This window comes from Grus americana, chromosome 8 (genome assembly GCF_028858705.1).
Source record: "Grus americana isolate bGruAme1 chromosome 8, bGruAme1.mat, whole genome shotgun sequence".
Lineage (NCBI taxonomy): Eukaryota > Metazoa > Chordata > Aves > Gruiformes > Gruidae > Grus > Grus americana.
Genome location: NC_072859.1, coordinates 26,253,348 through 26,313,874, shown reverse-complemented (window position 1 = coordinate 26,313,874; position 60,527 = coordinate 26,253,348). Strand labels below are relative to the sequence as shown.

The 60,527-nt window shown below is 44.0% G+C and overlaps 1 protein-coding gene across 8 annotated transcripts; it reads left to right on the top strand.

Annotated features, from left to right (window-relative positions):
• The first annotated feature begins 6,460 nt into the window (after window positions 1-6,460).
• Window positions 6,461-57,551, top strand: MKNK1 (MAPK interacting serine/threonine kinase 1). Of its 8 annotated transcripts, none has more exons than XM_054833516.1 (15): window positions 6,537-6,585; window positions 7,567-7,653; window positions 11,182-11,286; window positions 14,717-14,815; window positions 15,693-15,790; window positions 17,244-17,323; window positions 18,751-18,824; window positions 20,828-20,932; window positions 23,983-24,038; window positions 24,612-24,707; window positions 25,673-25,867; window positions 26,490-26,654; window positions 27,314-27,357; window positions 34,690-34,841; window positions 57,454-57,551. In XM_054833516.1, exons 4-15 carry the CDS (start codon window positions 14,719-14,721, stop codon window positions 57,534-57,536), a joined length of 1,245 nt encoding a protein of 414 aa, XP_054689491.1. In that variant the 5' UTR covers window positions 6,537-6,585; window positions 7,567-7,653; window positions 11,182-11,286; window positions 14,717-14,718; the 3' UTR covers window positions 57,537-57,551. The 8 variants fall into 8 exon arrangements, with proteins under 8 accessions (XP_054689484.1, XP_054689486.1, XP_054689485.1 ...); XM_054833512.1 differs by having other exon boundaries at window positions 14,554-14,815; XM_054833514.1 differs by lacking the exon at window positions 6,537-6,585 and adding an exon at window positions 8,972-9,011 and having other exon boundaries at window positions 14,554-14,815.
• The last annotated feature ends 2,976 nt before the right edge of the window (window positions 57,552-60,527 follow it).

The window sequence follows — 60,527 nt, the reverse complement described above, 5'->3', positions numbered from 1 at the left end:
CAAGGGTATCTGAGGCCTCTTGGCTGAATTGCTACCACATTTATAGGGCTAGTAAGGAAGCAGTGGTGGATCTCTAGGACCATCTACTGCCAGAAAGGTCTTTCCATCTCTCTCCAAGTCACTGAGCCCGAGTGCCTCCCAGCCTGGAGTGTTCCATGCCTGAGCACAGCAGAGATGTTTATGAAGCAGAAGCACTGAGATAAGTATCTAAGCTGAACTTCTCCTCCTTTCAGGAGGCTGAATTGTGCCTATGAGGCTTCAACATTCCCAGAGCTTCAACAAACATACCTGTGCAATTTGAAAGCAGGCAGGAACCATGGGATGCAATAAATATGCACATAGCTCTTGTTAGCCCCAGCTCCCCAAATGACTCATCTGCTTGGCTGGCTGCCAGGTGCCTGGGACTCATTTGTCTCTTTGCAAAATCCCTGGGTTTTCCTGATGAAGGGGAGATGTGCTACTGCCAGGATTTTATTTTCCTGCTCTGCAGCCACCATGTCCTTCGGGACTGAACAAAAGGCTGTGGCACCAGTCACCAGGTCAGATAGAGGTTGGCACAGGAGAGACGCCGTGCTATGCAATGTCTGCAGACACTGGAGGAATTAGGAATAGCCTTGGATGGGGGAAAAAAGGGCTTTGTGGAGCATGATGGCTCCTCTCCCAGTGTCACAGGGATGGGACATGGAGAGGGCTTGGGCTCAGCCAGTGCCTCGGACATAGGCAGGGGTCAAGGCTGCCCTACTCTGGCAGCAGCCCCACTGGCAGCCCAGTGGGGTTGGGCCATGGGGTGGTGGTGGTGGTTTGCTGGTCTGAGTGGCAGCTCCTGGGTTTAAGACTGGACAGTCCTGGGTGAATGGTCACAATAACCATGACATGATCTAGTCTGAGATTTTCCTCCTCTGTTGGTGAAAGCTTGTAAAATGTAAGAGAAGACTTGGGAAGAGAGAAAAAGGAGCCGAGGAGAAGCTATTGTTTCCAAATGTTAAAAATCTGTCCTTGCTGGGAAAAGACCATGAATCCACTTGGGATCAGAAAGGGATGAGATGGGTTAGTAACACTAGATCCATTCCTTGATCGCTTTCTTGGAGGCGGGAGAAGATGCTGATTCCAGCAGAGAGTTTCACAACTAGAAGCCAGGGTGTTTCTCTTTTACTTTCTGGAGGCTGATGGCTTTGCTAGCACAGCCTGGTCGGCCAGATTCCCTCAGGCAAGTCAGGGAAGGACAAATGACTCATAAGTGTCAAGAAAACCTTGAAGCAAGAGTGTGGCATTCAGCTCCCTGCTGAAAAGAGACCCTGAGTCAGAGCTGAAATGCCAGCGGTGCGTGGGGGACTACTGCACGTCTGCAGAACATAGCAACAGCAAATGAGGTCTCTTACACGACAGAATCGCTTCCTGTAGAGGTGGCCGTGGGGGAAGAAAAAAAGAAGCATGGTCTGCCTGCAAATTTCTAGAAGTTCAAGGTCTCAGTGGAGCACAATCCATTCAGCTCAAATGAGGCACTGTACTTTGATGCTTTGAGATACCGGGTGATGACATCTGCTACTGACACCCATAGGGCACGACTCACTACCTGTGTAGTCACTCAATGCTGGCCACATTTTGACCACCCCAGGGTCTCTGTTCTCTTCCAATGTCTGAGCTCACCCAATCTTTTCCCCCATCCAAACTAGCTCACTGCTGGGGCCAGCCACAGGTTCCTCGGCAGCAAGAAGGGTAACTGAGATAGATCAGATGATACCCACTGGATCCTAAGTGAGCCCAGCAGCTCCACAACTACCGCTTCTTAAAAGCATCTGGCACTTGTTCTCCCAAATCATATGTTTTGGTGGAAAACTTGAAGGAAGTTTGGGACTTTGCAGGAACCCTGGATTGTAGGGCTTCTCTTGCAGAACAGCTGGGTCCAGATGCTGGCTGCTGGGCTATCTGGTTGCTTCATACTCAGCAAGTGGTGGTATGCATTTAACATCCTCCTGCCAGGAACAATAATTATGAAGGGGAGGAAGAGGATCCATATTTTCAGGATTCTTCAACTTGTATGACTCTTCAACCTGTGTTAGAAGGAGAAGCCTCACCACCATTTGGGTAATCCTCCAGCAGCTATTTTATTATTAACTTTAATGAAGCTGTACCACCTGAAAGTTGTCATACTGGAACAGACCTCTCCTTTGCATTTAATATTTTATATTCACTGGGCCAGTTACCAATTGCTTTGGGCTATGCCCTGATTATGGAGTGAGGTAAGCATTTTGCCATCCGTTCATGTGGCTGCCGGGTGAGCATATGCAAGAGCTGGCAGTCTCAGGGCAAGCTGCTGTAGGCATCCTGGGCTGGAGGCCAGGACCAGCACTGCACTCATGGTCTCCCTCCCTTGGATCTTACGCATCTTGCAGTTTTCCAGTAATGCCAGGATTCCCCATACTTAGTCCCTCTGGGGGGAATAAGAGCAGAGATGTACACAAGGTCTCAGTCCCAGCCTAAACTAGCAGGGTGGATGTGCTGGTTTTGGTGGCTACGTATAGGTGGAGGTAATGTTATGGAAGGCCTCGATTTCTAATGCTGTGGGAAATGCTCTGCTGTTTTGGTGACTGTGCTCGTTTTTGAGGACTTGTTTTCTTTCAGTCCTTGGATTGCTTCTGTAACCCATAACCGGCCTTGCTAGGAACTCAGCTAATGTCTTCTCTGTGCTGGAAGCAGCAGCCCCAGCATCTTGTCCAAGTTCTTCTTGCTTGACTTTGCAATCTGCTTGATATTACTGCTCTCTGATGCAAAAAATAAATACCTAAGAGGAATGCAGTATAATGAAACTGGGATGCTGCATTTGAAAATGTCGCCACTCAGAAGGAAAATCATCTTCCCGCTTCTGTTCCTAGTAGTTACAACAATTTCCTCCCCAGGACACCCTCTTTTTGCTGACTTCCAAATCCACTAAAACTGACAGACATTTTTATATTATACGATCTCGTGATTAAAAAAGCCCCTTCTGCACAAGTACGTACCAGAAGACTTCCTCTCTGGTGCAGATCACTGGTACAGCAGCACCTCTCATGTCTGAGGAATGCAGTTGTGTAGGATGAGGATATCAACTCTCGCTTGTCAGATGGACTTTCTGAGAGCTCTGCTCATTCCTGGCCTCAAGACTTTTGTTTTATCCATGTACAAATACTGTCTAAACCTCTAGACAGTGCAGATAGATGTAGCATGCACAGTGTCATAGGACTGGAAGGATTTGTAAAGGGTCATGCTGAGTCTGGCAGAAAAGTGAGGAGCTGTTGAGGATGAAAAGCAATATCTGGACTGGTAGAAGTCACTGCTGTTTGGGGGTGATGGGCGAGTTCAGGGGTATGCAGGAACAGCCGCTAATGATCAGCTTGTACAGTGGACACAAGCATTCTTCTGCTTGCTTCCAGCAAGTTTGGTTTGTCGGTCTCCAACAGACTGTACATTCTCCAGGTCCTGTGACACTTGGGCTTTCCATTAAACAGAGCCAGTTCAGGATCTCCATCCCACTGGGCAGTGGGGTGGCACTGTGTGAAGGTGTGAGGAGTACTCATGGGTCTGGCTACAGGAAAAGCAGGTTTCAGCCTGGCATTCGCATCCATACGGGCACTTTTAATGTCCATTTTGAGAACTTTTCCTTGTCCCCTGCTGTAAACAGCTTTGCCAGATGGGACACTGACACATGGTCTCTTGGGGTAGAGAGATCTCCCACTACTCATAACGCTACACATGAATCATAAGGTTTCCTGAAAGAAACAGCACTTTCTCTTTTTTTTTTTTTCTTTGGGGGGGGGGGATGTGGAGAAGGGACATTCACAACAAAAGAATGACACAGAAGCTTGATCCTGGCAAATGTGATTGCATAACCCTGTCTCTGGGTTTAATGTCCTAAATGAGAAGTATAATTTTCAGAGAAGCTGAGCCTGTACAGATTCCTTGAACAGCACAGGGCTCTGTGTCCTGAAAATTAGACTAGACTAGATTGCAGGTGCTTAAATATAGATTTAGGTGCTTGGCTGTAGGCAGATAAGAGAGGAATAATTCTAGTCAAGGCTTGAAATCATTTTAGTAGTAAAACATAGGCCAAAATACTGTGATGCAATTGTAACACTGCTAAATCAAAACTAGCTTTGGTAATTATTTCTTATTTGCCTAACAGCCAGCATAGATGGCTCCTTATCTTCTCTGCTGTGAGCTGCATGGGTAAAAAAACAGACGTACTTGAAAAGCTATTAAAAAATAAAAGGAAAAGTGATGTGGAAGAACTATTTATTTTACTGTGGTTAATAAACCAATTACACCATTTGAGGAGGTGCTTTCTTGTTCCCTTTTCATGGGACTTAGCCCTGAAATATTAGCATAACCATTTCCTAGAAATGCCATGCCTATTCTTTTAAAAACAACAAAACGAAACCCAAAGTACTTTTTTTCCTTTTTTATTTTTTATTTTTTTTCTTCTCCTGTTTTAGAACAGGCTAGATTGAAACTTCGAAATTTGTCCTCTAGTTAACTGTGTTGTGCAGCTGGGTTATCTTGCAAGTAATGAAAGGGACAGAAACCCAAGAAAGATTCAAGTATATACATCTTGTTTTGAGAATGCATGCCTGCTTTCACAGACAGAAGATGCTGTGTTGTGTAAGAGCCCTTTAACCCAGCAGAGAAAGGTCTAACAAGAAGCAATGGATGGGAATTAAAAAAACATAATGAATTCAATTTGAAAACAGGCTACAAAAGTTTGAGATCATCTCCCCTGAGCTGATATAGTCCTAGATATTGAGAGTCTGAATGTACTTCCATGGATTTGAGCTACTCTCCCAGACTACCCTTCACTTCCATCCAAGTGGAGGTATACATGTGAAGATGTTCAGACATAAGTCCTGAACTGTTCAAGGAGAAAAGGTTTCGAAGTCTAGTGGAAATAGGTGGGCACCTAACGGAGAGCAAAGACTAGTAATGCCCTCCCTGAGAAGAGAGGGAAACAGAAGCATCCTCAACCTAGATGGGCCTCCAGAGATTCATGTGGGGAAAAGCTGCTGGGAGTGGCTTCACTGTGGAGAAATCTTCACCTAGGCTTGCACCTTGTTAGACATCAGAGCACTGCACCAACATGCACACAAGTGCATCCCTAGGAAACCAGGTTTCAATGCTTCTGCTGTTTGTAGGACATGGTCTTCCATGCCAGCTTGGTGGAAAAGCACAAAGCATGCTTTTGTCCTGGGAGGTAATACTGCAGAATTACCACTGATGTTCAGTGCCCCCACTCTGTCCTGGGACCTGCAGGCTTCAGCTGTCTTGGGCACCGCTCTGCTCCTGGGCTGTTTCACTGGAGCCCAGGTGAGGAACTGGCAGCTCTCTCAAACTCTGGTGCATCTTCCTGGCCCCTCAGCAGAGAAGGCAGCACGAGCAGGTAGCATATGTCTTAACTTGCCTTACATTTGCTTAGAGCTGCTGCTGAGGAGAAGCAGCAAGTCGGGTGTATGGCACTGCCTTTTAGGAGTCCTTTGGACATTTTGTCCCACAGCAGGGCTTTCACACTGTGCCTCCCTAGGTTTATCCCTAGCTCTTGGTTGTTATTACTTTACATTTTCTTTCCGTTCTTAGTCTGGCCTACTTGAAGGTGTGCCTGGCTTTCTGAATGTCCCCCAACCCCTCTGCTGCAGCCACACTGCTCCGAAGGCAAAGCCATGGGACATGTTCCCCTCGTCACCTGAGCGACCGCTGAGACACACCTGCACTAAGTCAATCCTGAGGCGAAACGGGGAACCTGTGAAAAGTCACTGGAGGCTGCACAACGCTTGTGGGGAGCACAGGCAGCAGAAAGCAGGCAAGGAAATGAACTTCCAAAATATCTAAATGAACTGGCATTACATAGTACAGTATCAACTTGTAAAGCTGAGACAAAAATAATTTTTCCTTAAGTCTTCTAGAAAGCTATCCTTATCAGCCCTCCTGTGCCCCAACACTTCTGTGAGACAGTACTTGGTGCAGGCAGCTACCAAAGTCCTACTGGCTTTTTTGAACTCATTAGGGTCTTTTCTGCAAAAGTATCATCTCAATAGCATATGCTGAATTTTATTTGTTAATTACCGCGCTTTTTCCACAAGCGCTTCTGGGAAACCCTGCAGAGGGATGGCGGGCAATACAAGATGGCAGCCACCTGGCTCTCGGCCTCAGGCTACGACAGAGGGCCCCTGCACCCTCCTGCCACGAGTGAGGACATGGCCAGGCGCACATCCCTCTTCTGGGAAGGAGACTGCAAGCTGCCAGCCTAGCCTGGGGAGCAATGCCCCGACCCACACGCCCTCCATAACGTCCCCTTCCCAGCGCCTTTGATGACAGCCATGAGCGCAGCCTCCCCCCCGCCCGCAATACGCCTGCGCGGCCGGGGGGCTGCGATCCCGGGGTGGGCGCTTCGCCTCGTGCGCATGCGCAAAGAGGGCGGGCGCGCGCTGCCGGGCGTGCTCATATGGGGCGGTGCCGCCCGCATGCGCGCTCTTCCCTCTCCACGGGCACAGAGGCAGGGGGCGGGCCGGCTGGCGGCACAGCGCCGCCCCCCGCCGTGGGACGTTGGTGGCCGCCATGGAGGTGAGGGCGGGGGGCGCGGGGCTGCGGTGCTCTCTCAGGGCTGTGCGGGGGGGGGGGGGGACGGGACGACACGGGGACGCGCCGCTCGCCGCTATCCTCACCTCGATCAGCTGAGGGGAGGTGTGGGAGGGGAGCGGTCCGTGCCTGTAAGAACCGCTGGGCTCCCTCGGCTGCGAGCGCGGGTCTCCTCACCGGCGCTTGTCCGCGCTCCTCCGAGGCACGGGACGGGAGCGGTGGCAGCCCTGGCTTCTGGGGTGCCCGTGGCTAGGGACAGCTGGGAGGCAGTAAAATGCTGGCAGCTTCGGTCTCGGAGCCCTCTCCGAAGGGCAAGGGGGTCTCCTGTTGCTTGGAGTTGGTTATTCCCCGAAGGCTTAAACTGCTGTATTTCATACATAGTGCATTTTTAAATAAAGAGTCGTAAGTCTATAAACTCCTACAACGGCTGCTTTCTGTAAAGAATGTTGCTGGAGCAGAAGAGTGGGCAAAGGTGAATGAACCTATTCCTAGATTTGATCACAAGTAATGTTTTAGTTCTGTATTTTTCATTTGTTGTGAAGTGATGAGACCTGTGAACCCCTGGGAACACTGAAAAGCTGTCTAGATTTAGTCTGTACTTTACCTGCGTAGTATCCGTTAGCCTGAGCAGGGTGACCTTCTGAGGCAGTTCAGAGGGAAGAGAAGCGAACACACGGCAGCGGTACAGCCCTGGTGACAGCTTGGCTGCTGGCTTCGGCCATACATACGATAGCCAAATATTAGCCTATTCCCCTGACACCACTGGCATTTGTGAAGTGTTGGATTTGTTTAGAAATAAACCATTCTTTAGATATCCCCCTCCCTGCCTTTTATGAGCTTGCTGCTTATAAAAGCTTCTTTTTCATTCAAATTTGTGCCCCACAATTCGTTTGGAAAGGTTGGCATATGTTCTGATAACTTTGAAGAACTACAATTTGGCTTTTTTTTTTTTTCCCCTCAAAACAGAGCTCCTCTTCTTGCCTTCCAAGTGCTGGATGGAAGCAAGGCAAAATACACTTGCGAAGCTGAACTTCTTGCACTGCAGTTGTAAAGGTAATTGGTTTTGGTATTGGCAGCCTTCCAGTTAAAGTGGATTTGGGTGCCTTGAACACTTGAAAGATTCTTGACATTGAGTGTTGTCCATCCTGACATTATTTCATGGTATTAATGCTGTGTCAGTACTCCCTAATGTTTTTCAACAAGGTATTTACTGCTATGAGGAATTTCTTTTCACCTTCCAGTACCTTCCTGGTAACAAATGTTAAAACACCGGTACGAATTTTATGTGACATCAAATGTGCAAATGCAATGGAGTTTAATGACTATTAAAGTACAGAGGAGGGGAAAAGGAAGAAAAATCAGTCATGCTTCAGACTTTAAAAACACATTTAGTTAGATTTACCTCTCCAAACAAGGCTGCTTGCTAATATGGGAGTATGTTGTGTAGCTTTTTTTCCAGTGACAAATGTCATTATCTGATCATTTGTGGGGTGTGGAGTGAGAACAGGAAATGCTTATCTTGTATCTGTATGAAATTAAAAGTTGTCTTCCAAGAAGTTTTTCTCTTTGGTTTAGACTTTAAAACTAGCAAGGGACCTGAGTAGGGTTAGAGGAGCTAATTGGCAATGCAGAGACAGTCTCCCGAGAGTTCTTGATGCCAGACATAGAAGACAGTAAGCAATTTACTGTTTTGTAAGTGGCCCTTGGAACTTACTTGTCTTGTATATCTCCTTAATTTGAGTGCTCTATGGGTTAGAGAAGCTTTGAGTGGTTGAGTCAAAGTACTATTGCAAGGACTTTTCTAATTTAGAGTATGTGTGATCTGGAGTTTAAAATAATTTTGCAGCTAAGTTTCTACTGCACTGTGATTGAAACACTTAAATATGAATTGTCTGCCAGTTGTCAGTAGCGCTAAATATCTTGTTTGGCTGTACTACTGTATGTGGAAGGAGGGAAGATGGTCTTTGGTGCAATAACCAGTGTGTATGCCATGAGGTTCCTGACAAGGCTTACCATTCACATTTATTGTTAGCCCTGTGCAATATTACACCCTGTTACGTCCTCTCATCTGTGTGGCTGCCTCAGAGGCATGTTGTGCTAGAATAAGAAATTAAAAAGATGACTGTGCATTTTTAAGCCACCCTCAGTCTCATTTGTTATCCTTACCTGTTGACTCATAGGAGGGTCAGCACAGTTGTCTTGTTTGCCTTTGTGTCTTTCTGGGGGGATGATAACAGTTCTTCTGTTGTTATTATGAATGGTTAATTATTTAAAGAAATGCATGTGTGTCTATTGTAAACATAGGCAGACCTTAGCAGAAGATCTCATGTCTACGGTATGTGTGCTAAAATATCCTATTTTCTCTCAACAGGTGAGGGAAAGGAATGCTGTGTGCTCTCCTCTCCATTAAGGTTCTCCCTGCTTCCCAGTAGTAATCACAGTGAAGTAATAAATTGGGGTGGGAGGAATCTATTTGAAATAACTTTATGTGCTATCCTGCAAAGTGAGATCCACCCATTGCTGGAGGGTCTGACTCAGAACTTGAGAAACCCCATGCTTAGTTTGCAAGGGAAGTGGCTAGCTGGAAGTACGAGCAGTTAGACTCTCCAACTTGCGTACACAGAAGATAAGGTGCCTTGGGTCTTCTAAAAGTGTGACAGAAAGGAATCACAGAGGGAAGTATAGAGGTAAATAAAAAGGTTGCTGTAACCTTTTCTGCAGAGTGAAGGATTTCAGAAGGATGGTGTCAGCTGTTATACTGTGTAGGTGTTACAGTAATGCCTGCAATAAGGCAAAATTGATAATTTGTCTCAGACTTGCTCTTTCATGATATCAGATTGCTCAGGCTTCCTGTGGACTTTTGGGTGTTCATTTTGAAATGTTAATGCTCCTGTATCTTATTGGGAAGATTTTTGGAATATTTTTAAGTTGTTCTTCCTTCATGGGTAATTCAGATTAGTTAATTAAATGGTACTAAAAGTTTTCTTGGCGGTTGGATGAGAAGGTAACTATGTCAGCTAAGAATGAATTACGGCAAACTATGGTAAAGATGAATGACCTGTAAGAATACTCACTCCTTACAATTTGAAATTAATATTCTTAGTGAATGCAATACAGAATGAATATTAAAATAATCTGCCTCTGGATTTGACACAGGGCTATCCTAAAGAATTGGGTATCTTTCCTCTTCAAATTGTTTCCCTTGACCTGTAACATTACAAGCACTATTAATCACTATGTAGTTGCTTTATAAAAGTCGCTTTGATTATTCTGAGCTTCCTGCAACTAGCAGGTTTTGGCAGAATCAGCACCTGCTGAGTGAGTCCTGTTTCATTATGAGCCACATCTACAGGAATCAGTGTTGCTGGAGGAGGGAGGGTCCAAGAACTGTGTGAGCAATGGAGTTGGGAGGAAAATGAGACTGAAGTCTGTTTCCATTTTGTTTCTTTGTCCAAAACTCTGGATATGTGATACTTTAAAGTGGGTTAACTTTTTTTGAGTTTTGAGCGCACACTTCTACATTTGAAGTCTGAGAGTCACAGGTATGTCGTACTTGTGGAATCAAGTGATTTGCTCATGCCTAACTATTTTATTGAATCTGTCAGTAGCTGTTTGAACAATGGCTTTGAAAATAAGCATAAATCAACAGAGAAGTTGGATGCGGTTCAGAAGGTGCAGACTGGTCTGCCTGTTGTTGTTCAGTTAAAGTAGTATTTGTTAAGTCTCAATTAGAGAAGCCTCATCAGAGATCTCGGTGGTCTTTTATTCGATCTGAATAAAAAGCCTTTGCTTTTGCAGTATCTGTGGGACAGTAATATTTTTGTAATTGCAGCTGTTTAGGTACCACCTTAGTGGTCTGAAAACATCCTGTGCCAGCATATCAATTTTGAGTTTGTTTCATCTATTGAATTCTGGGTTGTAGCTATCCTCTGTGAATCCACAGAAGGCTCTATTTGAGGCTCTTGATTCTTCTTTTCTTCAGATGATGTTACCTGAACATCACTGCCTTGTTTGCCACTTGCTAGGAGTTAATTCAGTACTACTGGCACCTGTTCTCAGGAGAAGATTTTCAGTTGTGGAAGATGCTTTCTTATGCTCCTGGTGTCTTGGGGCCTATTTAGGTGCCTTCAAGACCAATTTCAAGCTATGCTTTGACTTGGTGCTGTTATGACTGTAGTTGTGGTGTTCTATCTTGGCAGAGTCTTGATCTAGGTTAGGAGTATGATAATTCTTGTCTGTTAAGAGTAATTCTGTATTTTATATGTAAACTTGTTAGGGTTCTCCAATGGTATAACAAGAACTAACAAACACCATAAATCCTTCCACTGCCCCCCCCAAGACTGTAATAAGGGGGTCTCTTCTTCAGTTGAAATGACTGGAGCGCTGCAAATAACACTATATTTGCATGCTGTCCTTTAGAGCTCCAAAGTCTTTAATGCAGAGGTGCACTCTTGCTGTGTGCTCACACGAAGCCTGGCACAGCAAGTTCTTGCCATCTCTTGAGACTCTGGGCGCTACCCGAATGTCTGTAACAATGTCTATGTGATTTCTGAATGTAAATCTGCTTGTGTTCCTTTTCAGCTGCAGAACAGCCCAGCTTAAGCAAGATCCAGTTTTGAAGCAGGTGGTAGTACCTGGACTCTGCTTAAACTGCTTTCTTCCATTGAATTCAAACACACAAACAAGGTACCTTCTTAATAGAAAAAAAAATCTGTGCTATGTTCTCCAAGTGCTCCCTATACATGTGTGTGCCTATTTTCTAGATATACCCTTCCTTTCTTTGGGAAGCAGGTTAGAATGAGAGGGGAGTTATGTCTGGATATTGGATTTTGGCCTGTTTGTATATACAGTGTTAGGAAGCAAGATGAAGGGTGGTTTAAGATCTGGATGAAGTGAAACTTGTGGTAATTGTTCCTTTTGTTCTTCACTTTGCATTTTTTGCAAGTCATCTTTATGATAAGTGCTTTTGTTCATCCTTTTGAAGGTAGTTGTAGAGGCCACAATAGCAGCAGGGAAAGGCTTTAACTATACATTCCCACACAGGCTCTGAATAATATATATGTTAAATATTGCCTCAGCACTGAATTATGATGATAATAAAATAGAGGACTTCAACAAGACTGCTGCTGAGACAGCAACTTGCTCTTTTTTACTTGCAGTATGGATTTTGCTGGGTTATATTATCTGTGAGCAATAATCCTAACCTGACTGGAAGAGAAGGACAGATCAGAATTTGAACTGTTTGTTATTTCTTCAGCTTTTGTCAGACTGCTAGTTAAACAGCAGCCTCTCAGAGAACAGTCTGACTTTGTTATGGTCAAGAGGGATGTAAGAAGTGCTCTTTATTGAAGGTTTGGCTAGTCTGCTCTGAACTCCCAGTAGTGTTCTACTCCTGCCTCCCTGCACTCAGCCAGAATAGAACACAACATGGGTGGACAGGTTAGTTTGGTGCAAGCAAGGGTTCAACGCTTTGGGCTACTTTGTAAAATGACCTTAAAATGATAACAGTTAAATGTTCATCTTGGACCTGATGCGTCCATGGACCGTTACCCTCCAGAGCAGTTCATCCAGTCTCCGAGCTTTCTGTCTGGCAGGGTGAGCTTCCTCAGAACCCACAGTGTCCTTGTCACCAGACGTAGCCCTGCAGTGTGCTAAACACCTCAACATTGCTTGGATGGTTGAGGCATGCTCTTTCAGTGTCATCAGAAACTCTTTGGTGTACAGTCACAGAAACACAAGCATTTCTTTGAAAGCTTGAAAAACCTCTAAAGCATTTGGCTGGGCTAAAGGCATTTTCTTGTCATACCAGCTGTTACTTAAGTACTGGTTCATTGTAACAAAGTGAACAATGAGAATGAAGCTGCGATACCTTTAAAGGAAAAGCTGTGTTGACAGAAGTAAACTACAGAATGATGTGAAATAGCAGACTAGAAGGGTAATAAGAATCTAATATAGCAAACACTTCACACCTGTCTGATAGCAAATTTGGTCGAGACTAAAGTTGAAAACAACAGCTTTTCAGTAATTTGGTTTCTGTATACGTGACTCGTGAACTTCCTGGTTTCAAGGAAGCAGTTCTTTGTAATTTAGGAATTGAGTCAGACTAAAGGGAATTGAAATAATGTAGTGAGTTATTAAACACCAGACTGTAAATATCATAACCAACTGGTAGAGTGCAGGAGAAGATTGTGAAGAAATATGTCAGCTGTGCTAAGATGCAGGATTCGTCTCCTGTCTTTTTGCATAGTTTTTAGCCTCTGTTACAAGCTCTGAAACTGTGCAGTATTTGAAATGGAATAGAACGTGTTTAGGTATGACTTGTTGACTTGCAGAAGGTCAGGTTGTGAAAATGACTTCCTTGATGCCTGGAAATCAAGCATCTCCTTCAAGCAGATCAGCGCTCTCTGAGCAGCTTCATATGTGTCATTTCAATCCCAATTCTGAATAACTTCTAATGCAGGCTGAATTGAAATTGGGGAGAGCTGCAACTTGCTGTCAAAGGCTAGCCTTCTCTGTGTTAAAATTCAAAACTATATGGTTGTAAGCTTGAGTTAAAAAAGAAGCTGTTGCTTAGAAGTTGGTAAAATGTATGCTTTTGTATTTAAGAACTTGCATATGTCATCCATCGTTGGTGATTTCTTAACACATTCTGCTTAAGACTCGAAATGAGGATTTACTATTGTCTTGAGGTTTTGAGTGATACATTGTTTCAGTAAGTTGTTAAAGAGAAAGGGCTTTCAAAATAGCACTTGTCTTAAATTTTCAGACAACGTGTGAGTTCTAAGTAACACTCATAATAGCTATTACTATTGACAGATATTGACAACAAAAATACAACGAAGCACAGGAAAAGTATTTCATGTATTGGTAGATTGTTGTGTAATGTTTTCTGCCTTTGAGTTTTTCCTGTATTTTAAGAGTACTTTAGAAACAGTGAAAGGCAGAAAGCTGCTATTCACACAGGCTCTCTGTTAAAGGAGAATTGCCAGAAAACTTTGTTGTCATTGGTAATGAAAGAAAAGCAAGCCCTAAAAACAGTGTTCTCATAATTACACTATTTCTAGGGATTTTTTTTTCTGTAGTACAAGATCTTTAATTGTGAATTTACTTAGAAATCCTCCTGGCTGTAAAATATCTTAGCAATGCTTTGCTACTTCCTCAAAGACTTTGAGCTGTGATTTTTAACTGTTAGGGCCAACTTGGCAAGATGTGACTGGTGTTACGGAGGAGTGTTCATGTAATTATAGTGTGGAATCATTTAACCTTTTTGGAGATAGGTTAGCTGTATGAAGCAGCCTCCAGCAGAGCAACTGGATGGCAATGTTTTTATTTAGGCTTTCCATAAGAATATGTGGGTGTGTTTTCTTTTTCTGCTGTGTTATCTTGCATCAGTGAATTGTTATCGCTGACTAAGCTCTTGTAATATCTGCAGCTAGTAATGCAGGAAAAAATACCTGAATACCATAAAAAGCCACTTGTTTTGGAACATAAGTTATCCACTGATCTGTGGTTTAGAAAGGCACATCGTGGTTCTGAGAGAAATGTTTTTTCCTGGCTTTTTGGCAGCATAAACTGACCTAGATTGCTCCTTTGACCTGTTAACTCCTGTGGTTGCTTTGTTTCACTGGGTTGTTTGAAACTTCCCCGCACCTTCCTCCTGTTTTGGAAGCTCATTTTCTTAAGCTGACTTGAAAAAAAAAATCTACTTGTAAAACCATAGAATAGCTCAAAAAATAGTGCCTTTGTGGGGGCTGTAAATCCTGTCTTGCATCAGCACATGCATTATGTTGTGGGTAACTCATGGTGATTGGTGATAAGGTTATTCCCATACTTTGCCTTACTGTACTGTGAGAGGAGCATTCACTGTAGATGCATAGTTATTTTCTTCTGGTTTCACAGTTGTTTATCAAACCTCCCCAGAGCTGTTAATTAGCACCCAAACTGTCTTTTTAGGTTTCCTCTGATACTTGGGCGAGAGATGGCAGTCTACAGAGAGATGCAGCCTGTGACGAAGAGAAGCAGAGAAACTTTTGGATAGCTTAACAACATAAACACACAAAAGCATGTTCATTTTCTCCTAAAGTAATTGATTGCACCTTTATGTTCTGCCATGCAGAGATGGTCAGCAGTCAGCCTCTTCCCATAGCAGACAGTGGGAAAAGGAAAAAGAAAAAAAGAACCAGAGCCACAGATCATGTCCCTGGGAAGTTTGAAGGTTGGTGGCAACTTCTAAGCTTTTAATTGTAATGGTCTGTTTTCCCTCTGCTGTTCACAGTTTTCTTAGCTAAACATCGCTCTTTGGCAAACATAAGTTAGCATTTCTGTTTTTCTTTATCCCCCATGTTTCAGTCTTCAGTCTTTTTCTTAGTGGTGAAATCTGAGTCCTGAGTCCTATGCATAATCTGGTGGTGTGTTTTGGTTTGGTGGTGAGGTTTTTTTGTTTGTATTTTTGTTTGTTTTGTAGAAACAGTGCTGATGTCAAAATGTTTTGATTGAATACTGTGAAGCATTGTAGGTAAAATACACTTCAGTGACAAAGCTGACCAGCATAGAACTTCTTAGTGGGCAAGTAGCATTGTAAGGTACATTGCAAATCAAGATGGTAGCAGTCTTCTAGGTTTAAACCTTAAAGTCTTCTAGGTTTAAGCACTCAAATTTAAACTATACTTAAAACACTATCTCTGCAAGTAGATTTTGTTTGGTAGGCCTTTTCTGATCAAGGAGGGAATTTTTTTCCACCTGAAAAAATTGGTTCTGAGTTTTACATAAAAACAGGCAAGATGGTTGAGGTCCTAGCAATTGCTGAGATAGAAAATGTTTCTTGTATGAACAAACTTGTAATTTTGATGCTGGAATGAAGTCTACTTTAAATTTTCCTGGAACTTGAAGGGGGGGGAAGTGAAAAATGAGGCATAATGAAGGCTGGCACATCTACTTTAATGCTGCATAAATCTATTTTCTGTCTTCATTACCAAGGGAATTTTTTCATTTGCTGTCATATGAGGGATGCTCATCAGATAAATAGCTTGTCTTGATGTTATTCACTGAAATGCTTTGTCTAATGTGTCCTTTCTGTTGGATTTCTTTGGCAGACTTGTACAAGCTGACTGCTGAGCTTCTTGGTGAGGGAGCATATGCCAAAGTTCAGGGTGCTGTCAGCCTCCAAACTGGGAAAGAATATGCAGTAAAAGTAAGTATAGAGTACAAGCAGCATCACTTCTGTCTGTAACGTGTCTTCTCCCTCCTAGTATCTCAGTTGCAACCTATAATTGAGTGGGCAATAACAAAAGCTTTTAGAAAATCTTTTGATGCTTGAAATGAGCCTGTCTTATAACCATTGAGATGTCTGTCGTCTTAGTATTGTGCCTCCGGAGTGAACTGGTTTATCAGCAGCAGATAGAATTCACAAACAGTAAATGACTGTGTGATGGTTTGATCTCAGGGCTGGCTCTCTCTTGTGTCCTGATTTGATTGTAGTCCTACCAGTTTTTATTTCCTCTTGTGAAGTAAGAGACTGAGTCATTATCTAGCATGGCCTACCAAATATACAAGCTTTTGAGAATGCTGCTCAGAGAGCATCAGTTACTACCATTAGTTCATGTAAAGCTGTCTCTTATTTTTCTGATAGAGGTGAATCTTTTCTAGTACCATTATATTAAGTATTAGGGCCCATTTAAGTTACCCTGAGTCCCCTATTTAATTACAAACACAAATAATAGTAATAGTAAAGCTTTATACTTGATTCTTTTGCAAAAACCATAGGCACAAAATTTTAAGCCTCTTTAAAAATAGAGTCCTGTAGATGCTATAACTTTGTGTGTACTTTGTAGAATTATTGAATCTGAAAGTCTGGAATAAACAAATCACTATATTATGAAGTAGGCATGGTCAGATACTGAGTCCCATGTAGTACTGGTGAATGGTTGCCCATTCTGTACCGGAAAACTCTGGCTGTAAAAATGAGAAACAGATACTGGATACAGGTGGAGGTAGCATTTGCAGTAATGTCATGAGCTTTCAGTTCACGTAGCAATCATTCGATCTCAGCCTCTGTGGAAAGCTCTTGTCCCCTTTCAGTCTGAGGAGTGTGTGAAGGAGGGTGACTTCTGATGGCAATGCAGAAGGGCTCTGAGATTCAATGTACATTTTCTTTAATATGTTAGGTCCTATTATTTGCTCTCCATAAAATTTGCACTATGAACTAAACTCTCCTTTTGTGGTGAATTTAGTACTCTTTACTTAAATGCCTGTAATGACAAACTCTTTTTCACTATTCAGTGTCTGATGTGACTCAAATCTATTTTTGTTAGAACTCAAAAGGATATCCTTTTCTTAACATTGCAGAGTTAAAATGATGCAAGAAAAAGCTTGTGGTAACTGTTCAGAGACTGTGTAACATGTGGATTTAGTTCCTTTCTTCTCTTCCTGTCCTCGTTTCTCTTGTCCTTTGAATGCCTTCCAGAGCTCTGCTGACACTGTAAATAAATGACAGATGAGAAGTTAAACAGACAAACAAAGGTGGAGTGTTTCTCTCTGGTGGGCATGCTTGAGATTCAAGCTTTAGATCAGTTATCTAATTCCAGAGCCACATGCACAGTTCCTGCAGTAATTTTTCAAATATGAGCTCTAACTCTTTCCCACAGATCATTGAAAAAAATGCTGGGCATAGTCGGAGTCGGGTTTTTCGTGAAATAGAAACGCTGTACCAATGTCAAGGTAACAAGTAAGTATAGTCTTGTGTTTTTGTTTAAGTATCTTGAATATTTTTTTCAAATTTGTAAGCCTCTTATATGTGACTAGTTAGGAGCTTTGCAGTAGTCTCCTTAAAAACAGTTGAAATTTAGACTTGACCTATTCAAAATAAGATTTTCCCCTTCTCTTACCGGTGAAATTTAGGGGAATATATACAAATCAAAAAAATCACATAACTCAACTAGCAATTAGGTCACTGCAGCCTGAATGTGCTTCAGTGATGCATGGCTTTTGCCTGAAAGAGGAATTAACATTTTGACTCTCCCTTGTGATTTCACCATCAGCAAAAACTGACCTGATACCAGCTGCTGTGGAAAGGAAGAGTTGCCATTCCTTTCCTTAATGTGTGATTTGTCCTCCTCTCTGTGTCAGCCTTCCTGCTTTTGCACTTGAACTCTTAGATCAGCTAACAGCTAATTTAGTTTTCATTTGGATGTGTGCTGACTTCACATAGCCACAGGATGAAGCAACTTTAAAGCTGCTACTTGTGCCTGAAACAGAGGGAAAGACTATGCAGCCAGTGGCAGCATGTTCTGTGATGAGTTTAAGCCAATTTTGAAACCACTCCTTTAGATGTCTCTGCTAATCTAGAATGTATACAACAGCTGTTATCTGTACTACAGTTGTGCAGCTTATATTGAGCCTTTTTTTACAAATTTTTAGTACAACACTTACAGATAATTTAAAAACAAACTTGTTTACCAAACTCATGGGCTTAAGTTGTGCTATCGAGAAGCAGATTATTTGTTCTGTGTGTGGTTAAGAGCATATGGTCATCCAGTACATAACTGATGAAAAACTCAGGCTCTCATGACTACATGGAGAATTTGAATTTTGTGTGTACTGTAAGTATAGAAAAATCTGACTTACGCATTTGACATTCTCAAGGCATCACGGGGTGTTTGAGTTGTGTTGCAAAGACTGTACATGAGCTAAACAGGAATTCATCTAAAAATGGCAATTAAGGCACTGGATTTAACAACATGTTGACAGATGCCTGTCTCCTTCCAGCCCTGTGTATTCTGCCTTGCAATTTCCAGAGAGAAGGAATGCCAATTTAATTTTTTTGTTGTTCTTGCCTTCAGCACAAATGCAACATTCTAAATTATTAAATGCAGCCTATTACCAGTTATCTTGCTGTAGATTGAGCAGTAGCAGAACTCTTTCACAGTCCTGTCTGACTTTTGGTGCTTGGCCCGTTTTCCCCCAGTTTAAATGTTAGTGCAAGTTGGGAATGCAGTTTCAATGCCATAGGCAACCAAAGCAACTTGTTTAATTAGAACTTTTCTTTTTGGTTACTTCTGGCTCTTCCTAATTATCCATGCTGAAACTCTTCATTGCTCTGTTTACATTCTTTGCCTGTTTCTTTCTATTTACCTTTTTTTGCTTTTTTTAAAGGAACATTTTGGAGTTAATAGAATTTTTTGAAGATGACACAAGATACTACCTTGTCTTTGAGAAGCTGCGAGGAGGTACCATGCAGTAACTGTGCCTTTGTTCATTGAATCGCCTTGGTCCTGTTTGCCTCAATGTTTCAAAGCAGAAAATGAAGAGCTTGTTTTAAATGCTTGAGAATTTTAAGACAAAGTAGTAGTAGAGGAAATAATATACAAAGCTTGCAGTATGGTTATTCTTGAATATTGATGGTTCTGGTCATACATTTGCAATCCCTTTCTGTAGTTAAGCGATGGAAATGTCAGCTCTATTCAAGTGGAAGCTTTGGAATATAGTTAGTAGGTCACAGTACCATCAGGCAAGGGGAGACGCACAGTATGTCAGGTATTATACATGATCTTAGTACAGCATCTATATACTCTGGTAACATTTTCCCTTGATGTAGGATTGACTTCATTTCCTGAAACTCACGGAGCACTATTGTGAAAAATGTCTTGCTTCTGCCTCGGATTGCTGTAATTGTGAAGCAGTGTGCTTGCAGCTGTTTGAGGTCCAGTCAAGTGAGCATGTGTGGTCACTGATCTCTAGCATTTAATGCTCTGCTGGGAAATGAGAAGGCTACATCAAGCACTTTGTGGACTTTGTCACGTTTGTCTGCATTGAGCATAATTACAGTATCCATTAATTGCATGGCTGTGCGAAGCCATGAGTTAAAAGCATGGCCCACCCCTCAAAGAAAAACTGGCTTTCTGAAGGAGTATACTTCTGTCCATAGAACATAATCTATTGTCACTGGTCAAGAAGGCTTTCAGTAGCAAACCATATGTGTAAGAAATGCAGATTCTTTCAGTATAGATGCAGAACTTTTTTAAAAAAGAGAATGACTTGGGTTTTTTACTTGAGTAAAAGTTTTTGTTTACCTTCTCTTAAAATTACTGCATCATTTCATTGTGGTTTCCTCTAACAGTGTTCCTCTTAATGCACAGACTTCTCTGACAAATTAGCTGTAATAGGGCTCGATTGGGATGAATCTGCATTTGTCTATTTTCCCATCTCCACATTCTTCCATTAGTTAACCCTCTCTGACTGTGAGACTATGGTAGTCAGTGTACCTGCATGGCTGCTGAGAGGATAATAATGCTACACCTCTTCCCTCTCTTAGCCACTGTTACAGTGGTCAGCTAGGGTTGAGGCTAGTTTTATCTTTGAAAGACTTCAGCATTTGAAGTGTTAGGTATGTGGGTTTGAAGAAAGAAATAATGGGAATTAGGGATCAGACCAGTTTCTGATGTAGTACAGATTCTGGATATAAGCAGCGTGGCTGGCAAGAATGAGAATATTAAACTTCAATGCAAGCCTTACTTTAGTAACTCCAGTTTCAGAGACTGATGTTAGCTACAAGGTTGGGGCATAACTTGGGCCTTCCATTTTCAGCCTTGCTTTCCTGTGGCTGTGGTAACTGAAGGAGTTTGGGCATGGCCACCTGTGACTTTGGGGGAGGGTGGGTTTTGCTGAAGTACATCCTTAGCTGGTGTTTGAGTTTTACTAGTACTATTAGCAAGTCTTTACTGTTCACAATGTGTGGAAAACAGACCAGTCGTGCTGGGGCGGTGAAAAGAGATTGCCTCTCATGCTCTGCTTAAACTAGAAGGCTGCAGTGTTTGAAAGTTACGTTCTAGCATGCTTAAGTATTAAAGCTGCTCAGTTGCACATTTTTCTTAGTTGTTCCCCTGTTTGGTCCACGGAAGTTGCCTGCTGTGAAAGGCTGTTATAAAATAGGAGCAATAAAGTTATGGATTCATGATACTTGGCACTAACTCATTATTTTCTGAGGCTCTTTTCATATAAAAACATGGGATTGTGACACTTGAGTTTCTGCCATGTAAATGTACTAGGACAGAGTGTTAGTTGCAAGTAACTTTTCTAAATTACTTCTGTCCTTGTTCGCACTGAGATCAGTTCTCCCCTTGGGGCAGACTAGTAGTGGCTATTGCGTTTTTATCTTTGTATTGACAAAGCCTTTTCTCAGCCCAGGCAGCATTTGTACTAAGGTTTTCCCTTTCACCTTTTACTCTGACAGGTTCCATCCTGGCCCATATACAAAAGCGGAAGCACTTCAATGAACGAGAAGCTAGCAAAGTGGTGAGAGATATTGCCTCCGCTCTGGATTTTCTTCATACAAAAGGTAAGAGAAGGCTGGCTCCATCTTTACTGGTTTGTATTATACACTTTTTTCTGTAAGTAGTCAGCCTTTGCTAGCATTCCTTTTTATAGCAATGCCAGATGACTTATGCTGTTTTCCTCTATAATATTATTTTCATAGTTTAAGTAATTTTTTTGTAGTTTAAGTAATCAGCTGTGTTAAGATGGTATAGCTGTTTGAAGAAAAAAAGTTAAATCAGTGTCCAGGGAGAATTAACATCAGGGTTGAATCTGTTTGCTTGTTCTTGTTACCTAAGCTACCATGTAAAGGTTACTCAGAAGGGAGCTAATGTTCTCTTTAATTTCCTCCTCTTTTGGGTCTACAGAGATGTCTTTCTGTATTTATCCAGAATTTCTGCTGGTTACAAGACCTCTTTCTTTGTAGTAGCTTTTAGTCCCCCACTGTTGGGTTGAGAGACCTACAAGTGAACCACAGTCTTTGTTTGAAGGTGCCCTCATTTCATTAGGGATTTGCTCAAAGTTAAAAGTGGTTCTGTTTATAGAGAGTTCTTTTATGTTAAAATTTTTTTCAGATGTTTTTTCTACTTGGGAGTACTTTTCTTTCATTTCAAAATATTTGTGCATTATGATCATCCCAGAGTATATGTTCATGCTGAGTGTGATACAAAAGCTTTCTGTGTCGTGATTATCTGGTCTTGCATAGATTAAGCAGCTTCAGTTAATGTTTGCTTTCATTTGATTACAGTGACTACCTCTGAATAGAATGGTGTGTAATTGGAGGCTGTGTTTATTGGTTATTTATTCTGATAAACTTTTCTCTCTGTGCATTTTGCTGTTATGATTAGCCAGGTTTTACAGGTGCTCAGCAGATCTATGTTTGCTGTCTAAGTTGTTTGGTACTGGCCCCAATTCAATAAATGTTTAATTGTAGGCTTTACTTCTAAGTCACAGGACTGCTTATGTGCTTGAGTTGGAATCACAACATGGGTGCCATGATAGGTTGAACCCATAAAAAGAAAGAGAAGTGTAGCAGTGCATAAGGAGTGAAGTGGTAAACCTGAGGAGTATGGATGTTGTCACATGTTGTGACTATGTTACGAGAAGTTCATTTGAATGTGGAAACAAGCTTGGTTTGGATTAAGATTTTAGGTAATCTTCGTATGTGATAACTCAACTTTAAGCCTGCAGAGAATGTACTCTTTGAATACCTGTGTTTAGAAGATTTTCACTTTGTGATATGGGCCAAATAAGGAACAGGAAATTTAGGCTGAACATGTGGAGAAATACTTGTTCGATGTGTTCAGGCTATAGTAGGTTGCTTAACAGCTGAAAGTCTAGGAATGCTGTTCAAGCAACTTTAACATCGACTCAGCTAACCTCTTTCTGTAGTTCTTTCTCAGCTTTTAGTTTTAATTTCCCTTGCCCCAAACGAGATGGGAGTGATTCATTAAAATAGCTTTAAAGCAGCAATCCACTTTCTTTCTTGTCGTTTGCTGTGAATTGGTACAGTGGGGACATGGCTTGCAGAATTGGCTACAACACCATCCCCTTTCATTTTATTGTTCTTTTTATGATTGTTCCATGTGACATTAAAACAGTTAAGTAGCATACAGAACACTAAAGTAAACAGGAAATTAAAGCAGTTTTATAGCACAGCTTAATAGTGAGGTGCTATAACTAGGTGCTTTAAAAAACATTTGAATGAGGACAACTAATTCTTTTACCAGGAGTAGTTTAAAACTCAGCTGGATGATTATACTGCCTTACACTCACTTGGGATATGTGTGCTTTATTGCTAATAATCCACTGGAGGAGTCTTTAAAGGCAGTTGTTTTCTCCTCAGCACTGTGTGCAACTGCAAAATAAAATGTTATATAATCAGACATTTGACTTCAAACTATAATACAAAAAAGTGCTGTTGGGTTTCACACTGCAAGCCAAGCCAAATGTTGGGAGTTTTGACAGCCTGCTGTAATGTCAGCACAGGGCATCTTCATTTGTCATGTTTCCCATCTTCTATGCACAGGCAACATGAACTGCATCATTATGAAAGCTCTGATTCCTTTAGATCAGTGCTCTGCTATGCTATAAATGTTATATGTTAAGTCATGTCTTGTGGAGTATGCTGAAGAAAAGACATTAGGAACTCCCTTACCTAGAATTTGGTGGGATATTTTTTCTCATACTCTGTAGTAGTATCAAGTGTGCTTGGAGTATAATTCTTTTTAAGCAAAGCTAAAGTGCAGTTAAATTACAGCCAGGCTGCTCATTTGATTTGATTTTTGGTTCTTATTTTCTGCCTTCCCGTGAAGTTTGATCATATTAATTGGAGAACTTGAAGAAACTTTGTGTTTAGGCATTTAAGGAACTGCTTTGACAACATAGAACCACCTTTGCATGTGAATTCGACAGGTAGATAACTTTGTGTTTCCCTGTTGGGTTTACCTATTCTGTTAGTAGTTGAATGAATGTAGAAGCCCTTTGGTTGTTCTCCTTTGGCCTTTTCTTCTGCATCTCCAATCAAACCTTTAAATTTTTATTTTACTTCAGGAATGAGTACGTACCTCACTGTTAAAGGGATGATATTTTCACCTGGGAACTGGTGGGGGTGTGTGTGTGTGTGAGAGAGAGTGTCTCAGGTATTGTTTGTGCTGGTAGGAGTTCAGCAAACCACCAATTGATCCCTCTGGAAAGAAGGACCTTACTGTAGAAGGCACAAAAATCTTCTGACTAAATTGTACATAAATAAACTTTCCTACAGGTCAGTCACCTTAAGGTGGTTTTAATTAACATAATTAATTTGGGCTAAGCCAAAAAATTCCAGTGTTAGCAGGTTCTTATTTGCTTGACTAACTCTCGTGTACATTTAAGGATGACAAAGGCATAGCAGGATGCAACAGTGACTTTTAACAAACACATTTTGAAATTCAATTATTTGCAGTATCATTAAGGGGGGGCTGTGTCGCAAACTCAGGCATAGAATGTTTCCCAGGCCACCTTCTAATAAAGAGAGGTAATGAGAGAGAAAACGGGAGAGTATCTTCTCTGATGAATGTTTGTACTCTTGTTTAGGTATTGCTCACAGGGACCTGAAGCCTGAAAACATCCTATGCGAATCTCCAGAAAAGGTGCTATTCTGGTCTCTTAACCTTCTGCAGGGTATTTTTAATTTGGTTTCCAAAGACAGCCCTCACGTTCTATCTTTTTCTTCTTGAAGACTTTTGAACCCATTAGTGATCTTCAATTAAATTTAATAGAACTGAAGCCTGGAAGAGACTAAATTCTTCTGTAAGTTGTAAAAATGTGAGAATCTGGCTAGGAGATAAAAAAACAAGTGTTCTTAGAGAAGGCATGGCAATTACAACTTAGCATCTCATCTGTTCTGAGGCAGGATGAGCAACACTTAGAGGCCAGCTGGTCATGTTATGTATAGTTCCCAAACTGCTGCAATGTGTACTGGCACTTGCCTAAGCTAGTAAAAAATTAATGTAATAGTGTCAGATGCTGGGGACGTGGGAGCAACTGGGATAGAGTTGGCAAATGCAAGGAGTGGAATATACCTGTAAGAGACTGGGTTTCACTAGTCCTCCTGCTAGAACAACTTGGGTTTTGTCCTGGGGTTTTCCATGTGGCACTGTATTCATATATATTGCATTAGTCCCACTCTTCTAGACCTCTTACTGTTTTGTCCTTGTTTTTAGGTATCACCAGTAAAAATATGTGACTTTGATCTTGGTAGTGGGGTGAAGCTGAACAGTGCATGTACTCCAATAACTACTCCCGAATTAACAACGCCGGTAAGAGACCTACTGTGGCTTCATCTTTTTCTCTTCTACTATAAAACAATTTTTCTTTATCTCCAGAGGAGAGCTTCCAAAGGGCTTACTGCAGCTACCTCCAGTGGTGGATAGTTCATTTAAAGCAGGTATATGAGTGGTAAATACTGTCTTGGTTTCCCAGTCGTAGAACAAATATACAAAAGCACAGGAGCTCATCATGTTAATTTTCCTGTTGGCCAGAAAGTAACACGTTGATCCTGTTTGTCTCTTAACCCATCAAAAGAGGAAGCTTTTCATGGAGATGTTTTGTGTGCTTACGGACTGAGTTTGAACCTTAGTTTTGTGTTCATTTCCCCATTTTTGGGTTCCGTAGCTAATAACCATGAGCTAAAGGCAATGCAAGCTCTGTAATCAGTGTGTGGCTTAATAATACACATTAGTTTGAAAAACTACAGTGCTATGCTTTTGGCATTACTGTGAAAGAAAAATCTGACAGTTTTGCAGGAGTCTTACAGAAATCACCTCCCATGATATACTTGTTTACTTTCTGAAAAGCCTAATAACTAATGGATAAGGTTTAAAAACCTGAGATATGTAAATTAATATTTTGACGCTGTATAAAGGGTTATAGGTTCATGTGGAATCATACGATTCTGCTAAAAACCAGTAGGAACTCTTTTGCCTTCTATTAGGTTTCTGTAGTCTTTATACCTTAAATGTGTTAATTTTTTCTGTGCGGTATGCTCACAAAGTGTTTCAAAGCTCTTGGCGATTCCATTTGACCTTTGAGGGATGTAGCAGTTGTGATTTGTCCTCACAAAATGAGACCTGCAGTGAAAGCCAGCAGTAAACCTCAGTGTTCCCTGATGCCTGATTCTGCTTTTAGACCAAGCTGCCTACTATAAAGAAAGGAGAATGATAAACCAGAGCCTTGTCTTGATTTGACCCTCCCTTTGAAAACTTGCTTGAATTTGGTTTCCTAGTGTGGGTCTGCAGAATACATGGCACCTGAAGTGGTTGAAGTCTTCACGGAGGAGGCCACGTTCTATGATAAGCGGTGTGATCTTTGGAGCCTGGGAGTGATTCTGTACATCATGCTCAGTGGTTACCCCCCTTTTGTGGGCAACTGTGGCACAGACTGTGGCTGGGACAGAGGAGAAGTCTGCAGAGTTTGCCAGGTGAATGTGCATGTCCTGGACATGTATGGGAGAGCGTAGTTTGCCCCCTGAACTTTGGGTGTAAGACTTGCCGTAGTGCCAGCGGTGAAGAGCTGTGTCTGTAACCCAACCAGTTTTTGGGAGGATAAGCTGCCACTGAGAAGTGAGGGTGGTAATATAAAAGTTGAGCGATGATATCCCTTTCTAAAGTAAGGTTTGGAAACTGCCTCTTTGTCCTCCTGATGTGAGATCTTCTCCTTCTCCTCTCACCCACCCTGCAATCCTCCTGCATTCTGTAATTCTTGATCTGGTTTATGGTAGTCATCACAATTCCTCAGATAAAAGTTGAGCCCCATGTGGATATCACATGCAAGGCCTGAATTTATTCTTTTTAAAAACTGAGTACATTGGCTGCACTGTTATGGGGAGGGTGGGCAGGGGAAGGTGTTTTCAGCAGACAGGGTATCATGTCCATCTTAGGCTGCTGCCTGTCACTCTTCATTGACTCCATAAGGAGACTGCATGGTTTCAGTTGTCATCCACCACATTAGGCGGATAAAATGGAGTGAGAAGAATCACACCTGAGAAGTCTTCTGGCTGCATTCTAGTTGCTATTTAAATTAAAGACATTTTTCTCTCCTAGAACAAGCTTTTTGAGAGCATTCAGGAAGGCAAGTATGAATTTCCTGACAAGGACTGGTCGCATATATCCTCTGAGGCCAAAGATCTCATCTCAAAGTTACTGGTTCGTGATGCCAAAGAACGACTTAGTGCTGCTCAAGTTTTGCAACATTCATGGGTTCAAGGAGTATGTATTCCCCTTTATGGTTTTTTTTTTAACGGTTATTCTTCTTCCAAAGTGATAAACAAGCTGTTCCCTGTCTTTAAACTTTTAACAGGCACATTGTGTGGTTTTAGTGCTCTTATCTTGATTAATTAAACGATATACAGTGGCTTTATTCTTTCTGGAGCTCTGTGTAGTAAATATTTGGATGAATCTGTCAAGCTTTAAGTGTTTGTTTGGCTTTTTTCTTTAATTATTGCTTTATGCATTTTAAATGGCTTTCTTGTGAATACCAGGCTCTGCAGTACACGAATTATTATGTTACTCTTTAATAAAGGAATGTAGAATGCTGGTAGATACTGTTTTAAAAGAACAGCAGTGTCTTGTTTTGCTTTAGTTTCCAGTTCAGGAAGGAAGGGATAGACCCTCTGGAGAGCTTCCAAAGCTTTCATCTTTTACCTGCAAACTGTGGTATTTTCCTGTGAGGGGAGATGGATTATGAAACATGTCAACAGTGATTTGTAAACCAACAGTGATTTGTAAACTCACAGAATTAGTTTATGTGCAATATCTATTAATTGTAGAGATTTGGGGGAGTTGCCTGTTTTTTATCACTCTCTCTTAGGAAGGATTGGTTCCCAGCTGCTAATATGTAACTAACTTTTCTTACCTGCTTCTTCTAGCAGGCTCCTGAAAGGGGATTACCAACCCCTCAAGTTCTGCAAAGGTAATTCTTTTTATTTTTTTAAATGTCTGTAAACTTGGCCAAGAATCATTACTGATAGAATGGGGAGAGGTAGGAGGTGATAAATCAGGGGGTAAGATCCCTGGCTGAGAGTGGAACTTCATAAATGTGAAGCACTAATTTTGTTAAGAACATAGAATCATAGAATGGCTTGGGTTGGAAGGGACCTCAAAGATCATCTAGTTCCAACCCCCCTGCCATGGGCAGGGACACCCTCCACTAGCCCAGGTTGCCCAAAGCCCCATCCAACCTGGCCCTGAACACTTCCAGGGATCCAGGGGCATCCACAGCTTCTCTGGGCAACCTGTGCCAGTGTCTCACCACCCTCACAGTAAAGAATTTTTCTAACATCTAATTTCAATCTACCCTCTTTTAGTTTAAACCCATTCCCCCTTGTTCTGTAGCTACATGCCCTTGTAAAAAGTCCATCTCCAGCTTTCTCATAGGCCCCTTTAGGTACTGGAAGGCTGCTATAAGGTCCTCCCAGAGCCTTCTCTTCTCCAGGCTGAACAACCCCAACTCTTTCAGCCTGTCTTCCTAGGAGAGGTGCTCCAGGCCTCTGATCATCTTTGTGGCCCTCCTCTGGACTCTCTCCAACAGCTCTGTCTTTCTTGTCCTGGGGCCCCCAGAGCTGGACACAGTACTCCAGGTGGGGTCTCACAAGAGCAGGGTAGAGGGGCAGAATTACCTCCCTTGACCGGCTGGTCACACTTCTTCTGGTGCAGCGCAGGATACAGTTGGCTTTCTGGGCTGCATCAGAAATGTTAAAGCTCTGATTTTTTTCTTTATGATCTAATCTTGCTTGTTTGTGGGAAAAGCATTGGAGAGGATTCCTGTGGTGCAGTGCTAATCTTAGACAGGAAATAATCATAGTTTTGGCAGTTTGCTGCCCAGGAGGGGAAAAAGGCATAAAGGCGTGCGTTATCCAAAGAGACTACATTCTGATGGGTGAATAATCATATACACAGACGTGGATCTGACTTCCATTGTAGTTGGTGGTAATCACAGTATCAATTTAACTGTGAGCAGGGCAAGCCTCATTTAAAGTGATTGGATGGCAGATTCTGTATGCCAGAGAGCCTGAGTCACACATCTCTGTTTCTATTTCCATGTCCACCACTGGTGATTCCAGGTTGTTCTTCCCATCAGAAATGCATTTCCTTAAGACAGATGCAAAATTATAGTAGGACTGCAGTTCTCTGAAGACAGACAACAATGTTGCCCCATATGCCCATCCTTTTTTAACATGTAGAAATTAAGCATGGCATCTCAGGGGACTTCCCAGAACGAGGACTGGAACTGTGGCTGTTTCAAAAATCCCAAAGTGTTTTTGTCACGTGTTGCTGGTCCTTGCAATAAGGAGAGATGCAAATATTAACTGGTCATTTTGTCTGCTGTGTCAATGTTTTGAGAGGAAAAACAAAACTGCCTGGAAATAGATATTCTGCTGTGGAGGTAACCAGGTGAAGTGACTTTGTGTTGTAACTGCTTTCTCCTTTTCCCTTGAAAGGAACAGTAGCACAAAAGACCTGACGCTTTTTGCTGCTGAGGCTATAGCCCTTAACCGCCAGTTGTCTCAGCATGAGAACGAACTCAGCGCAGAGCAGGAGAACGTTGCCCATGCCGTGTGCTCCATGAAGCTTTCTCCTCCATCCAAGTCCCGCCTCGCCAAGCGCAGAGCAATGACGCACGCCACCAAAAACAGTGACTTTCAGCCAGTTCCCCATAAAGCCTTTTAAACTTCTTCCCTGCTATGGATTGGCAAGATCAGCCTGTGTTCTTACTTGGATTTTCAGTGCTGATAAAGGCTTCTCTGCTTCTGACACTTTGATTAGAAGCTTGCTCTTGTGATGTGACTTGTAACTTTAAGGGGACAGCTTTATATGGGAATGTTTTTTGCCTGTCAGATTTGGTGCATTAAGATAATTTAACTGATCTTTTTAAAGCAGAGAAGATGGGTTTGCTGCTGTATTATCTGAGGTGATAAATCATAAGCTTTCCTTATTTTCTTCTTAGAAGAGCATGCTTTAAAATGCGAACTTGAAAACATCAGAAAAAACCCCCACTTTCTTGCTGTGCCTGGCAGAGCATGAAGTCTCTCCCTGCCTATGGTTGCTCTCCTCGATGGTACATCTTGAGGTGCTGCTTCTGGTGTCAGCAGCAGGGACTGTTTTTCAACCAGCAGTGCCCTTCTCTCTCTCTCTGTAGACTCAGGAAACGAAGATGATGATCGAGCAGATCTCTGTCTCCATTACCTTCATTGGGCTTAAATTGTACGAGGATGTAAAGATGCAAAGATCGCTCAGGCTTGTAGAGATGAAGAGGACAGGGTTTCTTTTTTTTTTTTTTTTAAAACCCTGTTGATAGTTTGTATGTCAGCATGTGGGATGAAAGCTGGGGGGGTGTTATTTCTTTATCTGACATATTTTTGTTTTTAACTAAAATGTATTTCATACCATCTCTTTTGGGGGGGGAGGCTTTTTGTGTGTCCCATATGTCCCCTTCTCTGGCAGTTACATTCTTAAGTCTGATAACCACAGTATAACAGACTGTTTATATAACAGTTTATATTTAGTATCTGTTTTTTTCCATATTAATGCTATCCTCAGTTTTACCTTCCCTTCTGTAAACTCGTATTTCTCCAAGTCCTTTTGCGTGTGTTACCTGGAGTTAACGTGAATGGACAGGCTTCAGTGAATTTTGGTGTGCGAATAATTTGGGATTATCAAATGCAGAGGTACATCTGTGCAAAAATGGTGCTGCAGCTGTTGCATTCTGCCTCCTGCAGTGATCTCAGGCTGGGAGTCTAGATTTTTGCTTCCAGGTTTAGTACTGTGGTGCACCAGGGGTCAGGAGTAATTTGGAAGGGTACTGGCTGAAAAGCTGAGGATTTTGAGTGACCAAGGTGAGGTGTGAGGTGTCCATGTAGAAGGACACGAATGTTGAGCACTTTCTGAAACGTAAGCTGTGAAAATGGGGCTGCTACGATGCCTGACATGACGCACCTTAAACTTGCCAGCCATTTCTGAAACCCTTTGCCAGGGCATTGCGTGCAGGGTGGAGAGGGGGAGGAGGAAGCGGTCCCCACGTACCAGCACAAAACCCTCCCAAGCAGAATGAGAATAAAGTAGCAGATCCAACAAGCTCTTGGAAATTGAAAGGTCAAAGCCGAATGTCTTTGCATGGCCTATTCGGAGCGATTTTACATTATCTTTTAGCAGTGTGCATACAGCTATTTTTATACAACATGCTGTATTTTGTGACTAATATTAAAGTTATTTAAAGGTTTTTATACATTGTGCCAGTGGATGGATTATGAAATGTATTTTGCTTTGTTTTTATTAAAATGCTTTAAGTTATGGATTTAACATATCTTCCAGTTCTGTGTGTTTTTTTTCTATGTTACCAAAAATGAAGAGAAAGATAATTCCTTCCTTCCTTCTGGGTAACATTGGATTTTAGACAATTTAAGTCCCTGAAGACTCAGCATACCTCCCTCAGAGACTGATAAAGCAATAGAAGGAGGCTTGACTGATAAAGCAATAGAAGGAGGCTCCTCTGATCTCCATTTTCTTGAGGTAAAATGAAGATATGACTGCACAGAGAGGGCTGGAAGGGATCCTGTGATCCTTCTGACCTTCTTAAGAGATTAGATAACTGAGGGCCAGCGAGTTCAGGAATTTATCTTCACTGTTACGTTTCATGTTCTTTGCTTTGATTTGTGCATGAAACAAAAATCCTGAAGCTTGGCCAGGAGTGGTGGTATGATGCGAAATAACCCACTTGGCTGGAGCCCTGAAGCCTTTCAGACTCCAGAAGTTTAAGCAGCAGCATGGAAGTGTGAAAAGGGGACACTAATGGTGCTGCTTGCCCAGAGACGATGGGGTCTGGTACATTTACTCGAGCGTGGGCCTTTGCAGACTTTACTCTGCACCTGCTGCCTTCTGCTGGTGGTAGAGGTAGCCCTAGAGAGCGAGTTAGTGGAACGTAGCCCTAGAGAGCGAGTTAGTGGAACGTAGCCCTAGAGAGCGAGTTAGTGGAACAAAGCCCAAAGCTGCTGTTGCTGTGTTCTTGGCTGAACTCCTGGTCTGGACAGTCAGTCCCTGCCCCTCTCTTTTGCTCTCCAAAACCCGGCATAGAAAGTGAATCCAATGCATGTGTCTTCTGCATAGTGAGGAAGAAGCTGGCTTGCTAGCCAGGTTTATTTTCCTTTTGTAAAAGAGAGCTTGGGAGGAGAGAGTGAAATGTCCAAAGAAAACCTTAGTTTGGGGATATTCATGCCATCACCTTTTGGGTAGTGGAATTGCAGTCTTGGTGAGCGAGTACTCTGGGCTTCAAGCCACCTCCTGTGTGAGGAGAATGCTTCAGCTGTTGGATGTGTGCAGTGCAAAGGATTTTAAGCACCAGTGTGTGAAACATTGGAAGTGCCCAGCAGGACTTACACCAAATGGTTAAACTGTGCCCAATGGTTAAGAGAAGCCTGTCAGCGGGTGGCTCGGGGCCCCATCTGGCTCTTGCGGCGCTCTTTGCCTTGCGGATGCTGCCAGCAGCCGCCTCCGCGTGTGACCTGCGTTAGAGCATCCTTCCTCCCCGCTGGTACATACTTGCGGACTCATCTGTTCAGGGCTTGAAGCTATGAGGTCGGGCTTGTCACTGAAGAGCTAAAATCTGGATGTGCTTTTCCTTCTGCAGGGCAGTAACCTCTGGCAGAGAGGCAGGCAAGCAGCAGGTAGCAGATGCCAGAGCTGCGTAATGCTGGGAACCGAAAAAACCTCCCCAAACAGGGAAGAGGTGTTGATTTAAGCCAATTGTTCAGCTCTTGGGTGTAGTCTAGTTTTGACAGCCTCTTGCAGAGTAATTTTTTTATTTTCTTTGGAGGCCTGTGGCTAAGAGTTTTTGATGGAGCTTGGGTGGGGAAGGGTCTTTTGCCAGAGAGGCGGGATGCAGCACTCCCCAGTGTCCTGTGAGGCTTGTGCCTGGCATAATCAGATCAGCCCATCTGTGACAAACACGGTGGGTTTTAGTTCCTTTTCCAGTGAAATCTGAACAGAGCAGGGATCCCAAGCCAGGTAGCAGGCCCTTTCTTTGTACTCGCCTTTCTTTCAAAGGAAATATGTCATATTCATGTCAAATGCTTTTGTTTGAACTGTGCTTAAAACTATCTCCTCCTCTCTTCCTCCTGGGCAAGAGAGGTAGCAGAGAGCACAGGAGACATTGTAGTGGTGGGACAAGAGCAATGTTTGTGATGCAGGTCTTGGATCTTTCTTTGCCTCAAAATGAGGTCAGATTCAGCCAATGGTCCAACAGCCTTTCATCACAGATGCATCTTTCCCTCTGATCTTTCTCTTTCAATATGAGTTCAGCTTTCTTTAGGTGTTTTATCCCCAGAAGGCCTAATTTGATAGGCCTTCATGATGCTTTTTTTCATGTCAGTGGGAAAAGAGGCACTTGTTTCTAGGTGGGAAGTCACTAAATCCCAAGACTCAGTGATATCTCCTCTTGAAAAGTAGTGCTCGGTTTGCTCTTGTCACCTGCATGTCTCTTGTTTGGGCAGCTTGTAGAACATCACTCTGCTTCATTGCTGAATCCCACCGTCTCCCCTTTGGAAAGGGCTGAATCTCTGTGCCATGGTATTTCAGTTATTGGTGATAAAATACACCAGGCAGCTTCTGTGGGATTCCTGGCTTCTGAAAAATGAAAGGGGTTGCAGAAAATGTCCTTTTGGTGGGGAAATGGGGTGGGTAAGGCAAAAGGTGACTTTCAAGAATTCAAAAATATGTTCTGACCAGCGAGGAGAAGAGCAAAGCAGCTAAGCTGATCTTTAATGTTGACTGGGAGGTGGGTGAGCAAGCCAGGCAAGAGGCATCAGCATGATTAAGTGGGGGGGGGGAACTTCAAATGAATGGCAACCAAACAGCACTAGTCTCAAATTGTCCCCCTTCTGTCTCCTCGGGAGTGGTGCACAGGATGCTTTGGAGGATTTCGCTGACCTCTGTGTGCAATATTTCACGAAGTGTATTCAGCCTTGTACTTACCAGTGCGGTTTCTGCATTGTTGGTTGCATAAAAGGAAGCTCCTGTTTTTCATTGTGTGGTATTTTCTTCTGCTCTCTTCCTTCCCCACGTGTTTATTGAATCCTTTATCAGGGATGGAAAGATGCTGTTATTTTTTTTTGAGGGCTGTGGGTGGGCTGGCTTTCAAGGTAGAGAGCAGCTTGGTTAATTTTCAAAACTAATAATTTTCTTTGGGCCACTCCAGTGGCAGCAACAGGCTTCAAATTTGGCTTCCATGGAAACATACTGCCATGGTAACTGAAAGGCCTGACAATCCTGAAGAAATATTTGCTTGTACCCTTCCTTCCCTCCTTCGTTCTTTCCCATGCGATGTGTGTGTTTGGTTACCCCTGCCAGATTCAATCTGTGCATTTAAAATACTCCAAGGACAGAAATGCACTTCTCTGGGAAGAAAACAAAAAAGTTGTAAAAGCGATGGTGGCGTTTCTCTGGCATTGTTTGCAAAAGAGCTGTTTCAAGCCTGGAGGGAGACATCACTGAGCTGCAAATTGTCTCCCAATGGGGAAATAAACCCCATAAAATAAATGCTTCATCCTTAGATTATTTTGTGGGGACTAGCTGGCATGGGCTGGTTCAGGGAATCAAAGCCTGCACCCAGTCCAACATCTGTAACACTGAGGATGGTGAGAATTGACTCATCCAGTGGTTACGAGACAGCGTACGGGTGTTTTTCTGGGTCCCTTCCAGCCAATTAATTTGACGCTAGGATTTTCTGTTGCTGCCTGTCACAGCTGCTTTCACACCAAGATTGGTTAGCAAAGTTTGGCAGGGTGACAGGCAGCCCCAGTGCAGCAACTTTGCTCTGATTCAGTCTGGAGTGGGAGAGAAGGGGGAATGGGGCCTCCTGAAATGTTTTGCTAAGCAAGAAGCAGGGTGAGGGCGAGGACTCTGTGTGGCAGAAGGTGCAGGGGACCTTCAGCTCCTATGGTTTCTGGTTATGCTTTCTGTTTGATCCAGAGCAAAGCTCGTGACCTAACCTGGCACTACATCAGATCAACATTCTATGGCCAGTTCTTAGACAGCACTGTTGTGTAGAGGGGGTGGTGGATCTTGTTTCCCCCACTGTTCCCTTACCCTAAATCATCACTGTCTGGACTTCAAACACTTTTTCTGGTTAGTTGTCTTGAGAATCATAATGCCTGCACCCAGCTCCAGGCTACTTGTGGGGAAAGCAGAGTTGCCTCATTTATTTTTTGCTCCTTTTTTTTTATTCCCCAATTTCACCCTATTCTTCATCCAGGTGTTCCCCGTGCAGCAGCTTTAGATCTGCTTGCTTAGCCAGGGGATGCTCCTGCAGGCTGCCGTGGCCTCTGCAGACTGCTGTGAAACGAAACGGAGAAACAACTCGTGGAGCTACGTGTCAGAGGAGAGCAGACACAGACAGTGACCCAGGTTGGTGAACTGGGAACGTGGGAAGGGTCAAGTCCTGTCCTCATCAGAGAGCTGGGTTATAGGAACAGTCCCAATATAAACTCTTCTAGCTTTTACTGGGGGCATTTAAAAGGTATATCTGTTTGTCTCTGTAGTAGTGTTTTGTATAGCTTAATTGCAGCTGGCTTGACCAGTACGCTAGGCTGTTTTGTGGTTGCTTTGCCTGCTGTTACGTATTAGAATTGCTTTCGGGAGTACTACCTGCTGCCTTTGGGGATGCAAGAGCTGCAACGTCCTTTTGGTATGAGCAGAAACAGCTGTTTGCTGGAGACCTGTGTGGATGGTCCTGCTTGTCACCAAGCTTTACTGGGAGCTTTTGTTGGTGACAACCAACAATCCGGTTGCTTCTGGTGATGGTGGATAAAGTAGGTTGGTTTTTCTTCTCTAGCAGAGGGAAGCTGAATGAAAGTGAGGGGTTACACTGGGCTGAAACAACAGGTGATGCTGGAGAGGGATGGGCAGAAACGGCTGCCCTCAGCACTGTTGGGATGATCCAGGAGTGAATTCCTTTTGATAAGTTGCAAGCAAGTCTTGTGTTTTGTTTCTGTGTGACATTATCCGTGGGTACATGCTATTTTCAGAGAAAAATGTATGTCCCTGCCATTAAAACCTTTTGTGGAGCAAATGCCTTCCATGCTCATCCTAAGCACTGAGCTCTGGTACAAAGCTTCCAGCTGCCTTCAGCAAGTGTTGGTCCTGCACTGGCTGATGAGCTGTGTCATATCCTTGCTGCTCTAAAGAGTAATCTTAACCTCCTTTGGGTACTTTCAGGCTGTGTTTATAGCAGACTGCCAATGCTCTCCAAGCTAAGTGGGGGATGCCGTCCAGAACGTGCTCTTTGCTGTGTTTTGTGAAAGGATTGTGTCACCTCTGGCTAGGGGAAATCCCCTTTATTTCTCGTGTGTACCCCCAGCAGCTTTCCTTAAGTCCTACCTTGAACTGTCTCACAGTGCTATCGTGCCCTGAAAAGCCATTTTCATGGTGTTTCATCAGAGCAGGGTGCTTTTCCTCTCATCTCTACACCTACTCTCAGCTTTATCGCAATGCAGGAAGGGGCGTCTGTAAATCTTCCCCCTATTCTGAGCAGTTTACTTCAAGTTTTACTTGAAACTGGGACAGGCTCCATCTCCTGTGGGAAAATATCATGAGGGCCCTCCCAGGTTTGGCCACTCCATTTCTCTTCATTTTAGGTCTAAACCACCTGGGCATCTCTTCCAGCCTTCATCCCACTGTTCATGCCAGGTGTGCTAGTGGAGCATCTGATTTCTCCATGCAGTGGCATTACAGAAAAACAGCGGTGATATCTGTACTAGTGGCTTGAACACAGCCCTAGGGCTTGGGCTGGAAACGCTGAACAGTCTGTCTGATCCTAAACCCACCACACAGCCCCAGCTCTCCCTGCCAGCCCCCTGCCACGAGCAGAAAGCGGTCTGCATTACCTCTCCCTTGCCCTAGAAACTCAGACATATTCCTGTGACTGTCTGTCTCTGAATTTCAGGGCTGGCAATTGCTATGGCATTATAAAATTAGTTATTGATATAACATCCTGCAACTTTGGGGAAAAATGAATAGCATAACAGAGGAACCCTTCAAAGTGGGAAAAGGAGAGAAGGGTGTGAAGTCTTTTGCAAACATCCCATATCCAGAATGGAGGGAGATCTCACTGAAATTCCTTTTGTTCTCCCTGCCCCATTTTTAATCACTGCTATTTTCCTCTTGCTACCTACGGCAGGTTAAATTTCTTAGCCTTTCCCTCCTCTCCTGCGCTGTTTTTCTTTCTCTCCTCCTGCCTCTTGTGGAACTGATGGTTTGAGAGAGGGAAGGAGGCAGCTTTGCCGAGCGCGTTGTTTTATAACCAGCTCCGCTTCTGTCCTGCTCTGTCCCAGACACCTGTGAGTCTTTCAGAACTGGAAACCTCTCTGGCATATAAATAAGGTCTGCTGCAGTCACGGGCTGCGATTATGAATTTATAAGGGAAGTGATCAGATTAATTGAGCAGCAGTGGGAGCGTTCAATTACGCTGGCTTCTGATTAATTACCCTTTGTCGGACCTTGTCAGCATGCTTCCTAATGCTGAACGCATTGCCTGAGGTCTGGGGAGCAGCAAGGCAAAATCGAGACTAATGGCAAAGCCGAAAGCGCCTCAAAACTAACAGTTTCTCCCTGCCTTGATTTCGCAGAGAAATTTGCCAAAGTCTCAACCAAGTGTTTGAAGCCATTTTGGTCAATTTGCTTTTGATTCTAAAAAAACTAGGGTGATGGGGGGGATTTTTAGGAAATCAGATGGCAATTTGTACTGGTCCTCCTGATACAGAGCTATCAGCTACCCTCAGTGTAGCATTGCAAACATACACCAAACGCCGTCATCTGAAAGTGATCCTGTTGGTGTTTTGTTTTTGTGCTTTCCCTCCACACACGTTATCCCAAAGGATGGTGGATCTAGGGGGGTCTCTGGGGAGGACACTAAGCTGGTACTGGAGCTGCTCCAAGAAAAGTTGTGTCATCAGTTCAGCCTGAGAATCGTGGCTTCCCTGGAGCTCTTCACAGGGCTGGAAGCCATGTAAGCCCTCTAGCTCAATTTGCCTGCTGGGAGTCAGGGCTACTTGCCTTTCCCACCTTCAAAGCCATGTACAGATGCCATGAGAGGTCTGGGCTGTTGTGGAGGCTGGAGGAGAGCCTGAAGGGAACATCTGAACACATCTGTAGCCACCCTCTACCCATTAGTTCATGCGCCAACCTCATTTTCCAGTGTAAATATCTCTACTTTTCTAAACATTATTCCTTGTAATCACATTCCTTCTCAGCCTTTGCCTGTCCAGGTAAATACACTGAGCCCTTTGGGTAGGAAAAGCCCCCACTTCTGTCTCCAGCTGTGTGCGCTGAGGTGTGTGACTGTCTCACACTAGCACTGATGCTGCCCTGCTCCCCAGAAATCTCTCACCTGATTACATTAAGATTGCTCTGGTGTCTTGGTATTTGCAGCCACTAACTTGCTTCTGCATATCCAGTCCTTTCCTCTCCTCTGGGAACAATAGACCAGAGGTCGAGTCTTCACTCTTACAGCAAAAATTCTAATTGCTCCCTAATGGTGTTGCTGTCTGCTATTGAATTTCAGCCCTGTTACATTACTGAGGTGCTCAGCATCATGCTTGTGGTGTTCCGGTCCTCTTCTAAGTGACGGCTCAGTGTCATTGGCAGATCTCACTGTTTGACTTCTCTTTCTGTCTGGGTCTTCAACTAAAGTAATTTAATTGCTTGATGAATTCCATTGTTGCTGCTTTCTCCTCATTTGTTAGATCCTCTCCTGTCAGCACAACTGTGGCATAAAAATTCTGGTTTCTGTGCAGATCCCTCTCAGGGGCTAACATCACTGAAGTTACTTTTACAGGAGATGTACGTATAACCAATCGCTTCACAAAAATATACAAAATCTACTTGTACGGTGTTTCTGGGTGAAAGAAAGAACCCGCATGGGAATGAGTGAGTGGGCGGCAGCCTGCTGCATAAGCAGCACTGCTCTTTCAGGCCCTGCAGTAGCTGAAGGACATGCTTTCCAGATCTCCAGATTCAGGTTTTATCTTCCTAACATCACATGGCAATTAAAATAAGCAGATCCCTATAGCTTATGAAGTTTCATAAAACTCATTGCCTTTTGCTTTAGCACAGGAAACATACAGCTGTAAGAAAATAGAGCGCTCGTGCATTTTTTCTGTTTTCTTCCCCATTTCTGAGTATTTTCAACAAGTACCAATTTCTTCTACTTTTGATTACCAGCTGATATCTAAATCACACAGTCCCTGTTTCTGAACCCTTCAAATAACATCCTTCTCCTCCCCTGTCCAGTTATTCTGGAGTATGGACAGTTGTCCAAGCTCTCCTCTGCAGCCCAGTCTGCATACTGACTTCTGCCATAATATTCAGGCGTTTCCAAGATACCAGCTCTGTTTTACCTCTTGGGTGGATGAAATCTCTCACCAGAGGCTGTGCCCTTAGTCACCTCACTCAGGAGTTAAGAGTGAGATCCTGGTTTTGCCAACTCACATGCAGTTCCCCAGCAATATGAGGATCCTCAAGGTCTTGACCACCCTGCTTAATTTTGTGACTGAATCAAGCACGTTCTCTTTTCAGGTTACATGAGAGCAGAAGCCAGACAATCCTGACTTTCCCATTAGAGTTTTTGGTCCAGTTCATAGCTTTAAGGGCACAAGCTGCCACATGTCAAGTCCTCTTGCCATCGGCACATGCGAGGCAACGCACTCCTCTCTCATGGGTGGTTAAGCTCTTCTGAATTACGCGGTATTTATTACACAATAAGTACACAGACAAAAACTATTACTGTGGATCCTCATGGTGAGTTGTTTCAGTGCTTAAAGCCTGTGGCTGGATATGGAAGATTTCCAACACCACCAGTTACTCACAAACTGCACATAAACAGATCCCTACATTATGGTTTTGGAAATATTCCCCCCTTGGGCTTCATCATTATCAGTTCAAGACAGCAACAATACCATCCAATAGCTGAATGATGAGTGCCAGCTTCTGTCTGCTGCCTTGCCTTAGTTCCTTAGATGGGTTTAATCCCAAACTGAGTTTCGAGGAATGCTGCCAAACTTTTCCAACAGCACCAAAGTCAAGAAGCTTCCCTTCCCTCCCCACTCTTGTTGTAGGTTTTTGGGGATTTTTTTGTGTCGTGTGTTTTTTCTTCTGTTGAATAATTCAGCTAATAGGCTGGCACTTGAGTGCTTGAGAGCTGTGTTCCCTAATGAGGGAAGCAGCTTGCCAACTTTTATCTTTCCAGTCGTTTGACTGCAAACCCAACATCGCTAACAAATCACCATGGAATAGCCATGGAAATACAGAACAAAATGTTGTTGTCTTAACTTAAGCGGGCAAGGAAGAAAAAATAAACAGAATGAAAGAAACCCAAGTCCTGCATGGGAAAACAAAGTATGAAAGTGAAGTGTGCGTGGAAGGAAATTATGATAATAAAATGAGGTTGCAAAGAGATTTCTGTCTCAATATCAGCAAGCAGGAAAGCTGTATGGGAGAAAGGACGTTAACTCACCAAAGAGACATAGTTGCACTAATTCAGAGGACGAGTGTAGGTATATCTGTTGGCAGCTCTGCTTTCCATGTTTACATGAAAAAAGGTTTGTGTAGAGAGTGGTTTTTTTCCTTTACCGACTTTATTTTTTTTAAAAGCTGAATGTTTTATGGTCCATGTGACACAGATGGGATTAAAAAAATAAATGTGATGCCTTTTTGCACATTGCTTAATCCCCTTTAAAATAGCATTAAGATCATATTGGCTTGAGTTTGTTCAGATCAAGATTCATAACATGTTTCAGACAAACATTTAGTCCTTGGCCCTCCTTGCATTTGTTCTTTCCTGGATCCCCGCCTCCGCTTACCAGAGCAGGTTCAGCAGCTCCGGGTGCCTGAAGAGTCCCACTCTTCAGTGAGGACATTTGCAAGGTCCCTCATCTCCTTTGCAGGACGATAACGGCCGTAACTTGGGAATGAGGCAGAAATGCCAGCTGATGTGGCTCAGACAAGTCCTCCCGCAAGCCGGCAGCTTGGCCAGGACCAGAACTCTCATCTTGAATCCCTGCCCAGTGAAATTCTGCAGCTGGACTATAATTACACCAAGTGCTGTATCTGAGTTCAACGTTGTTATCTTAACTGTGTGATGTTTTCTGCAAGGTAGGGAAGATACTCATCTTAGGTCTTGGGGCCAAATACTCAGCAATGGACATGGGATGGGAGGCTTAATGTGATAGAGGCTCTTATCTCAAATATTAACTTAAAAAATGTACAGCTAAAAACCTCACATATGGCAAAGGTCCCTATCATGCTAGGTACTGTAAAAACACGGCTGCAAGAGATTGTCCTAATCCAGGAAGTGTTTTGTAATTTCTTTCCTGTTGTGTTGCCAGCATTTACACAAAATACAGAATGCTGAGCTGAATGGCGGAGCTGGGCAAAATTCGGCACTTATGAATTGAGCTAAAATGGCTTAATTGGAAATTACAATCCCACTCATCTGGCCTGTAATTGCTATTAAAGGGTCCTTTGAAGACACAAGGCTGAATTAAATCAACCTTGCTATATGGACATCCAGGGAACTGTACCAAATTAGAGTAGTTAAAGATCTGACTTGGTATGTTTGTTTGCACTCAAAGCCTCAAAGAGAAGGGAAATAGATATGAACAAAAATGATGATGGTAGAAAAACAAAGGAAAACAGACAAAATGAATGACTGAGATCTCATGGAGCATTGCTCAAAATGGGTCCTCGGGGAATGCAAACTCACAATTGTTGCTTCTGGAAGGTGGCTCTCCTTTTGTTTGCATGGGTGTATCGCTGAACACCCTCCTCTCTGCCTCTTGCTTGTTTATAATCTATCTTCTGTTTCATAGCAGTCTTGCTTGGTTTTTAGTCCATCCTTCAGCTATTGGTGGCAGGAGATGAAATACCCTTTTGCTTTGCATAGCAGGGATATATGTGATATGAAGCCAGATGGCTGCCAAGATGAGCAATTGAGAGTGTCTGCACGTTATTAATTGCGGCTGCTGTTTTTGCAGTCAGAGGTGACGGGAGGGTTCCCAGCAGCAGCCAGGAGCAGATGGATGAAGAGGGATCTGTCTTGGTGGTGTGTGTTTAAAATCCACTGGGATGGGGTGTGTTCAGCCCCACTCTGGGCTTAGACCTTCTGTCGGACAGCGGGATCATAGGAATGGATTTATTCTAGCTTGCCTGTAAAAGTGATGGCCAGGAGCTTGCTTTGATGCACCAGTGTGATCCCATTGTGTTTGGTTGAAACTGAACTGATTTTTTTTACAATTGTTTCTTGCTCTTCCTTCTGTTTCCCTCTTACTGCTGCATTACATTACTAAAAATACCTAAACCCATATAATTTACTGAGCTGCTTCCTCTGCTTGTTCTCGTTCCAGGTACAAACATCCATCTCTCTCTAAATATCTATCTCATCTGCCCAAATTAAGTCACTGCTTCAAAGCAGAACTTCACCTTTAGGGAACCTGTTATTCTGTAATCCTGGCTTGTCTCCTCCTTTGCTAACGAGAGATCCGGCACTCAAGGTAGGGGTCTAGTTTGGTAATAGCTGAAGGGAAGGGTTGATAATCCCATCATCCTCTAAATTGGAGCTTAGGACATCTTGGCTTCTTGCTGAGAATTAGAAGGGCTATTTTGGGTCCTGTCTAACTGTGCATCCTGTTTCTGTCAGCGGCCAGGAGGAGATGCTGAAGACAGATGTGTAATTAGTATACTTTCCCTGCCCATACCCCCCAGCCTTTGGCAATCAGCAGCTTAAGGACTTCATGAACTGGAGGTGTGCTGTGCAGTCAGCAAAAGGCAGAGATGTTTGTCGTCTTGATGAAGCTTAAAGAAGACTTGCTATTCCATGTTTCCTTCCTGTCTGATTCACCCATGACACAACACACCTACAGCCTCATGGCTCAGAAGACAGGCTAAATTTCAGCTGAAGCTGTTCTAGATTAGGGCGTTTCAGGGTGGGTCCTGTAGGTGGTGAGTTTTGCTGTGTGCTGTCTCTCCTTAAGCTGTAAGTTTGCAAGCTGTCTTCTGGATTTGCATCGATAGCAGCAGTGTCAGAGTTTGATGCTCTGGCTGTGACCTCTTCATGGAAAATCTTGCTCTCCAGGTAAAATTAAAAAACACCACAGAAAAAACCAAACATAAAAACAGTCCTTGTGAAAGGACCCTTTGACAAAACAAAGTTGATGTAAAATGGTTTATCTTTATTGATGATGTCATGAGAACTATCCCAGTTCAGAGCAGGAGAGGATCTGGCTTAGCGTATTTGGAAGCCTGTGGTGATGACAGTGGCCTAAGAGTGGTCCCTGACTGGTGACCATCCAGGGACCTAAATCCCTGGGAACATGCTTAAGGTTTTTCTTCTGTCCATGTCTGCTATCTGGCATTAAGGAATGTCTGGCACACCAGCTTTGTCTGTGAGCGATATTGAGCCTCAGGCACTGCACACTTCCCTGCTCAGAGCTACAAGCATTTTGACACCTGGAATTTGAGGGTTTTCAAACTTGGAGTTCCTGATTTTGGCCTGTTTGTACCCTCTGGCTCCCTGCCCTGAGGATGGACAGCAACGGTTGCCAGCCATGTGGAGAGTCAAGGAAGGAGATCTCAAGCATTTCCCTTCCTCAGATGTATGACTTTGGGATGGTGATGTTACTGTGTTGAGGGCATATTGTTGCCCGGACTAAGTTTTTTTTGGGATGATATCAGGGCTTTTGTATTAGGACATGGCTGAGAGGTGTCTGTGTTTCTTCTCCAGAAGAAGCCTTCATGGTAGGGAGAATGAGCTGACAGGCGGTTTGAGATGGGGTAACGTACTTCTCTAAATGCAAGGTATGGAAGTCGTACGCTGTCCTTTCCCCTAGGACAATGATAGGCTCAGTTACACCCAACATGATGGCTGTGCATAGAGCTGTCTCTGAGATCAAGCACAATTTGGTTCTATTTCCTTAAAAAGTGTATTCCCTGTATAATAACTTTTTTTTTACATTTAGTTACAGCTACGTATGCAATTACGTATGTTTTCTGTGCATGTGTTCGCACATACAATTGCTCTAATTCTGAGCATGGCTATTTCCTATCTGTTGTGATCTGACTACAGCAAAAATTAAAATAAAGATTAGATTAGTTGCCGTGGTAACGGCTACCCCTGCCTCATATGACGCACAGATTCTGTGAAGCGAAGGAGCACATATCAATTTACACTCTTAATTTTTGGGACACTCAGGGTTCAGCTCTTCCCAGGAGGTCCTCTGATGACAGCAAGTGATATCTCCCTCTTTCCACTCAGCAGGCTTATCCTCTTTGACTTTTTGTAGTTCATAAGAGCTTCAGAGCTGCTGCCGCTATCTCTTGGTAAAAACCATCTCCTCTTCTTTTCATTTTCTTTCTTAAAACAACAACAAGAAAAAAAGAGTGGGAGGATGATGAAAAAAGTCTGGTCTGGGGGATAGCGGGGCTGTCAGAGGTGTATTTGCCCCCTTGGGAAAGGAAACAGCCAGGGCATCAGCGCAGGGGCTGTGCGTGGATTGGAGTTACACGGCTAATAAGTAATTGCTAACGAGGGGGAGAATTGTCACGTAACATCAGCGGTCACGAATTAGCAAAGAAGCGCACAGAAGAGGGTAACTGTCATATTTGCTAGGGTCTCTTGGTTCATTTGTTCTCATGACTGTACATCAAGGTTTTGAATGTTTCTGCCTTGTATTGGAGAAAAACAAACAGCCTTGAGTAGATGTAGTCAGACTAATGATGTCTTGTGGTGCGAGATCTCACTTGTTACGTCTCCCAGCTATTGGATCTTTTAAGGTGTAGAATGAGATGAATTGTCGGGTCCGCAGGAGAAGAGCACATGAGGAGATAATACACTTGACTGCAGTTAATGATTGCTGCTGTGTGTCTGTGTACTTTACAGGGATAATAGGTCTTTTTGATTTTTGCCCATCGGGCGCATATCCATGTTGTCTTTCATCTGCATCCTTGGTCCCTTCCTAGAATTTATTCTAGAGCTACCACCAGTCCCAAAGCCACATCTTACAGCACAAAGGGCAGAGTTGTGAGCCCACTGGTTAACGAAGGGATGAGAAGGGAAGGTCTGGGGGATGCCTCTCTCTCTCCTCTTGCCCATCACCTCTTACCCATTCTGTTCCCTGCTGCTTTTTGTCTCCTTCTCCCAAACAAATGTATTTAAAGCCCTGACCTCCAGAAAAACCTGCTTACCTCAAGGTGCATTAGGTATCTAGTTCAGCTGCAGACAGAACAAACCACGGACCTTGGCAAAGCATTTGGAAAATAAGTTTAATGCCACCTTGTCCCTCTATATCTAACTTGCTCGTAGAATCAATCTCTCTCCTCTACGCTTGATGGACGTCTCTTCCTGCTGATCTGTCTAGCAAGTAGTGAATCGGCCTGATAGCACACTTGAGTCTTCCCAGCTGGAAGCCCAGCTCAGGGTTTCTTGCTTCCTTCTCCAGGGACATCTGCCTGTCTGCTTCAGGGAGCTGGGACCAGCCTGGGGCTTCTCAGCAGCATGGTCAGGACTGGATTCACTGGCTCTAACTAGGCTGCGATGGGGATCCATAGGCTCTTGCGAAATACCTAATCATCCATAATCCTGGGTTTCTCATGGACAATCCATTAGGAGGAACTTTCCTTGTGGCAGTGGCTTAATGTGTGAAAGAGGACAAAATGTCCCAGCTCACACTGGAGAGGCAGCAGTATAGTTTGAGGCACCTGTGTTGTCACAGCTGTAAGAACAGAAATATATTATGAGTGATAATTATATTAATTAAAGTTGTGTTGCTATTGTGTGAACGTTTCTAGAGAGGAATACAGATTTTCCCCATTGTTTTATTTCTGGACAGAAGCTGGAGGCCTGACAGGGGCCAAGTCTGTACAGCGCAAGAACGTATGTGCTGTGATTCCCGAAATATAATAAAATACCCAATGTATCTTAAAAATGCAGTCACTGAAAGCAATATTCCTCTTCTTTAAATTGATTCCCTAGAGATTTTGGTGCACAAACCACACTTTTGCTTTCTCTAGCATCCCTGACTTGAGCCATGCGCACAGGCGCCTGTCCTGAGAATTGCTTTGTGCCTCAGTTTACCTCCAGTTTCAAGAAAGGAAACGGGATAAATAATTTTCCTCTGCCTCCTCCTTTTATGTGGGACATCCAGTCTTCAGGACCTTAGCCTGTGTCTTCACGTAGCCTAACACTACAGGACTGTCGCTTTTTCACTCTGATTGTAACAAAGCAAAGTCAGTACTAAAGATGTGCTCTGTACGGTCCAGGAGGAGTCTTGGACTGTGAAGAACACCTCTGGCTTCAGGGATGAGCTGGACTGTTTATTGAGCTTGCTGTCTCTCCTCCTTCCAGCCCCTGCTGCTCAGCTCAAACCCGAGGTCCAATTTCTGGGCAGCATTGCCGTAGGTTTCCTGGCTTTCTGGTGCCTTCATAAAGCTCTCACTGCTGTTTTGCACTGTTTTGCTCTCTTTTCCTCCTTCCCAGTCACCAGGGCTTCACTGCTAACAGCTAAAATAAGGCACCGGCTCTGAAAGGGCAAGGTCCTTTATTCCGCAGTGCCCTTGCTGTGGCTAGGAGAGGGCAGCTGCTGGCGGCGTAAGTGGGAGGAATGGGCTGTCTCTTAACACAAGTGCTCTATTTATGGGTTGTTAAGGACTCCTGCAATAATGCAGAGTTCTGGATGTCCCCTTCTTATGGGGGCTGCAGAAAACATTGTCTCTTCTGCTGTATGGCTTATTACCAAAGCAAGCTATTGTGGGACCGAAACTGTAGGAAATGCAGGGTTACCTGTGCAAACTTGTGTCTTGTATTCATGCAATTGCTTTGGCTGTCTTAGCACAGAGCATTTGCAGAGCAGCTTCAGTCTGCCCTGGCCTAGACCTTCTCATTTTCTGTCTAGATTCACTTGACAGAAGCCGAGTGTTGCCTTTCCTTCAGCAAGAGCATTTCTCCCTCTCTGCTTAGCAGCCTGCTTTCTTAAAAACTTGTATGAACACAACCTCCCTCCCAAATTGGCAGGGAGGATTATAAGCTATTACAGAACCACATCCCCCTTCTGCTCTGAGTGTCATGAAACTTAATGCAAAAGGGTTGGAACAAGTCAAGGGGCCATTTCTAATAAAACCAGAAATAAAATCTCTGTTTAGTAAAATACAATTTGTAAAATTAGCAAAAGCTGGTGCAGGAAGGAAGATATGTATGTTGTGTGCGGGTCAGCAATGCTCCTGTTTGCCTGCTGTCTTCAGCGCCTAGCCTTGGTATCGGTGTTGTATCTTTGTCTCACTAGATTAATAAAACTTGCCCCGCTGCATCCCAGCTGGTGCCTTAAGGAAGAAGAGTGGAAATCATAGTTTTGGAGATAGGAGAGGGCTTTGAAAATACTGTCCTGCTGCCCCAAGGTGATCTTGGTACATTAATAGGGTCAGTACATATATTTTTATACATTATTAGATGCAATAACTGCTATGTGTCTTTACAAGCTGCAGATTCAGATAGATCTGTGCTCAGTGGAATACATTTTACTACAGAGAGAGACAATGAGGACAAAGGCTCTATCAGCATGATATGGGTGAGGGAGAGCAGTTGGAAAAAGAGCAGGTTTAGTCCTCAATGCTACCAAAACCTTGTGGTGTGATCCAACACGAGGCACTTCATCTCAACATGTTGTTTTAAACCCCTTTTGTAAAAAACGGCCAGAAGGATTTCCTCTGTGGCACATCAGAGTTTCCTGTCAGCATCTTTTGTATGGGCTCGATCCTGTCCCGAAGAGCTGATGCAGTGGCACTGCCCACAGTGGGACCCCAGCGGGCTAGCAAGACCTGAATGTGGGACGCAGATGCTGACTGCTCATCAGAAGCAAGGAAGCAGGTAGCAAGATATTTTTATTATCCTACGTGTTATCCTACGCTGCTGCAGGCCCTCGCTTCACCTCCTACAGCAGCGCTGTTTTAGCAGTGTCCAAAAGACTATCTTAGTGCAGCCACACTCCCTATCTCTCTGCCTAATCTTCCCCATTTTGAGTGACATTCAGCTTTCTCTTTGTTTTGCTGCTGTTCAGTGGCCCAAAGATTTCAGTCCTTCCGCCTTTCAGCCTGATACTTTTCTGAGCAAATGTAATCTAATGCTTACAGTGGGCTTTCTGAGGCACGATGTGTTGTGCTTCCCAGTACAAGCTGTCTCTGTTGGCTCTAAACTGCAATAACAACTATCTTTAATCATCTTTCTTGTTCAGCTTGTAATAGGCGGCTTAACCACAGAAGATGAACTTGAGAATTTTCCTAGCTTACGTCTGGTATGATCCCAGGCTGGTTTCTATTTCCTACCCCTTTGTAATAATTAGTTGGTGGTGAAACCTGAGTGGAAGCTGTCTGGCCTCAGAGAGCTGATATTTGCTTCCTCTGATGGATGAAAACAGGAGGAGAGTGGGCGAAAAACACTGGGTCACACTGCTCTCACAAGACTTACAGCAGCTCGTCTTCATCCTGAAATAATTGCTTGCAAAGCCAGAGCTTTCTGGGTGAGATGTCAGCTGCAATCTTGGGAAGAGTTCCTGCCTTCTGAATCAGTAACCAAACGGTCCAGCACAGCAGGTGATGAATATCCATTTCTGTCATCTTCTGCTTTCTAATGCCAGATCTTCACCAAAAACAGTCACAAAGTCTTCCTCACCCTCATGGCATCTTTCCCCAGGCAGCCTTGCTCAGCTCTTGCAGCCCAGAAGCCCAGGATGGTGATGACTACATGTGAAGCGGAGGAAGGAGACCTGTGCTGGGTTAAAGGAGGCTGTAGGTGGGGAAGAAACCATGCTAGGACAAAAGGGTGATGAGCCTCTAAGATAAGAGCGCTTGGGTCTGGCGGGATGGGGTGGGATGCTGTTTGGGGTGAATGGTCTTGTTTAATGCCAGAACTGTCTGTGCACAACACCCACCCACCTCACCTACAATCAAGGGGGTTGCTCTGGCTGGAGCTGATGGAAACTTCTGGCCACAAAATTGTCTTGTTTCACTGAAAATAAGGGAAGAAGGTGTAGACAAACAGCGTTTCTCACACATCCGCAGGGTGTCAGGCTCTGGGCAATGCACCTGGCAGTACCTGGCCTACGGGAACATTACAGGAGCCTGCTTTGGGTAAAGGGCTTGCAGATGGACCACATGTTGCCTTTACTCCTTTATTTTCTGTGGGTGAGCTGAACAGTGTGTTGATGGACAGAAATTGCTTCTGACGTACTAGAATCAGTACTTGTCCTTGGCTGGACCTAGAAGACCTGTGTAAGTGCCTCATGCATTGGGACTGGGGACATTAACCCGGTGGGGGGTCAGAGTCTGCAGTGCTGGAGCTGTGGTGCTCCACTCTAAAAAGCATCAAAAATAGCTAGAGAGAATGTTTTGAGAAGGGTCTAAAATACAGCTTGCCTCGCAGTGGTGCTGCCTACCCAAGGGAACTTTATAGAAAGCAAAAGATGACAGGGGAAATTGGGAGTTTGGGGTCATTTTGCAAACTGGCCTGAAGTCAATCTGTGTCCTCCACTCCTGAAGGAATTGCCCTCAGGCACTGGGTGTCTAACCCATAGCGTTTGCTGGGTGTCCACAGGCACTCGGCAGGGCAAATAAGGCTTTAGCAGGTGTCAGAAGTCGATACCTTATTGTGGATTCCTTTTCCAAATGAACTGAAGGCTGTTCTGGTCTAAGTCCTGCCACTTTCCTCCTGCCTCAAAACATTGAAGCAGCTAAATAGCTTTTAGTATTTATGTTTGGGGATTGTAGCTGTCCTTGAGTGTCAGCGGGCTGAAAAATCCAATTTTTCTGCAGAATGGAAGACTTTGGTTTAGACTTCTGTTTTTGTGTGAGCTAGATGCTCTCAGGCCTTGTAGCTGCTCGGGGATGTTGGTGGGTTTTGCACTGACTCCAGTTTCCTTTAATAGCTGTAGGAGGCTTTGGAGATTGGTGGCACATTGCCATGGTCTCCACGCTCTGTGGGATCTCTGTAGCCATCTCAAGGCTCCAATGTCTCTGCTGCAAAGCTGGGAGCTCAGAGCTGCTTAATCCATATATCAACAGGCTATGGGACCTGCTGCTGTTCCTTGGTCGGTCTAGGAGGAAAGCAAGCATCCAAACTGCAAGAAAATCAGATTAGATTCATGCAAACTCAGATGTTTTGGGTGAAACCTTGTATGGTTTTCTTGGTGAAACAGGGGTTTGGAAGACTTCTGACCAGCTCTGCCTAGTTCTGCTACTCACATCTCCACTCAAGGAACAGTGGTATCTGGTGCTGCATTGCAAACATAGAGCAGAGAGACAGCTCCCTGCCTCAAAAACCTGGGACTTTCTGATGTGGGTTGGTCCTTCTGGGTTCCTAAGTGGATCTCCTGTATGATCTATATCTCTGCATGATTCCTGTGGTGGTTCTTCTTTGGTCTGTGTAATATCCTGATTGCTTTGTGATTTTTTTAATGCTGCTGTTGCAAGGTGCTCAAAGTGTTACAAGACGGAAGCAGGACACAATTTATGTTTAGTATTTCCTCAGTGAAATCAGCAGCTTTCCTGGCTGTATCCCCAGTCTTGATGTTGATATGTTTCTCTCTGCTCCAGGCTAAAAGCGGCACCTGCTTTTAGTCAGCTCTGAGATGATACCTACTGGGCAGCTTGTTTAACAAATTATATGGTGAGCAAATTAAAAGCAAACGGAGAAGGAATGATAACAAGCAGAAGAGATGGTTGCTGGCACTTTCTCTGAGGAACCAGGGTATTTAATTCTTGGCTGACTCCGTAAGAGGCTGCTGTTTTTCTCCATCCTTTACGTTGACTTCCTTCCCTTCCCTCCACCCGTCTGCAGAGCTGGACGCCTCGCAGGGCTGGATGCAGCCGCGGTGTGACCACTGCTCACTGCGCAGTGAGGAGGAGGCTCGCACCATCACCTCTCCCACTGCTCATTCCCAGCGCAGTAGATCTGACCCTGGCTGTTCATTGCCACAGAGGTGCAGTTGCATTGCTGCAGAAACAGCGCTCTGAAATGCCTGGGCAGATGCACGTGCCTATTGCCGGGTCCAGCTGGCTAGGGTCTGAATAGACCGTCATTATTTTCTGGGCAGGTTTCCTTCAGAAGTGAGGCTTACATGGTGCTGTTCATGTGTGTGTCTCCCTGCTTTGCTCTTGTTTCTCTATCTGTTCATCTCCTATCTGTGCTGTGTGCTGCTCTTGCCCTTCCTCTGTCCTGCCTCCTGCCCTCACAAGGACTGAGGGTACGGTTGGGAGGGCTAAAATCAAATGTCGGTTTGGCTTCTGCGCTGGCAAATGAGAAGTCCAGATCCAAACCTGAATCGATGGCCGTGGAGTCTCTGCAGCAATGTGTGGGGTGATTCCCTCTGCCTTGGAGGGACCAGCAGATTCAGATGCTCTGATACCTTACTGGCATAATGCAAGTCCCACAGACATTCCTGCCACCCCAAAAGATGCTTCTCTCTCCCCAGTTTTCTCATCCTGCCTGTTTTGGAGAGCAGGGAGGGCTTCCAGCCCACCCCAGAGACTGTCTTCTGGAACTGAGCCTCAGTACTGAGAGCATAAAACTTTGCAGCAAACACATAAATTCTTGTGTAATGTTTCCTATGCAACCTCCAGGATTATACTGCAGGTTTTATTAATGCTTTCTAACAAACATGCCACTTGTGATATAACTAGCCAGTCAAGCACTATCTGGGGAAATTTTATTGCATTAAATTTTTTTATTTTTATTTCTCTTGCAGTCAAGTCTTCTGCTACTCCCTCCCCACATGGACATTTCTGCCATTCAAGAGTATTAAGGTCAACTTTGTCGTCTATAAAACTGGGTCGTTGTCAACTCAGTCCCTCTGCTGCTGTTTCTATTTCTCTGGTCATTCAGATGGCTGAAGACTTGAGGCAAGGTGCAGAGCAGGAGACTTTATGGCTGGACAGATAAGCCAGGGAGACTGAGATGCTCAAAATATAATTAACCATGCTTTGCAGAAGGGCTGAGCAAGGTGCAGAGACACTGTGTTATACCGAAGGTGCCATGTGGGAGTCAGGGCAGAGGTAGGAAGAGAAGGGCACATCTCATTTTCTCAGCGCCTGTCTGGTGCAGGAATCCCGGTCCTGTGTCGTGAGTGGTATGGTAATCACCAGGAGCTCCGCAAAATCTCCCGGTCAGGAAAAAAACCAACCAAAACTCTGTTGCATGACAAACACCAGGAAGGCTTGAGTTTGCAAACTGCCTGTTGTCCTCTAGGCTGTTCCACAAGCCTCTCACGTGTTTGCCTGCGGGGAGGTGTGGACCCTGGGGGCACTGGTCCTTGGCTCCCTGTCGAGAGTGGGCTAAGGCTGTGTGGGACCAGCTACGGAGCAACCACAGGGGTAAGTCAGATGAGAAAGGCATCTCTCTGTGCACTGCACTTGTGCATCCCCAGACCTGCTGGATGATCCCTGGAGGGAGCAAACGAGTAAACTGGACCTAAAATGCCAGAAAATAGCACGCTCACTGAGCCAAGGGGTGAACTGTTTCCTTACCAGCAAGGATGTTGCTGTGCTACGGGGGATAAATAGTTACACCTGAAATAATACTCATGGATTTCCAGGCATTGATCCAGCGCAGCTTGCGGGTCTCAGTCCTGGGAAATATGCTTGAATGGTTAAAAGGTATAAATTACTTTAAATTAATCATTGATTTAATCCATCTCTCCAGAAGCTGGGATCACCATGTTATTGAATCAGGAATAAGCTGCAGTTGCACACAGAACTGTAAGAGAAACGCACACACTGAGTACTTCAGCTTCTTGCTCTTTCTGTGAAGCATATACCATTTCCCACTGAGATGAGTAGGTGTTGTACAGGCCCCAGCAGCGAGCAGAAAATCTCCCAGGAAAGTATAAGTGCACTTTCAATCCGCCCAGCATCAAATTGTGCCCCTTCGAACAGTCAGAGGAGCCAACAGAAGATTTCTCCCAGGTGAGCTAGGGATGGGGGGAGTGTTTGCCTCCAATCTTTGCAAAATGGGGTTAAATTTGACACACACCCAGCTGAGCCTGTGAACATCCTGCTCCTGGGGATGCCGCGAGCAGTGTGTGGCATAGATAAGAGATCAGCTTCCTCGTGGGTGTTAAAAGCCTGGAGACAGGGAAGATGTGATGCCCTTGGTAAGGTGGAGCTTGTGAGGAGGATGGAGGCCCTGGAGAAGATGCTGGAGACTGGCCGATGAGCTCCTTCCCTGGCAAAGCAGCATCAGCTTTCCTGGCAGGCAGGTACTTACAAGAAGTACCCCCAATAATTTCATTGGAGGAAAGATGACAGCAAGGTGATGGCTAGAAAACTTGCTAAGGGAGCAGCAAGGAGCGATAAGGGACATGCTTAATTATTTAGAGACCATCAGATATGGAAAGCCATTGAGTTACTGCACTTAATAAGTTAGTGGTTGTGAGCGGGCTCCTTTCAGCAGTCAGTGTGAATGCTCCATCTTGAGTGCAAAGGAAAACACATTAGCTGAAAGCTGTCCCCAAGGTACTTAATGAGGTGCCCCTTGTTAGCGGAATCTCTAGAGCTGGCTCTGTGTATGCTCCCAGCCCACTCTGATCGCACAGTGAAATTACTGTGCGGTGCTGCTAACGCAGTTCAGCTCGTAATTGGAAGGGGCTGGGAGTGTGTAGGCAGCGGCTGCAGCTGAGCTGATGGCTGGTGAGAGGTTACACCATGGGCTCATCACTTGTGAACATCTTTCCCGGATCCTGAAAAGAGCTGAGAAAACCAAATCTGCAGGGAATCCAGTGACGGTCATTAAGTGGGTATCTTCGGTGGAGATGGTGGACTCTGCACTGGCTGGGCAGGGACTGCGTGGCTGGGGAGTTTAATTAGCAGCAGGTCAGAATTGCAAATGAATGCTAAGCAGAAGCTCTGATCCCCATCCCTTTCTCTGAGGAGGTAGGGAAAGCTCAATCCTTGTCTGACCAGAAAGCCAGGGGAACGCCTCCATACCCCCTGGTAACTGCCTGTCCTTTTTTAGAGAAATTAATGATCAATTAAAGAGCACATCTGAAAGATGAGGGGGAACCTTGTTTTCAGAGGAGACCATTTTACTCCTTTTAAACAGTTGCAGAAGCATTCATCCAAGGTCTTTCCAGCTGTTGGGTTTATTTATTTTTCTTTCTCTTCTTTAATCATGTTTGCAGCATCCCATGCTTTTCAGAAAACAGCTGGTGAATTCATCCTATATCCAAACACATTGCAGTATTTTGGGGGCACTCTTTCACTTGCTGGGCATGAGAAAATGGTTGCAAATCAGCCCTGGCCTCATTAGGTCCTGCAGCTCTTTCCCCAGCAGTTTGCTGTAGCAGTAACCACGTCCTCCTGTCAAATCAGCGCCGGCCAGGCTTTCTCTCCTGGCTTCTGTTTCCTACCCTCAGCCTGAGCTGCTGCTTTGTTTATTGCACAGTTTGCTCTTCAGGATGTTGGATACACGGGCTATTTTTTTCCTATTTGCTTAAAATAGCAGTAAATAACTCTAGGCGCCGCTTCCACTGCCTAAGGAATAGGCAAACAGTGACTCCTCACGCAGGTAGGTTAAGTGTCCTTACTCTCTTTTTACAAATGATTTAGTGAGAAATACAGTGAAGCCCTTGTCTTCTGCAGATCTTAGAGAGACTGAGTGCTCAGCTGGTGGCTGCCGGTCCCCTGGGCAGCGGGGTGGGATGTTCACAGCATCTTTGCAGTTGTGCTGTGTCTCTGGGTGACGCACAAACCCTGGAGACCCTTTCCCCATTGCCTCCCAGACTGGGGGAGGCAGGTCTGGACCATGGTCTTGGGATGGGCATCACCTTGATATAGTCTCTGTGCCTCAGTTTCCCACTCTGCCAAATGTGTGTATTACCATTCCCCTGTCCTCTTTGAGAGAGAAATCACTTACATCCATGTGTTTATGTAGCACCTGGCACTTTTGGTCCCTGATCTCTGTGGAAGGGGTGAGATGTGAGTCTTACAAAAAGCATATTGAAAGGTGATGAGGGAAGGGATGTACAGATCTGACCACATCCGTGGTACCAGAAAAATGCCCCTGTAAACCAACGTCTGCTTCTAATGACACTTTATGATTTCTCAGCTCCACAAGTCTTGCTAAAGAGGATGTGAGATTTAATCAGAATTTCATGTTATCCTTGCAGTGATGATAGCTGGGAGCCCAGTGCTTAATTCTTACCTGGTCTTAATCAGTCTGCTGGGCCGAGGAGTTAGCAGGGTCTCACCGATGGTCAAGGCAGCTTTTCCTGTACCTGCACTGTCTGCATGTGGGCAAATACTGGTGACTGTTCTTTGCAGGAGACGAAAGTTGTTTGACTTGGGGTTCTTCACCTCTCTCTTCAGCTACTATAAATAAAACTCTGCAAGGGTTATATGGCCACACTACTGCTTTCTGCTGAGGATCTTATTCCAAAGCCTGCTGAATTAATCATGTATGAGCTGCCACAGTTTTCATGGCACATAATTATCATGGGATTTTTTTTCCTCCTCTGGATCCTGCTCTTGAAGGCAAGAAGATGTCTACCACATGCAGCCAATCTCAAACCTGTGAGAAGCAGTTGGTCCCTACGGACCAGTGGGTAGTTATGGGGCCTGGTGTGGGGTGTGTGTGTGTCTGTGTCTGCTATAGACAAACAGAGCACTTCTGGTCTGTGGTGTCTGAGACCTGAATTCATCCTGACAGCAGGTACTTTGAGGGAGAGGAGAACCTGTTCGCTGTGTTTGGTGATGACGCTGGGAGGGTGTTGTAGGTAGGAACTGAGAGGCAGAAAGATTAAGTGTATTAGGAGAGAGGCTTTGCAGCAGAGCTAATGAGTTGGAGTCAAGTGTTTCAAACAGATGCTTCCCCAGGCTCTGTGTAAAATAAGACTTGTGCAGGCACAATGATGCTAGGCGATATTTGACGTGATGACCTTATAATCGCTTCATTTAAGGATGTGATTAATGATCTGTGCTTTGCCATGTTATAACTTGATATCCCATATGGAGGCTGTGGACATCTGCTCTCTCTACCAGAGGGTAAATATTCACAAGGCAGCATCCTACACACCTTGTTCACAGCTCACTGAAGTCACTGCAACAACTTCCATGAAGTTATGTGGGATCTGGCTAGAACACAGAAGGATCCAAACAGTCTGGGTTTTTATGCACCCTGCAGTTGAGGAGATAAGATAGTTATTGAAAAGGTTTCCAGACCTTCACATAAGGACAAATAAGTATTTCCAATTCTGATCTTTAATTTTCACTTAAGTCTTATTTTTTTTGCTGCTCTGGAGAGTTAAGGACTCACCTTGTCAAGTGTTCCACTGTTGTACTGCAGATTGAACCATGAGGAGCCCAAGAGTTGTTGCAAGCCACAAAAACTTTCAAGAGATCACACCTGTGTCCAAGCTGTTAGATATTTTGAAGGGACATGAACTACATCATCCTGACATTGCTTTCCAGCACTGCCTGTATTTCATCCTTGTAGATTGTATGTTGCCATTTAAAGCCTCAGCTCTTGGATGAAGACTGTTGGGTGAGAATCAAGAGCATCAGCACCTAAACAGTGACAGACTGATCAAGGACATATCTCCTCTTCAGACAGAAGCACCATCTGTTGATAATGTTGAGTCTGACATCCCTCAAAGCTACATTGTCCAGGAAGGCAAAATGACTAATGAGATTTATGCTGATGGTAATTAGTATCTCTTGTGGTCTGGCATGCTACAAGTTAACCATCAGGTGAATATAACAGGCACAAATTAAATCTCTTCTTGCTGGCTCACAAAGCAACATCAGATCTGTTCCAAAGCAGTTTTGGTCTCCATGTCCAGGGACAGGTTGAATGGGGACACCATTGAAAACAGTGAAATTATCAAGAAGTGGAGAGCTATAATGCATCATGTTACCCATAGTAGCTAGCTTAGCCTGCCTCCACTGGGAAACAGATTTTAACGGTCTAAATCTCCACGTGGGTGCTTTTCCCCATAAGGATGAGTGAAATAAACATATTTGCACCTGAGGCACCTGAGAGCCTGCAGTCAGCCTCTGATATTGCCCATGGCTCAAGCAGTACCTTGCTCAATGGGATACTTGAGTGGCTGGATGGACAGGAAGACGCTGTGGGCAGGCCAACAGACCACTTGGTGGATTTGGTTCCCAAGACTGAACTGACCGGGCAGGTTACCTGGTGTTAGAAGGTGGCACAGATGGCTGTCCTCTTTCTTGTGCTTTGTGCTCAGCCACCAGAATTGGGCCTAGAGAGGACATCACATTTGGTTATTGTTTCCTTCCAGCTTCCATCTTTCTGGTTTTCTTCATGATCGAAAGCCCAGTTCACCACTGCTGGTTTGTGACGCCACCTGAGTCCCATCCTCAGAAACATCCTAAAATTTACCTAAAACATAATCCCAACAGAAGAGCATAAATGCTCTTGGAAGGGCAGTTCCTTGTTCACGTGATGTTTCATGAATGGGGCCTGACTCTGTTTCCATGCACATCATTGGTTCTTGTGGTGTTACCTCTGCTTTATCTGGTGAAGGTAGTGACCACAGAAAGTACATCCTTATCTTAAGGCTTGTGAGTAGTCCCACTGAAGTCAATAGGCCAATACCTAGAAAAGGCACGTATTGAAGTGCTCTGCTGGATCAGGACCTCACTATCATGACTCCTACCCCATCAAGGCTGTTAATTACCTTGGCAGCTCAAATGCAGATCAGATGTAATTTTGTATTCTTCCTGGAGAAGAAGGGAAAGATAAGAAAAAATATTATAACATGTAATGTGCAACACACAGTGCGTACAGTATGATATGTAATGCGCACACTGATTTCAATTTATGAGGAGCCAGCAACCCTTTAATTAAAATCTGTACCAGTGCTCCTTTTAAAGAAGAAGATATAACACTGAAGTCTCTGATGAACTGCATTTGAAATCATGAGGTAGAGTTGCTGATGGGCACTCTGTGTGTTTTTGTCTCTTCCAGATCAACTGTCCTTTGGTCTGATCTGCCTAACAGAGAGGACCACGATGAGACAGAGGATAATGAACTGGGTGTTTACCTCCTGAGTGAATAAAGCCACATAACTTCAGGCCTACTCTTCTTGTGAAGCTGCTTGCTAATTAATTTGCCAGTAGGAACCTTTGAGAATTAAACACAGGAGACATAATCCTCTCTGCAAGGTAATTAAAAATATTTGCCCCTTGCTGATAACTGACCTGGTGATTTCCTCCTGTTTGAGAAAGCTTCATAAAAAAAAAAAAAAAAATCACTGTACTGTTTGTGTAAGAGGACAGCCACTTGCACAGATGTTTCCTGTCTGCTATCTTTCTTCAGCTTAGTATTTTCAGAGGGTGTCATAGGAAGGAGAAATTTGTTTGAACATCTGGAAGCCTTTTTGTTTGTTTGTTTGTGTGAGGGGGAAAAAATGATCTCTAGATTATTAAAAAAAAAACCCAACCACAAACCCACAAAGGTGTTATGGAAGTATATCATCTGATCCAAGGGTAGAGGTGAAGCTTTAATGATGCTGGAAGTCAGGCTGATGGTACCCGCTGACTGCCCAGCTGAGATGTTTTTCTGTCCAAGGCCCAAATCTCGAGCAGTGTGGCACGAAGACAACTCTTTATACCTTCCTCAGTCTATCTCCCAGCAGTGTCCTGTTCCAACTTCAGCTTCCTCAAGACTGTGTGCAGGAGTCTTGGCATGAGTGGATCATGCAGGAGAGGTTGGGTCCATGTCAGGTCACAGCTCTTTGAACGGTGGGGCTCAGTGGGTTCAGCTGGGCTGGGTGCTCTACAGGCACGTGGTGAGAAGCTGCCAGCACCCTGAGGAGATGCAACCTGATGAGGAAATACAGGTATTCTGTATACAGTCTTCAGCTCAAATAATTAATTGGGGGTTAATTGACCCCTGTTCTGAAGGGGTTTGGTGTATGGCATGGGCAGGCATGAGGATGGGAGCATCTGCTAACGAATCTGGGAACAGCTGGTCCAGATACTTTAGGTCATGAAGATAGTGCTGCGCATGATGAGAAAGCTCCCAGGAACAGTAAAAGTTGGAACTATCCCAGCTGAGATGCAGTGAGTACCTTGGGTATTGCAGTTGTCTTGAGGTAGACTAGGCATGAAGTGTGGCTGCCAAGTCTCTCTGATCAGAAAAGCCAGTTTTGGTCTACATTCAGAAATAGCAAAAGCTTCATCCCTGACATGAGAACAGTCATGTAGGACCAGGTAAAAAAATCTACCGTACCTATTATTCTGCCTCAACCACTGTCAATAGCAGAGGCTTAGATTACAAGGACCGTGGCAAACCTCGAGCAAGCTTTCCCCCTCAGGTTGTTCCCAGTGATGAGAAGCGTAGGGACATTGTGAGCCAGAAGCTGCAGCTGTTCTGTTGTGTTTGACAGGTCCAGTTGCATCTGTGTTCTGGCTCTGAGCACATTAATACCTTTGTTCTCCACGGCAGAGTCCTGTGAATTTAATTACACACCGTACAAGGAGGTGTCTCCTTCGTGGGTTTAAATCTCCTGCACGGTAATTTCACAGCTGCCTCTAGGAATGACAAATACAAATTTCTTTTTTACCTCCTCCTTTCTGTGCTTGATGTTATAGACAGATAAACATTGCTGCAGAAACTGGCCTTGCCCTCTTCTGAATTGCCAGAGACAGCAAAGAGCATGAGCAGAGCCGGATCCTGCTGTAGTGCAAACTTTCAGACAGACATGGTGGCATTTAGAAATGGTTCGGAGCAACAGCAGATTCAGTCTGGTGTTTCCTTCCCTTAAGAGACAATTAAAATGTAAATGCACAGAGTGGTGCCAGTTCTGGAAACCTCGTGGAAATCTGCAGGGGGACGTTTCTGCAGTGACCTTTGTCTAATGATCTTATCGGACCATAAACTTCCAGGCGTTCTCTGTCTCCCACGTGCTCCTTGTGTGATGGGTATGGTTGAGCAGGCAGCATCATGGGCTGCTGCTTTTTGGTCCTGTCGTGCTGAGGAATTGGGCTGTTGGCATGCTGCTGTTCTCGTAAGCATGGATGCTGCTCACGCACTTTCACTCCAGTCTTAGCCCCAACCAAAATCCTTTGAAACCTCTGTGAAAGCATGGATCGTCCTTACCCTTCCCACCTTTTTTCAGTTATTCTTGCAGAGAGAAACCCCACAAAATCAGCTTGATATCTAAGGGCTTCATATGTGGTAGTCACCATCCTGACCTGCTTCAGACCAGGAGGTGGTGACACTGAAGCCCAGCCTTTGTGGGTGCAAGAGTGCTGGAGCTAGATTTTTAGTAATGTAAGCCAGAGTCAGGAACTGACAATGGGAGAAGACAGGCAGGCAATTTTGCCCCTCATTCAGAAATTTCTGACTTAAGCTAATTTCTGAATTCAGCAGAAGCTGGGAACAAACAGCTTCTCCCAGAGGAATACAATTTCTAGTCAGCTGAGGGTTGAGATCTTGCCTCTAAAGAAGGCAGGGCTTCCCAGATCCTGGCAAGTTTGAAATTAGGAGCCATCAGTCTGGCAAAACCCCCTTGGCAAATCATGAATGCTCATGAATTGTCAAAGCTCTACAAGGTGATGAATCTGCTCTGATTTATACCAGTGGGAAACCTTGCCTTTAATTTTAGTTCTTGAATTAGCAGTTTTAATCACGTGAATGCAGTCTGCCAGGTTGTCAGGGCCACATATGTGAAACACAGAGTTATTGCTTCAGTGGAGCTCTAAATATGTAATGTTCCAGTAAAGTCTTTTTATTGGGTTTATGGACCATTAAGCAGAAAGTGTGATGGAGAATCATGCAACAGCCAACCTGAAGTGGGTGCAGCCTTCTTCATCACCACCCTGTGCAATTAGAGAACAGCTCACAGGTCATTCAGTATTAATTGGCCCCCTTTGGAGCTTGAGTGCTTTATGAATGCTGTTATACAATGTGATAGCAGGGGACTTGAATCAATGACCCTGGTGGTCTCTTTCCCTCTGACGGCCACTGTTCCTAAATAAACATGGCTTACAGGGCTGTTTCCATTGAGCTCTATGGAGCCACACCAAGAATGAGTT

Excerpts from the sequence above, each read along its gene's own strand:
- MKNK1 (XM_054833509.1), top strand. The coding sequence starts at position 6,486 with ATGCGCGCTCTTCCCTCTCCACGGGCACAGAGGCAGGGGGCGGGCCGG. Across the intron at positions 18,825-20,827 it reads CTTTGAGAAGCTGCGAGGAG|GTTCCATCCTGGCCCATATA; the intron begins GTACCATGCAGT and ends TTACTCTGACAG. Across the intron at positions 26,655-27,316 it reads AACATTCATGGGTTCAAGGA|GCTCCTGAAAGGGGATTACC; the intron begins GTATGTATTCCC and ends TTCTTCTAGCAG.